The sequence below is a fragment of the Sphaerodactylus townsendi genome, linkage group LG05, assembly GCF_021028975.2.
Source record: "Sphaerodactylus townsendi isolate TG3544 linkage group LG05, MPM_Stown_v2.3, whole genome shotgun sequence".
Lineage (NCBI taxonomy): Eukaryota > Metazoa > Chordata > Lepidosauria > Squamata > Sphaerodactylidae > Sphaerodactylus > Sphaerodactylus townsendi.
The window spans coordinates 80,283,956-80,356,044 of NC_059429.1; the positions used below are offsets into that span (position 1 = coordinate 80,283,956).

Genomic DNA, 72,089 nt, shown 5'->3' on the forward strand with positions numbered 1-72,089 from the left:
AGGTGAAACATCAGGAGAGAATGCTGCTAGAACACGGCCATACAACCCGGAAACCACACAGCACCCCAGCTTTTAATATTCTTGCTTGAAACAGCATAACAAATCAGGTTTTCAGAAAGATTAAAGCAAAAAAGGGGAACACCTAGGGATGCTTCCCAAAACAGCACTGCAAGATTGAAAGCCAAGGTGGAATATAGTGTCCGTGTGGAAGCAGCATGTGTATGAGATATGCATGGGTGCCTACAGGGATCCTCTACCTATTAAGAAATTCCACTGTAAGAGAATGCTTGATCTGGAACTTCTCAAATTTTGGAAACTTCCAACATTTTGTGTTTGGCCCCAACCCCTCAAGGCAGTTATGTCATTGGTTCTACCTCCCATGGCAGTCATTTAGTGGTGGTGCCTACTAAGAATTCCAGAAGTGCCCACAGGGTCAATAAAATTGAGGACCTTTATAGAGCATTCCCATTCTTGATGTGATCACAATCGCTATAGCTGGAACCACACACTTTATTTCATCCCTTACATCTTCATTACCAGTGGCTTATTCACTCTTATTAGTTTTCCATGAGGCTGTGAGATATTGTATTACCAATATACCAGTTTGTTTGATGCATCCATGTAAATCCAGACATTAACACAGAATTTGCCATGGTGATGAATATATATGCTAGAAATGAGAAATGATTTAGCAGAGTGGTTTTTTCAGCGCATCTATAAATGGTCTTTTTGGCTGTAAACTCTGTAGCACCAAATTACAGAATACAAATCAACTTCCCACCCACAGCTTGATGAACTTGTCTTCTGTGGGCCTGCTAGACAAATATTAGTACGCATATGAAGAATGTGGCTCTCATTATTAGTTTTAAATGCTTTAACATGAATATATGGTCCAACTATAATAAGCCTGGTCATAACAGAGGAAAACAATGTGGCTAAATAACAGCTGTATGTGCTTTACATTTGACACATTACAGACTCTGAGCCAAGATGACAGGCATTCAGTGAGGCCCTATACTCCTGCACATAAAAATTTAGGAACATATGAACTGTCCTACTGGCTCAGATCTGTGATGCAGATATCCCAGTATATTCCCTCAAAGGACAGCTAAAGCCAGATGTTTCAAAAGAATGCCAAGACACCAATGGGCAGATATAAGCTAATCTGTACATACAGCGATTTTACTGAAAGAGCCTGATATTATCTGAAGCCTAAAAAGCTTCATTTGTCAAGTACGAAATACCTTTTGAACATTCTCTGATGGCCATCCAAATAGCTTTTCTGAACCTCACTACATTGCATATTCAAAGTATCTATATTAAAAGTTATCCGCAAAAATATGTCGAAAATGCTTGGGCTTCATTCACTGGAATGTCAAAATTGCTAGGATACTTGCACATACTTTAGGAATTTGAAATTAGGTGCAAATGTAGTCCAGAATACTCTGATCACTAGAAAACACTGAGGGCACTTTCACACACACTGATTAATACACTTTCAGTTCACCTTTCAATACACTTTAGTGATTGCTTGCAAGTGGAATGCTCCATTCCACACAGTAAAACCGTGTTGAAAAGTGCAGTGAAAGTACACTATTCAATGTAGGCAAATGCACCTTGAACATTGGACAGTTGTCTCCCAAAACAGGTGAAATTGACACAATTCCACAAAAATGAATGAATAAAATTGGTACATATAGAGCAGTGATGGCGAACCTATGGCACGGGTGCCAGAGGTGGCACTCGGAGCCCTCTCTGTGGGCACGGGCACACAGAGTTCGTCATGTGGGGGGTGGAAAATCACCCCCCCCACACACACACACACACACACCTAGGCTGGCCTGGACCACTGAGCATGACGGGCCTGGCTGCTGCCGGGGGTGGGGGGCAGAGGAGGCAGAGATGCTAGAGAGGCACAGAGTGGTGCGCACGGGACTTGCTGAAGGCTAGAGCAGACTGGCCCCTGCTCAAGCGGGTGGGGCGGAGGAAGAGGGAGCCAACCGGGTTTTTCTAAACTGCTTCCCTCCTCTCTGGGAGGGTTTTAATTGGGGTTTATTGCAGGACGTCATCTTTGTTAATTTTATCGCTGTGTTTTAAATTTAACTTAATGGGGTAGGGCGGTATATAAAACTCATAAACAAACAAAACCTCAGCATTCAGGTTAAATTGCCTGGTTGGCACTTTGAGATAAATAAGTGAGGTTTGGGTTGCAATTTGGGCACTGGGTCTCGAAAAGGTTTGCCATCACTGATATAGAGGGTCCTGGAAACCATCAATCCCAGAACACTGTGAAACATAACAGGATTTTTTCCCCCCTGAAAATGAGAGGGCAAGAGAAAAACACCTGAAAATTGTTCCAAGCTACAGGGAAAGCTGAAATTTTGTATACAAATAGCTCAGCACTCTGAGTTTGGGTAAGTTCCTTTTCTTCTGTTCCCTGCAGCCTTTGTCCTTGAATGCAGAGAGCATAGCTGCTTAGGTACCAGATCTACTTTATTATCATTGGACTTGCACAGATGTTTTATTGATTGATTGATTAATTGATTAGTTATGGCTGCATGTTTGTAACTCATTAACTGTGAGGAATTGAGAGCTCAACTTTTCCCTTCAGGCTGTGCCATTGTTGCTCACTAAAAGGGATTTTTCCCTCTCCCTAATTAGTGTCATTCTGCTTATTACAAAGTTATATAGACATCACAGGCATCTATTGTCTTCTGTGGGCCTGCTAGACAAATATTAGTACGCATATGAAGAATGTGGCTCTCATTATTAGTTTTGGATAGTGCCTGTGATGTCCCTGGTACCAGTGTACCATTCTGAGTGGCTACAAGCTTCCAGCTGCCACCACACTCCCCCCCCACCCCCGGAAGCTCCATGTAGGAACCTGAAGTGGCAGGCAGCACAGAATCAAGTCCAAGAGGCAGCACTGCACTGATTCCAGGTTCCACATTCAATTCAAGGTGCGTATTTGTTTATTGATTTGTTTATGTATTAATTATTTGGATTTAATAGACAGCCCACCCCCAGAAGGCTCTGATCTCACACTTTAAAGGTTATCACAATCTGCGACTTGTATATCTGAAAGACATCTTCTCTCCATATATTTATTTATTTATTTATTTATTTATTTTATTGAATTTCTATACCGCCCTTCCCCGAAGGGCTCAGGGCGGTGTCCATCAATATATAAAACAGTTAAAATCCATTCCGCATTTATCTCAGTTAAAACCATATTAAAATTCTGATAGCAATTAAAATTGTTTCCCCTTCCCCATTTCTTGTACCCACGGAGGCCAGATATTTGTCACAGAGTGTGGTGTTATCCAGGCTGGCCAAATGCCTGGCGGAACAGGTCCGTTTTACAGGCCCTGCGGAAACTCTGTATGTCCCGCAGGGCCCTGATCTCACCTGGGAGCCTGTTCCACCAGGTAGGGGCCAGGGCCGTAAAAGCCCTGGCCCTTGTAGAGGCCAGCCAGACCACTTTGGGGCCAGGGATCCATCTTCCTATTACAGTAAAGAAGACACCTTGTTCGTGATGCCTTCTCACTATTAACTGTGTGATATTTGTATTTATTATAAAATTTGTATGCTACCTTTCCACCCAATGTAGGGTCCTAAGGCAGCAAACAATCAAAATATTAAAATAAGCTTTAAAAATATACATAATTTAAAACAGCTAATAAAACACATAAACAGCAAGGAGGATCAGTGAGGGAATGCTAAACAAAAACAGAAGTTTTCACCCACTGGCAGAAAACATTGATAAGCAGTTTTCTGACACCTACCTTTACCAACACATTTCCAAATTCAATGAAGAGGCAGACAAACACTAGTTAGAAAGAGTCCAGCTAATAATTTCATGCAGCTTGGTTTAGTTTTCAGAATGTGTTATACTTACGGTACACATTGCAGGATTCCTTAGCAAAGAAACTAGACACCCCCCGCCCTTTATTTCTGCATGATCACTTTGCCTCTTCAGAACTAAACAGAAAAGTGTAGTTGCAAAGAATTCTAACCCCCATCCCACAAGTTTTATTAATCTACAAAATAAGCAATAGGTCACAATAATGATAGAGAAGAAAATCTACAAAGGAAAATGCATCAACAGTTGTTTTTAATTGCAAAAGGTAAAAATCCCCCACCCTCAAACAAATAGTTCTAATTTACATTCTTTACAGGCATTTCCCAAGTATATACAAAAAGTTGCAATATATTAATTTAGAATTCTCCATGAAACTCTGCATTAATTGCATATTTACATTCTTTCATTGCAAGTGAAATAAAGTTGTATAATTTGGTGCTTGTGCTTGTCCAATAAATACGGCACTATTTCCCATTCAGCCCTGAGCCATTATAATATACAACAGTGAGCCATTTTATCCATATTCCGTGCATGGACAAATAATGTTAATTTATTCAAGTCTTAAAAGCAATAGGAAAGCCCAGCATTTCCCACACTCAATAAAATAATTTTCTTTTAAAAGTCACAATTTTTAGATTTCCCTGAACTGCATATTCCCCTATATATAATCTATAAAGAGGGGGAAAAGGAATACTCTGAGATTTAAATGCCTTCTCATTCATTTGCTACAAAGCAGCTAGGTATCTTGACACTCAGATTTGGTCATGGGGGAGGGGTTACAAGTGCCCAGAAACTGAAGTGCAGTGGATGAATGGTTGGGGTGCTGACCACGTGGCAGGCCAAAAAGGTTCCAACCTGTAACACATTCTTGCTGAAATTACACGTTACAACTACCCCTTTCTTTTAAAATTTGGAGTCCTCTTCCTAGAGGAGTAGAAAACAGTAGGTCACACTGCATCTTTCCACATTATTTACCTGGAAAACCCACATTCTCCCTACAGCTGCTTGGAAAAACTCAGAAAACCACTTGATTACACTTTGCACAAATGTTGCATTGAACTTTTGGAACTGGCCTAAAATCTGCAGTTGTGAGAAACACCATAGTCACTTGAGCACAAGCTGTGCATTTGAATGAAGGGTAAGAGAATGAACCTAGGCAACAGAGACAGCCTTCCATTTAATCACCTTATGATCAATAAGCCTGTCCCCACCCTATTCATTTCTTCTTGCCATTATGCCATATCAAGTCAATTCACCACAGCAAAGTGATTTGTTCATAGGAAAAAAAACCTCTCACTGTAAAGAGAAACTGGGAAATAAACTTTGTATCTTGGCAGGTGAACTTTAGCAATCCTCTGACACCAAGGAAGGCCCACCTTTGGGATCCCAGTAACAGGAGATAAGAATGCATTGTGAGCTGAGACATTAACCTAATTGCAGTTTGGCATAGCAGACGACACATGAATGAGGGATGGAAAATGAGCCAAGGTATGTAGCTATGGGCACATATGAAAACTGAAATGTTTTGGGCAAGAAAGAATTAGTATCATGCAACAGAAAAGCATCAAAAGATTGCAGAGGAGTGAGAAACAGCACAAGCCAGTGACTGTAGACAGTCAGTTTCTGCTGAGATGTTTTGTAACCAAGTATGTGACACATATTTCATTACCAAATCTGGAATTTGTCCAACTTTCTAGAGTTCACACATCATGCTTATCGCAGGCTTCCTTCTGACTGCATCATAGACATGAGTTACTCTGAAGAACTTTTTATTTCTTTTTTCTAATAGCTGACTTGTTCATAGATTTAGAGCAAATCATTAGACTTGCTAAAATTTTAATTCATAAGACAACTGTCTTCCTGAAGATTCCTTTCCAAGCATATTCTCCAAGGTTGCAGTAATTGTTGGAAAGGACATTATTATTCCTCTAACCACTGTCGGGACAGACACAGACAGGTGCTACAGCATGCACTAGAATGGTGGCTGGCATTTCAGATTAGCCATGAAGAGCTGTGATTAGATGAAATGGTCTTAATCAGATACAGATCAGAGAACTTGGACCTCTGGTTCTTGTTGAGCAATTACTTCTGCTTTTAATTCCTTGTTGCTTGGGGAAGGGGAGGGAGAAAATGTACTGGAAGTTTGAAAACAAATGAGGTAAACTCCAGAGGGAGTGAGGCTTGGCCATGTGCACAGTACCTCCTAGATACAAAGACAAAAGCCTGTGGAAAGACAGAGTGCACAGGAAAGCCAGTTGTTAGCAGAACACTCATTCTCCCTTGTCTAACAGACGATTTCCTGACCTTCATTTGAGGAGAAAAAAAATATTTTATGAGAATGCTTATACAGCACACGCACAAGCTGGCCTGCAAAGCCACAGCTTTCTCAAGAGGTTGGCAGAAAGAAGGATTTTTAAAAACCCTTTTGCTATTAGCTGTCGGCATGACTGAAACAATTCTCTAAGCGCAGGGATTTTACTACCAAACTAGAAATATTGTCCATATCAAACTATTTTTTTAAAAAAATAGCCATCCTTGGCCACAACAGATCTGGATAAACCTAGAAACCAAAATAAAGTTGCTTTCTTCAAAATGTTTTTTTTTAAGCACTCAAAATAAGTAAATTTCAGACTCCTATTAACTTATTCAGGCCTTTCACGCACTGCTTAACTGTCTTCATCAAATGAGATCAGGATGATTTTCTGTAACTTTGTTATAAATTCAGGTGCTTTTCACCTGTTTAGGATTAATAAAAAGGCAAATTCTGCAGCCTGGATCCTAACCATGTTCTGCTGGCAGGCAATATTTCTGGGGACAGTTGATTCCCTCCTGCAATTTCAGACTGACCTACCCACCTTCGCTTTGCACCATTATTCTGTTCCTGATATTCCACCAAGCCCTTAGGAGCATGATTTCAGGGAATAAAGTAGGTTGTACTGGGTTGTTGTTTTTTTGGGGGGGGGGGAGCGGGGAGGGGTTAGGAATATTTGCTTCAGCTCACAATAAACAGGATCCAGTCTTACTCTACATGCTGTTAGCAGATACTCCTCAAAGCTTATCATGCTGATGTCAGACATGCTGGCAAGAATCAAGTGCGAGAGTTTCCAACATACAGAAAAGGAAGAGGGAAAACATGGGGTGGTTGAAGCAAAAATTAGCCATCTGGTAAAAAGAAATGCTGGAGAAGGAGGCACATTGAAAACCTTCAAAGGGCCAAGTCTCCAGAGAGCTGCCCCCTATTTTATTTGTTGATCTTCGTAATACACAAACCTTCAATTTCAAAGTAAGAAACTAATCTCCCATCACAGCCTACAAGTCAGTTAGGTGCATCTGATGAGCAGAATGCTTAAAATTAAACAAGGAGAATTTGGCACAGAACTCAAAAGAATTGGGCTCTGTTTCTGAAGGGGCCTTCAACTGCTATTGCAATATGGTTATTAATATATTCAACTTAAATTTTCTAGCAACAAAAAAATAGATTGTTTCAGCCTTTTCCTTAAAACTGAGCTCTTTTTATAAACAAACATGTTCGTATTGTCTGAAAAGTTGCACTGTTAACTCTTTTCAAAAATCCCCAATAGCATATAAACATGTTCAAATGGATGCCCCAGCCCTCATTGCTGAGCTCTGACTTCAGCCTGCCTGACACATCTGTAAATTATCTTAATAAACCAGGAACCCTTGGGAAGCACCACTACAATTGTAGACAGCACATGCTTGAAACTGATCTTCTCTAAAGGCCCTGGACAGAGAAGCTTGGAAGGAGCTCAAGGATACTCAACGTGCATTCTAAAATATGGATTAAAACTCAAGAAAACAACAAAACACAGGGGAAGGGGAACACCACACAACCATACACATAACACAATCCTTAACAACACCCTGTTACAACCCTGCCTTTAATTACAGTAATTAAAGTCTCCACCCATCAGCATTTTTAAACAAGAGGATTCAAGCAAAATATGCATGGAAATCTACTAGCATCATTTCTTAGGCTTAGGTGGAAATGGCTGCAGCAGACCACAGGGTAGATACATTTGGGGTACCTTCAAAAATGCCTAATTTTCAGAAGAATCATTTTCAGTACTTTCTGGGAAAGAAAGGAAAGGAAAAGAAAAAGAACACCAGCCCTGCAGCCAATTGTACCAAGCATCCAAATGATTAGTCATTTTGAAAAATCGTAGATTTGGCATTAAATTGATCCAGTGTAGGGAAGCAATAACAATGAAAAGGGATCGAGTGCTTGCATAGTGCTTTTTCCTTGTCACATATAGAAACCCCACATATACAGTATACTGAAAAGGATGACTACATAAAGTCACACCAGATGATTATTAGGGGAGAAAACATAGTGGATTTTTTACTGGAAAGAATTATGCTGGGATACTGTGATAATGCAGAAGGATCATCACATAATGGCAAAGGCTGCAGCTGAAGAAGAAATCCTTGTGCCCAGGCTAGAACACAGAATCAGAACAGATTACTCCTGCAGTTGTGTCCTTAGGAGGACTCAGACTACATTTCAGTAACTTGCTCCCTTTGTAGACGTGACCCAGAGACAGACTAATAAACAGCCTGGATAACACTACTTCAGAACGTCTAGAAAGAAGTATTTAGTAAGAACTCCCTCTGAAGTGTCAAGAACAGCAGTGGTCACAAAGAGTATGTTTCAGATCCTCCCCCATCCCCAAACCCTTCCATTGACTTTCCAGGACAACTTTATAAAAAACAGAAAGATCTTGGACTCCTCCAGCTTGGGTTCTGATACATTTAAGGAAGGATCCACGTTATCTTGAAGGTCTGCTGAAGATGCCCTTTTAAAGTGCACAGCCTTCCTCACTGCAGATGTGCAGAATAAGGAAAAACACATCCCTGGAAATTCCGGCTACATCATCCTTATCTCTTCTGTATTCTGCTTCCTTGTCTTGGATTGCGTAGTTCTCTCATATGGAAACTGGCTCCTTTCTCAAGCATTTTAGCTGGCAGATCCATCACAAACAACAGTGGGCTCAGATCCCACAGAATTAAAACTTGTTGTCCAATATTCCATGTTTGCAAAGCCTTCAGAGTGGGAAAGGCAAAGATATTGCATTAATCTGTTCTCTAGTAATATTACTTTTAAAATGGCAACATATTTGGCAAGCTATCCCTTCCATGAATTTGTCTCATGCCAATATTTATTTACATGGTTTGACTTTAGTGTTATGAGTCAGTTTTTCCCATGGTAATAAAAAACACAATCTTTCAAAAAGAACTGCTGATTACCCCTTTAGGCCTATATTGTAGGCCACAGAAAACAGAAGCATTCTCAACACTGAACCCTGCACTACGATATAATGCAGAAATGTAAAGATTAACAAATGTGTTGTGCCAAATCAGTCCTCTTCTTTGTTCAGTGTCCTAAACCGTTACCAACAATTAATCCATTGGTACTTTAAGAGTGCAACGAGTTTACGATGACATAAACTTTCCCAAGCGAGAACCTATTTTATTAGATGAAATGTGGCACTGCCTTACAAAAGGTCGCTCCATAAAACAGCTGTTAAATGTTCAAGGTGCCAGAGAGTGTCTGCCATATTTGTTCCAACAGGCTAACACAGCTGTTTCCAGAATGAAGCCGGCTTAACCGAGAGTAGTTTTCTGTTCATTTTTCAGTTGTGCATCTCTGCTCTCAAGCGGGGCAAAGAAGAATGCAGTGGTTGCTCAAAGAAAAGATGCCATGGATACCAGCAGAGAACCATTCTGCCACACATTTGCCCCTTTGTTTAAATAGTTTGCCTTTTTGACTGCAGCAAACGAAGCTGATGCCTTTCAGCAAGCTTCCCACAATGGCAAGGCAATGTTCCAGAATGGGAAGCACCAATCTAGACCATATTGTGTACACAGAGTTCATGTTTTTCCCAAACAGACAGGGCGTGGAATACATTTTCTTCTCTATTGCATAATGACACTTAGGACATTTATCTGGGCACAATTACCATCTGGTATAGCCATGGCTTAACTTTTTCCCTAGTGCATTGGGTACAAGATGTAGCATTAAACAGGGCACAGAACATTATGGGCCATCCCTATGCTTCAGTATAACATCAGCAAGGGTCACAGGACAGTACTCACCAACATCCCCGGCTTCCAGTTCTACCACCAGCATCTGGCATTGCTCTCTGCACAAAGATGAAGGAGCAGCATTTAAGGTAAGCCGACCACTTCCAACCACAAAGGTGCTCTGCAGCCTGTATGTCTGAAAAATATATGGAAGGAACTTCAATTATTCCCTTCCCTTTCATGAGCATTCTCATGGAAAAGCAGAAGCAATAAAAGAAAGATACAAGAGATACGAGTGTTTACTATAGAACTGATCATTATCAAAAACCAACCAGAACAGAGTAGGCCCATAACCGTCATCTAAGGATCTTGCCAATGTAAAGCTCTAAACAGTCTGGGACCCTCGTATCTTTGGGACAGTCTCTCCCAATACACCCCTTAGAGAACTTTACACTCATCTGGTAACAACTCCTTGGTAATCCCTGGCCTCAAATTCATCTGACTGTCATCAATGAGCCTTTTTGGTGCTGACCCTGAGCTGGTGCAATTCTCTTTCTAGACAGACACATGCTCGGGGGGTGGGGGTGGGGGCTGGCTTAGCTGTGCAGGGATTCTTTTTTTTTTATTAAAGCAGCATATCACCGCAAATAGTGACTTCTAGCTATCTCACCTGGATTAACAGTTCTCTAGATTCATTCATATAATTAAAAAAATTATTCGATTGATTTTTCTTAAATGCCTTGGTAATTACATTCTACTGTTTTCTTTAGGTTTCAAAACCTGCCACCACTTCTTCATTTGAATAGTTTTTCAAAAGGTATTCGGTAAAGGATTTCCCGTTTTCTGAAAAATTGTCCAAACTGTCATCTCATAATGATGTCATCAACTGTGTCATTTCTACATATTCTGTAACTTTCAGAATCCAGTCTTCTTTGGTTGGTGTCTTATTGTCTCTCCATTTTTGTGCATGAACAGTCCTTACTGCAGTTGTCATATACATATTCTAAATTGCTTAGGAAATGCCTCCCAAAAAGGCCCCAAAAGGCCTCAAGTTGTTTCAAAATTGTTATTTTCAAAATCTTTTTCATTCCCTTAAGTATCATGTCTCAAAAAGTCTTGGCCTCTTTACATGGCTACTACATATGAAAAAAGACCCTTCTTGTTGACACTTCAAACATCTATTTGACACACCTTTATACATCTTTGCCAAATTTTTTGGTGTTAAATACCATCTATACATAATTTCTATAACAATTTTCTTTCAAATTGTAACATGCTGTAAAATTTTAAACCATTCTTCCACAATCTTTCCCATTATTCCATCAGAATGTCATGGCCAAATTTCTAGACCATTTAATCATTATCGATTTAACTACCTCATCTTCTATATCGCATTTTAATAACATCTTATACATTTTGGTGATCAATTTGTCATCATTTGTACAAAGATTGCATTCAAAAGCTAACATTTGTGGGCTAAAATAGTCATCTTTGACCCCTTCCGCACCTGCAGAATAATGCACTTTCAATCCACTTTCACAATTGTTTGCAAGTCGATTTTGCTATTCTGCATAGCTGCAAAGTGCATTGAAAGTGGATTGAAAGTGCTTTATTCTGCATGTGCGGAAGGGGCCTTTAAGTCTTTCTAACAGTTGATAATAATGGAACCAATTGTTGGTTATATCTTTTAAATCATTCATAGGTTTATGTGCACATTGATCATCTTGAAAATTCAACAACTCTCTATATGTAGGCCACTTTCCTTTTATATTCACAGCTCTGCGGGAATTCTAAGATAAGATGTCCTGCCAAACCTAGGGTTGATGGCAGCAGTAGTTTTACATGATAGTTGTCCCGTTCTTCCTTTCCCTTTTTCTTGGTTTTTCCTTCCTTTGTTTCTCTCCATTTTTTCCAGCTGAACCTTTAGATCCACCCCACCTTTTGATCTCCCCTTGTTGCGATGCTGTGGTCAAATATCATCATATAGGAGACAGCTACCCTTGTATTAAAAATTAATGCTGCAAATTATATTAGGGTGCCACATATTTTAGATTAGGATATTATTTTAATTACTTTTTAAATATTATCTATATTGTATCTATTATTGCCTGTTATTATAAGCTGCCCTGAGCCCACTTTGCTGGGAAAGTACAGGGTACAAATCAAATAAACTAAACTTGAGGCTCAGTGTTGCATCTATGTGCTTTTCGTCTCTGCTCCTTACCACTGATCTTATCCATGGTGAGAAAGACATAGGGATTGACTGCCACCACCCATTTGTCTGGAACTTGACAGCGTGGTACAGTTGCTGGAATTGCTCCATATGTACACATCTCTGCCATATGGAAAAGCAACCACAGGAAGCAATCACTGCAGGAATCTTCCTGGGTTGCAAGAGCAGCCTGTATCCAAGGCAGGAGATAGTACCTTGTATTCGCTCCTATCTCCATGAAAACATGGCCTGAGGGTCAGTGAACTGTTTCATTAGGCACAACTTCTCCCATCTGCTGCAATCTAAAATACACCCACACACACACAATGCGGTTTCTAAGGGTCTCTTATCCCTTCGGAGTAGCATTTCTGTAGAGAATGTTAAGCTAAAGTTGGAAGGAGAAAAAGCAGGGAAAAAATCCTTCTGCGAAAATGCTCCATTGGCAACTACCCAAAGAAACAAGGAAGAAGCACTAGCAACACTGACTAGAATTGACAGCCCAAGATCAGAGAAAGATGGTGGCAAAAACTACTATAAGGAGAAATATAATGTGGATAAACCCCAATGTGGGCATATTACAGTCCTATCCCCCAATGTCAGAAGTTTCACTACCACAAAAGCAGCTTTATACAATATAGTTTTTTTCCAGTATAGAAATCAGCAAGAATTACTATCAAATTGCACTGAATATATAACTAGGAATACCAGAGTCCAAGATCACAAAGGGAATGTGTGGCAGAATCCTGAACTGAACCCAAAAGCCCCAAATTCTAGGATGGCACCCTGACCATCACTCATACATAAAAAGATGTAAAATATTTATTACCGGCTACCTCATTTAAGGAGTTTTTTAAAATTGTGGGGAAGGAGGTTAGAGCACAAGAAGGGAGTAAGGAAAAATATGTAATCATCACTACTTCAGTGGATGGTGTGGTTCAGTAGCAGAGGTTGGTAACATGTAGTTCTGAAAGTTACAGAATTAAGTAAATTAAAATACAAACACTATTTTAAGGTAGATAATGAGAAACAAGGCACACAAAAAATTAATGCTCAGAGAATGCAAACAAGACACCAGGAAACACAAAGTCCTGCGTTGCACCACCTGCTTTGATCTTTCACCAAGGTACATATGCTACAAGGCATACTAGGAAAAAGAGATACAAAGAATGAAATCCTTTACACAAAGAACTAACACAAAATGTGGTGTTTTGCTGTGTAAATATTTTGTGTGTGTTTTATTTCTGTGTTTTAACTGTGTGTGTGTGTGTTTTACTATGGGTTAAAATAAAAGCCAGAGTAAGAAAGAGAGGAGCTGGATGGGTTATGGTTCAAAAGTTGCTATAGAGAATGGAGCTGTCTGGTTTGTTCAGAAGAGTTCGTTCAGTGTGTGGGGAAGACAGTTGAGTGGATGAAGAGAGTGAAGTGTGAGAGAAATCTGTATTCTTTGTGGAAGTTACCAGCCTAAGTGGCAAGTGAGAAAACAAGACGTTGTGGCTAGATCTATTTAAGGAACTTTAGAGAAAGAAGAGATGGACCATCTGAAAGCATTACGTTTATGAGCTTTACTGAAACCATTACTCAGAAACAGTTCTAAATACGCTCCATTTATGTTCAGAAGAAAACAACTTTTTTATTTAAAAGATCCCCTTTTACCTCAGAGCCATCCCCAACCCAACCACTGTATATTCTGTCATTCTTCCAAATATGGCTAAGCCATCCTGTTCTTTGGATTCAGCTAAGAAGTCTAAGGCAAGAGCCTTTGGTGGCAGCAAAATAAGTAGGGAACGCTAAGGAAGGCAAGGAAGAAGCATAACACACATCACCTCAGAACACTACAGAGAGATACCTTCACAGGTGTTACGTAGAAGAGGTTTCAGAAAACAGCAAAATCTTATACAAGACTTATGTAATATGCAAATACTGGTCTATTGCACAGGGACAGATTTGTCCTTATGTTCAGCAAATCATATGCTGATGCCTCACTTCTGAGAACACACAGGATACTTCCAGTCCTCGGCATGTTGGAATGCATGTGACCTAAAGGTGGACAGTGTCTTTAAAACACTCACCTTATCCTGAAGTTTTGTTTGATGGATGAGAAAACAGCTTTCCAAGGAAAGAGAGTTTGGGAACCCCAATGAAGAGAAAATGGGGAAAATCTCTTCTATAATCTGACTTTTATTCAGAGGTTTTTTCCTATAGATTATAGAGAGAAATCACAATATTATACAATAACATTTTTGCCCAGATCCAAGCTATTTCAAAAATCTTTACATCCAGACCCAGCTAGTGGTGACTCTGGACATCTGCAGTCCGGATTCCCCCTCATTAAGACAGCAGTCACTGGGGTATTGAATTTAGATTAGGATCATGACCGGGGGTGGAGGTGGGGTGGGGAATGGTTAACTTTTCTTATACCATTTCCCAAACCAAACCCTGCTCTCCCACCCTGGAGCTGCTATTTGTCCTGTGAGAGAGAAAGCAAAAATTCTCATTTTGCAGGAGTAAAATAAAAATTAGTATAGTATAATTTTACAGAGACTGGGATTCCTTGAATTAAATTCAGATCGCTTATCTTCTCCCAAGAGAACAACGTGGTCAAGGAACCAAATAGTTGATGCAAACAATAACAATAATTTTGAAAACTCTGGGGAAAAAAAACAAGTTCATTTATAAAACTATATATCCTACAAGGGAAATAAAGGTCACCTTGTCCAATGTTAACAAAAACCACAAGGGGCTTTAGGATTCCCAGCCTATTCATCCTTCCAGGAAAAGGGAGGGTAGTGATACATTTTAGAAATCCCAGAGTGGGGACCTATCATGATTCACAGTTTGATATCCTATACCCAGAGTGTCTGTCCATCGTAAGTTCAAACAGTGGGAACAGAACTGAATGATACAGAACATTGTATTCCACAAACATGGCATGCCCGAATTTAATTCCAAGTATAAAGTTATTATGTTCTTGTAGCAAACAGTTGCATTCTCTCCTTCAACCAAGTCATGTAAAGGGTGCCAAGTGCAAGGCCCGTCTACCTGCCTTGGGACGTGAAAGGTGAGTGCTACATGAATCAGGGTCTTCTCCACATTGGCATCAACATGATGTCCCTGTGAATGTTCAAGAAAATGCAATGGGTTTTTTAGGGTGGGGGATAGGGCTTCTTCCTGGAGTAGTCCCGTGGTCACTTACCTTTCCAGATGTTCTCTATTCATGGAACCATTTCCTAAATCTGCTTTGGTACAATCTTTCCAGGAAGATCAGACTCAAAACAGGTTTGGGATCAGTGCACATGAAAAGGTGTGAACTTCCATGTAAAGGCTGTCACATTTTAATTTGCAGCTGCAGTGAGAGCAAAATGGGGAACTGTACCAGGGGAGAACCAACTCCGGAAAATTAATAACTATAATCTTCAATACTGTTGATTTTCAGGTATAGCTATGATATAATCTTTTACCTATGGGTTCTTCTGGTTCTGGCCTATTTAACTAATCCTCTACAGAAAAGACTTAAGAATTAAATTCGTAGCTCTGAAGAGACAAAAGTTGAACTAGGAGTTGCACATCTTTATTGCCACCAAAGTGATCGCTGCAAAGCCAGCTACCATGTAGCAATCTCATTCCTCAATAATGATTTAAAGATAAGTGACTGTGGTGCCATCACTGCCTTTTAAAAAAACCTTTACCTCTGGACGACTAAAGCCTCCTTTGATTGCACTTTCCCTCTTTCTCACACATACGCAGAGATATTAATAAACTATGATCTGCCGCAGTGCAGTGATTCATTTTAGGCTGCTTAGTCCCAAAAATTCAATGCAAATAATGTAGCCATTAAAATTTGGGAGTAGAGTGCTGTTCAAGATCTGGGGGGTTGACAGATTCCATCCATAATGGGAGACTTGGATGAATCCAAAAATCACCAGGAGATTGCTGCAGCAAGCGTTGACTAGGACTCAGGTTATACCGGGGCCATCACTGATGTTTACTAAGACGACTAAACTGGTTTTTCTTATTATTTCTTAAGCTATAAAATCAAAGCACTTGCTTATGTACATTCTGGCCACTCATATCAGAGATTCTAGGAAGCCAGGAAATACTCTTGCTGGAATTCAGACAGACTAAAATATTCAGGAATTCCTTGTGAGATCTAATGTAAGAAAAGAGGTAAAAAACACATTCTACTTTATCCAGACAGATGCAGGTGAAATGTTAGGAACAAGATCCACCAGACCACGGCCACACAGCCCGGAAAACCCATCATAACCAGTTAAGATTTTTTGTTATAGCTATGCTGGAATTGAACAACATGGAAGCCAATTTGGAACGACGCTTATCACAATTAGAATGTTATTTCATTTACAGTCGTGGAATTCAGAGGCGTAGCTGGCCCAGAGTGTGCCCGGTGCGCACTCTGGCTTTTTCACACTCCCCGAGCAGCGCCCCCCCCCCCACACACACACACTTACTTTAGCAAACCGAGAAGGCTGGAGAACAGGCCTGCCTGTTCTGGTGGGAACTACATTTCCCAGGGTCTCCTGGGAAATGTAGTTCCCACCAGGTCCTTTGCAACCCGGAAGGCGACAGGCAGGCCTGTTCTCCAGCCTGCTCGGTTTGCTAAAGTAAGTGTGTGGGGGGTGCCGCAAGGGGGAAGATTACGTCCGCCCTGGGAAATGTAGTTCCCACCAGAACAGGCAGGCCTGTTCTCTAGCCTGCTTGGGTTGCTAAAGTAAGTGTGTGGGGGAAGTGCTGCAGGGGGGGAGGGGAGGGGGAGGGGGGAATTTTCCACCCCCCACGTGACCCAAAACCGTGCACCCAGTGTGTGCCCCCCCCCCCCCCGCCTAGCTTCGTGACTGGTGGAATTATTTTTTCCAAAGGTTTGAATTCCTAATGGGATGTGTCAGGACTCATTTAGACTACTATAAAATTACACAGTCCCAGCTGAGTCTTATTAAAACACATATTATTTAAGTGGGTAGCTTTAAGATTAGATAAGGACATTGTGAGCTAGCAGCACAGCAAATATTAGCAACATCATCCAAGCGTTGGTAAATATAAGTTTGTGGTAAATATAAGTTTGTATTTCTCCCTTTAATAATATTATGTCTAGGACCTGTGGTTATATTTTGTTTAATTTTACTGTTATTAATGCACAGTATAAGAAACAAGCCGGGTACCCACTGAAGGTATTTTACAGAAAGGCAAGTCTATCTGGAAAACTCTGCAAGGCACTTGATAATGTTTGGCTGTTTTTACTACAGATTAAAGCTTCAAGATTACCTCTAATAATTTTCATAACAAAGGAGTGACTCAAGTATTCATGGACTGCTCTTTTGAGAGCGTACTGCCATAGTTTGTGAGCTGTTCTATATGAGAGAAGGGCTGCCAACTTTTCTTTGTGAGCTGGAAAGCATACTGCCATACTCAACTGTGATTTATGAACGACTACAGACCAGTTGCTCTAACATCTGTAGTTATGAAAACTTTTGAAAGGCTAGTGATGTACCATTTGAAAACCATCACGGATCCACTGTTGGACCCCTTGCAATTTGCATACCGAGCAAACAGATCGACAGACGATGCTGTTAATATGGCTTTGCACTATATCCTACAGCATCTTGAATCGCCACAGACCCATGCAAGGGTCCTTCTTTGTTGACTTTAGTTCAGCATTCAATACTATCAGACCGGACATTCTTCTAACCAAACTAAATCAGCTAGCAGTACCTGAGCATATTTGTAAGTGGGATCACAAGCTTCCCAATGATAGGAAACAGCAGGGTGAAGCTTAGGAAAAATTACATCAGACACTTGTAAATGAGTAATAGGCCCCCCCAAGGCTGTGTACTCTTCAATTCAATTCTCTTCTCTCTGTATACCAATGACTGCATCCTCAAACGCATCCATCTGTTAAAATACTGAAATTTGCATGGTGATGATACTAACAGTGATTGGTCCTATCTCGGAGACAACGATGAAACCAAGATACAGACGGAGGTTGAACAACTAGCCCTGGTGCCAATTGGAACAATCTAGAACTGAACACACACTTAAACCTCCAGAGAAATGGTGGTAGATTTCCAGGAGAAACCCTCCCATCCCACCTCCTCTCTCACAATACTATTAGACAACACAGTATCAATAGTAGAGACCTTTAAATTTCTAGGTCTCCATCATATCTCATGACCTAAAATGGTCACCTAATATCAAAAAAATGTCATCAAAAAAAGCACAACAAAGAATGTTCTTTCATGGGCGCCAACCTCAGGAAGCTCAAACTGCCCAAGGAGCTGCTGATACAGTTCTACAGAGGAATCATTGAGTCTGTCATCTGCACCTCTATAACTGTGTGGTTTGGTTCTGCTAACCCAACAACAAGACCACAGACTTACAGAGAATAATCAGAACTGTGAAGAAAACAATTGCTGCTAACCTTGCCTTCCATTGAGGGACCTGTATACTGCACGGTCAAAAAAAGGGCTGTGAAAATATTTACTGACCCTCGCATCCTGGACATAAACTGTTTCAACTCTTACCCTCTAAACGTCGCCACAGAGCACTGCACACCAAGACAACTAGACATAAGAACAGCTTTTTTCCTAATGCCATCACTCTGTTAGCAAACAAATAATTCCCTCGACATAATGTTAAACCATTTATTATATACTTATTATATATAATTACTGCACTACTTTTTTTTTCATCATTCCTATTACCCATCTCCTCCCACTTATGACTGTATGACTATAGCCTGTGCTGACATTTTATTTTATTTTATTTTATGATTTTACATTTTATGTTTTCATTACTACTGATTGTTTCCTGATTGCTTACTAGACCTATATGACAATCATTAAGTGCTGTACCTTATGATTAAGTGCTGTACCTTATGATTCTTGACAAATGTATTTTTCTTTTATGTACACTGAGAGCATATGCACCGGAGACAAATTCCTTGTGTGTCCAATCACACTTGGCCAATAAAGATTCTATTCTATTCTATTCTATTCTATTCTACATGATAGTATAGTTGCCAACTTTTCTTTGTGAGCTGCACTGCGGTGTTTAATTTGCCAATCTATGTTTATGAGTGACTGGAGTTATTTGTAAATTATACGCCAGTGCTGGAATTGGTTTTCATTGTTCATGTTTCATTGTGGACAGTTTATTTAGGATAGTGTACACGGGAAGTAATTCTAGGATCAACTTTTGGGGGGCTTTTCTCTTTGCAGATATTGTTGATTTCTGCACCAGTCCCAAGTGTTGCTTATTTAATATAAGGCAGATTTGGATCAAGATGGTTCATTACAAGTCTGAATTAGACATCTACAGGGGCTCTCTGTTTTCTCCCCACTTCCCCCAGACTTTTGGAAGATCACTGCGTGTCCCTCAGCTGGGCATACAGTCAGATTAGCTCTAGAAAGAGGCAGGATGTAGCTTCAGAACTCCATTCAAACTCACCGGAAAAAGTGAAATAGAAGACCCTGCCCTGAACAGCTGCTCCTCGCTCCAGCTGAATCTTCATGTACCACAAAATTTATCAGATCAGGATACAGGGACTGAAAATGCTTCATTTCATCATAAGACCGATACTGTCCTGTCTTGTGAGAAAGAGAGTAGATGAAATGATATTTACACTACCTACCTTTTCTCATAAGCCTAAGGAATATATCACCCTCTATCATGCATACCACACTATCAAAGTTACCTTGATGATGAGAGGCTGTGATTGCAGGAGATTTTCTGATAGCTGTTCTAGGTCAGCTACTGCTCTAAGATTTTTCATGGAACAGCTGCAAGAACAATTGGTGATCAGAGAAACATTCCGTCTACAATCTTGGCTCCACCAATCTTGACATTCTTTGAAGGGAAAAGACATAAAAAGTTTGTGATTTCACTTGAGCAAATAGCAACAGGTTCCAAACACTATACTTGTCATCACAAAGCCTGCTGTGGAATACCATGAAATTACAAATTGCTTCCAAGGCTAATTCACTCAACAAGAATCTTTAAGCCTGATAAGGACAAAAAATGGACAAGAGCCATGAGATGAATCTCAGACAGATACCTCCAAGCGGCAATGCATCATGCTGCTCTTGGATCTTTGAAGTATGGCAATATTGGGTACAGGATTGAAGTAAAATAAAAGACTTCATATTTTTATGAATCAGATCCACTGAGTGAGCAAGAAAGGATGTGATATGCAAACCATGTCTATCAATTAGAACTGCTACTCCTAATCAATTTAATAGCAACAAGGAGTGACAGCAATATATCAGTTCTACTAAATCGACAGCACTTTTAACACTCCCCTGAAGAAGCCATCACTTTTATTTCAGAAGTTTACCTCAAAACCTTCCATCACTAAACCAAAAATAAGGTTCCATCTTCTACTAGTTCAGTTTTCTCTTAATGTAGGCATTCAGAAGGGTCTGAATTAACACTGAAGCCTTTGTCAAGAAGAGTGGAATACCATCCTATATCCTAGCTACCTTCCTTCTTTTGAAAAACAAATGCAGGTAGCTGTAGCTCCAAAGAAATTAGTGAAGCTCTTTTATTATTGTTTTACTCTGAAACAGGTACTCTTTCAAGAAACGAAGTAAGCCACTGAGATCTAGTATATGTGGCATATTTATCTGGAATTTGAACACTGAACTTCATGTACCATAACTGAAATGCAGATTAAAAAAGGATGTTTGTTATTGGAAAATTTGCATCAGAAACCTTTTGAAAAGGATGCTTGATCAGAACATTCAGTTCCTCTTAGGTATGCAGGAACACACACACACACACAGACACACACCTGATGCTTCAAGCAAGGATAAGAACAACTTCATTGTGCATTTCCCATTTCCAGAACCCAAGGCAGAAAATCATTCTCTCCTCCCCTCACAGATCAGATGCAAGGAAACATTAAGGAAAAAAAGTATTTGCCAATGATGGAAAGCAAAGATTTAACAAATTGCTTTCTGTGACAAACTGTGTTCTTCACTGCTCTGTCAGTATAGCCTGGGACCAACTTACACAAATTATGGTAGCGAAGGGCCATAGAGACACTTTGAAGAAATGTGGCATTTCTGACAACAGATTCAGAAGATTTACACAATTTGGTAGGCTGAAATTTAGCACAAGACAGAGTAACACACAACTTTTTGCCGGGCAGTACATTAATCACACGTATTAAATAGAGCCCAATTTTGCTTTGCAGCCAATCCTGGGTATTTGCATTCTCAACTGCACAATTCAGGAGATTTATGCTTGCTCTAATGAAGTGAGCACTCAAAAAGTAGACCAAATAGGCTTTTTTTGTTTAAAAAATTAATTAATCTGAGATTTATTGTTGGGGGTGTTCATGTGCGTACTGGAGTGTGAGTGACCTGCATGAAAAGTGCAGTGAAAGGGAGGGTCTGGCTTGGATTTGGACACTGAGAGAGAAAGGGTGACTGATAGATGAATAATAGACTGAGCAAAGAGCAGGGACAATGCACATGCAGGAGGACACAAGGGAATGAATTGAAGCTTTACAAAAGTATTCCCCTTCTCTTTTTTGCCAGTTACACTCCTGCATTCCTTTTGGATTATCACTCTTCCCAGGCACACTCAAGAATTATTTTGGCGTTAAGTGCAGCAGACGTTGTATGTGATCAGCTTGTAGATTCACAGAAATGTGAGAGTCTTGCACGAACACTGCTTTCATACTGCAATTACAGCATATGCATTACAATGCAAGTAACTGATCCTTGGCTAATGTCATCAAATGAGGGAAGAGTTGCACGGTACATGTCACAAAGACCCTCATAAATTTTATATGTTTGCATGCAAGAATTCAGTCATCATGAAGTGTTCTGTGGCTATAAGCTATGAATCTCAACATCTCTGTGTGTTTTCATTACCTGGAGCGTCAAACCTTTAAAATTTCCAGTAGGCAACAGAAACCACTGAAGATTCAGCACTAATTATTCCTGTTTTTTAACTCTAATGGTTACAGAGGAACTAAATAAAACAGGTGAATACTGTTTGTAACAGTATTAGAAACTAGGTGGCTACGGTGGGGTTTCTAATAGTCAAAGCATGAAACTTCTTCATTGACGACAAGATCTAGTTCCAACATGTTCTTTCTAGCCTGTTTACTTTTGCATCTACACATTAATTTACCACTAGTACTTCTGAGTCTCAGCAATTTCTGCACTTTAAGTAGGGAATCATGCTACATATAGAGATGAGTTTGTCTGACAGGCCGGTAGCTATGGCTAAAGTTTCTTCCTGTTTTTTGTCATCTCATTTACAGCAACCCACTTTGAGAATCTGTATGGACAGCCAGTGAAACATCTGCCTGACCTTTCAAGAAATCACTCAAATCTTGCTGAAAAGTGGAAATAATAATAAAATACAGTAAGTGATAAAATGTGTCCTATCTACACATTAGACAGTGGCAGTGAAAAAGCTGGTAGAATAGATGGGAGCCTTCAGATTGGCTGTTATTTGTTGTTGTAATTAGAAACTATCTATCTATCTCTATCCATGTTGTACACCGCCCTGAGCCCTTCGGGGGAGGGCGGTTTATAAACCCAAATAATAAATAAATAAATAAATAAACCCTCAGCATAAAAGAGAAGGAAGATAGGATTTTGGTACAATTCAAAGGATAAATGCACATGGCAAGAGCTAGTGTGGTGTGGCAGTTAGAGTGCCAGACTATGATCTTGGAGACTCAGGCTCAATTCCCCACTCTAGCATGAAAGCTGGCTGGGTGACAATGAGCCAATGACACACACTTTGCCTAACCTACCTCACAGAGTTGTTGTAAGGATGAAAATAGAGGAGGGAAGAATGTCACCACTGAGAAGAAAAGAAGGTATAAATTAAAAAATGCACGCAGCAGTCAAATGAGAGTAAACTGCTACTGCTAAAGTAAACTGCTATTGGCAGCAGTCAAATAAGAGTAAACTGCTACCGCTAACAACTGTTTCTGGCAGCAACAAAACAGAGGGGACTGCATTGGTTGCCGAAGAGCATCACAACTGAAACTACTTGCTGGTTCCAGGGAACAGACTCTCAATATCCTAAAGGAGCGTGAAATTTTAGCATACGTGCAGCTTGTGATATCACCTCGGATCAGTCTCTGTACCTGGCACATGGAGAAGATCATAGGGAACAACTTGCGGTTTCCAGGCCAAGCATGATAAATCCTAGTGCGCAGCTATAGCAGGAATGAGTATAGTAGAACCCCTTTTCTTCTACAGAGGCCAAAGAAAAGAACAAATAGCACTGACCCCTGGAGCAACCAATTAAGGTACTATAAATCTTGAAGGCTTATCTTCCTCACTCTTTAAAATAGGCGTGCTAGGTTGTGATGATCCACATGTCTTTGCCTACTAGTTTAAAGAGGCCATGTGCATGGAAAAGATCTGAAAAATAAAGACAAGCCTAAAAGTTAATATTATAAATGAACTGCTGTTGCAGTGATGGGGGGAAAATGTAGCTGAAGTCACATAATTCTTCCTTCATCAAAAGATTTTATCTGGACAGAATACAGAGACAACAACATCAGTTAAAATTACTATTTTTTCGCTGTGTTATTACTAAGTACCACATTTTGGGGCCAAAACACTGAGAACCGTTCCTTGGCCTTCATTAGTCAGCATATCTTTGTCCTCCATCTGTTCTGACTCCAGAACTAGTCAGCTGTCTTGTTAGCCCCAAAGGAACCAAAGTCCTTAACTTTTATTGATTCTTTCACTATTACCCAGAGTTGTGTATAGACCAAAGTTGTCACCACAGCAATCAACCAGTTGCTCAGTATTGAACTTTATTTCTAATAAATCCATGGTCACCTGCTTTTGTTTGCCCATAAGCTGTTTTTACAAAAACAACCACATAATGTACATACACATTTTTTTCTGCCATATTCTCTGGTCTATATAATAATGAACTTAAAAGGTGAGGTATAAGAAGCTATGGAAACTAAGCTATTTATGCCAGAATTTAGCATTGGGTTGCTTTTGATTCTTATTCACCTTATTTGAATAACTGTCCCTTTCTCTGCTGTGTACTTTATTCCTTAGCTTTCCATTCAACATCTTCTACCGATCTACTGTGGGGATGCACATACAATAAGAATTGGTATATACTTTGTATATGTTAATTAAGCCTGATGTGTTATTTATATTAAATATTTTCATAAAGACAAGCACACCCAAATTCACATTGAATGTGCACCTAAGAAAATCTGACAAAAAAACAAAAAAATGGGCAAAAAAAGAATAGTCATGTACCTCTATTCTGTGACACGGACAACTCAGAATAGATTAGGCTGGGAAGAATTCCCGTTGAGGAAAAATTCAGCAGGATCTCTGCTAGATCTGTAGAACTAATTTCATGTGCCCATGCAGGCTTTGGACTTGTGTTTCTTGAACAGCAGAATCAAATGTCAGATGCCAAATAACTATCAGAACAGAGAGGAGTCAAAAGCAATTTGGGGTAGTACAAATAAACTTACAGATGCAAGGGGGAATAAAATTAAAAAGTCAAATTGGGCAAACCCAATCCCTTGGGCATGTCTGAAGTAGGTCTTCGGATTTTGGCCCACATGAAGTATCTCACCCATATTTACTTACAAGTTGGAAATTGACAGAGCAATCCAAAGCAGAGTTACACCCTTCTAAGCCCACTGACTTCAACAGAGTTAGAAGTGATGAAGGTAGTAATTAAATCTCTAAATTGTAGTCTGACACTCGTAAAAACTGATATTGCCTATTCATTTTTTTACGTCTTCCTTTTCATAGGATTTAAACTATGTAACAAATTAACTGAAGAGTGTGAAAAGTAATAACCATTTTAGACATTATTTTGCATGTCAGAAGCAGGGTGAACTTGGGAACATTGTGTCTGAGCCACATATTTTCTACAGGTTGGCTCATATTTGGATAAACCAACATATAGGATCTGTAATATGCACCCACCCTAAATGGCTCCAATAACAGTTTGCACTGTTTCTTGGCATGGTTAGGTGCAAGTGTCATGCCGCTGTTTGGCTATCCTTTGCCAAATGGCTTAGTTTACTTGATTCAAGACAAGTTAAGGTTCCTGCTAGAAGATGAGCTCACTAAAATGGGATGTGGCTGATTTCTTTGGATTTGTATAGTCTCATAACAACAGTAACATTCTTGGTTTATTTTTATAGAGTATATAGCACATTGATAAAAACAATATAGAATAAAAGAACAGCTGTACAATGTTCTGCAACAGCATACATCACACCAAGCAGCATTTACTCCCCCACTCCTCAGCAGACATTCTCTAATTTAAAATTAGACGCGAACAGATTCCTGCAGATCTATCCCATTCAGGTTTACTTTTCAACAATTATTCAAAAACAGGAACAGCTTCTGACTTCAGACATTTTGAAGACCGTAGTTACAGCAAATATTTCCTCACCAGTTCCCCTAAAGTAGCCTAATAGTATCTGGTAGTACACAACTCCATCACTGAGGAGCAAAAGTCTCATAAGAAAGGAAAGAGTTCAGTACTTAAAAGTCTGGACTGAGGCAAAACTATGATACATTGTTTGGCAAGTTCAGCCTGGGTTCCCAAGACCTCACTTGCGTTCCCCTCAGCCACAGAGTAGCTGTCATTTTAAATATTGGCAGAAGCCTGTCACAAGTTGTTTTGGCTCAGGAAAATGATGTGGGGGTGGAAGTCCTTCCTTCCCCCATACCATAATTCCGAGCTGAATTGAGCTCCCACTGATTTTTCAAATTATATTCTCTGCAGCTGCTGCGTGCTATGGGGAATCTGGACCTGCCTTGCCAAAAAACATATTGTGTAGTTTGGCCCTCTGAGATGAAAGTCCCACAGGATCAATTTCTAATTCAGCTGCAGACTTACAGACTTTGCATAACCTGAAAGGAGAGGCATCATTTCTCAGTCCTCCTTTATTACTAATTTGTCCTTGGAAGTTTTCGGAGGAAGTTGATAAACATTTGCAAAGCTGATTTCAGTAGAAAAGCTTTACCTAGGTATCTCTGTCTTGATTGCATATGGGGACCCCAAATGCATGAAGTACCACCAAAGATATTAACTTCTGTAATACCAAATGTAATAAACTTTTAGTTTCCATTTTTTGTGTGGGTGGGGGGATTTTAGCTCAAGATTTTAAGTAAAAGCTTGAAGATCTGACGAAGATCTGACTTCAGTATCTGAAGTTAATTAAACAGAAATGCAATATTTTAAAACTTCAAATGTCAAAGTCACAAGAGTTCTGACCACTGACAAATCTCCACAGCTGGCTAGAGAAACAACATGCATAGTTCAGTGCAAACAGATGTGAAACCGGACATTCATGCCTAGTGCATGAACATGTTTTTAAAAAGCAAAAAGAAAATGATACCATATGTAACATTACTATGCTTTGTATAATAATAAGCATGCCAATCCTGGTGCAAATAAGCCCTTTCACCCTTGCAAAAGTGAACATTATCAAGCTGGAATGATTGCTAGGACTATGTAAATCATCTTCAAGACATACCAAATTATCATAAAATAAGCTTTTGGGATTTGGAGGCCCCAGATCAAGCAGGATCTCACCAAAAAAGTGACACAGATGTCTGTTGTTTTGGTTGCAACACAACTACCCTTCAAAAATAAAAAAAATTAACACCACTGGAAAACACATGACATTCAGCTTTGAAGCACAAACCTTACTGACAGTCAGGAAGGGAATTTTTCTAATGAGTCTCCCCTAATCACCTATACGAAGGAAGAATGTTCAGCTTTCTAGATTTCCACAATACCATGGAGGTGGTTAATTGGCAGAGGGTTCAAATAAACAAATCAACAGCTGAATTAGAGCCCAAATAAATCTGTAGATGTCAAAATAAGCAAACACCCAACTTTAAAACACCCATCCCTACAAAGCCAATTTGGCCATTTAAAAATATGCACCAACACATGTGTCTGTTATTAGGCCCAAGTTATATTTGCAATAAGGGCTGTTTACAGTGAGATTCAGTACACTTGCCAATAACATTACAAAACCCCCAAGAGAACTCTAGGGCATCACGTTATTGTTCACTCTACAATGGTGTGAAGAAACTGCAGATCGGCAGATGCACAGCATCCCCTTGAGGCATCAGTACTTTCTGTTGGGAGGACAAGAATCTTTGTGCACACCCTACAGCAGATACAATGAAGGCCAGCCAATGGATTTGGTCTATAATGACCTGGAATCTGGCTGTAAGTCAAATGTGCCGTGGGCTAAATAAGGGTGGACAGCCAGAAAGATAGAATTGTTGCTGCACATCTTCCAAGATCTTACTAACCACACCTTTGTTCGTAAATTAGGATTTGGAGGTGCCATTCAAGGGCTCTGCAACTCAAAAGATTCCTCACTGCATTCTCAAGCCATATTTCTTCAGTTATAAATTAGGATTTGAAGGTGCCATTCAAGGGCTCTGTAACCCAAAATAATTCCTCACTGTGTTATCAAGCCATATTCCTTCAGTTATAATTGACTGCTAGCAAACCACAGACACCTGATATGTCTTCTGTAAGTATCTTATTAAACATCTTTACCAACATCATACATCCCTGAAATCATCTCAGGCTTTATATTAAGTTCTCTTCAGTTCTGAATTTTCTCATTTCTGGCTTTTCCAAGCAAGCTGATAGAAACACAGCACAATTATTTTTGACCTTTATGTGCCATGCCAAAGGCATTCAGAAATGTGTGAGGAACTAATATTATTAGAGTACCCCTACAGTAGTGTCCCTTTTTAAAAACAAAAGAAAGGCTTCACTATGGAACATATAACCAGTTATTCTGCAAAGAGTGATTACATGCTCAAAGAACTTTATCTCTCTACAGTTTCAAACAGAAACAACATTTAAATTGGTTCTGAACAAATTTAAATCAGTTAAAAAAGGATAGGTCTAGCCCAGACCTGGGCATTATATGGCCAGCGCCCCTGACTGGCCCCCCTGCCTTGCTGGGGAGCGAGGCGTCTTTGAAAGCCCTGCAGAAGCTGGTTGCCTTGCTGCCGGCTTCTGCGGGGCTTTCAAAAGCGCCCCCCCCCCCCTTGCTGGGAAGCGAGGCGTCTTTGAAAGCCCCGCAGAAACTGGTTGCCTTGGCTGCCGGCTTCTGAGGGGCTTTCAAAAGCACCAGTCGATGAAAAAATTAGGTCAAGGGACTTAAGTCTCCCCACTTGCTTGATTGTCACAGTGGACAACTATGCAGGTAGGTTAAGCCTGTGATTCTTTGTGCCAAATAGTGTTGTATGCAGAACTGTTGCCACTGATTCCAAGTTGATCTGTGCACCTGTCTGTCACTTATCAGCCCCTATTATGAAGAATTGAGTTCAGCCTTTTGGCCCGGCCCTCCACAATATTTTCTGTTTCTTATGCGGCCCCATGGAAAAAATAATTGCCTACCCCTTGAGGAAAGCAGTGCATTTCTATACCTTTCTAAAGGTCTACCAAGACATTTTTATCCCACCCATGCTCTAAGAAGCCCAACGAAGCATTCATTCACATGGATCCTATATGCAGAGTTGCACTAGAGGAAAGCAACTTTCCCATTCTACCCCACACACAGCTATCTTTAAATACCCCCAATCATGTTCCTTTAGGTCAGCAAACACAAAAGAACAGAGTAGGGAGGAGGGGGACTAGGAAGCAGTAGAAGCAGAGAGGAATTAATAAAAAAACCACCTTCCCCTTGTCTACAAAGGTTATGATAGAGGAGCTAATGCTGGCAGAATAGCCCCATGGGATCCCAGCCATTTTCCCCATTCCCTCAGTTAATTCTTGCAACAATTCACGTGGCTGGTCCAAGGTTAAATTCAGTACAAAGATAGCATATGAATATTGGTCTCCCAGTCCCACATACTAGCTGCACATCACACTTGTTCTGCACAATTCCAATTTTGAGCCTTTGAGTGAGTCACATAGACTGAATTTTTCATGAACATTTAGATTACAAGAACCTTAACTTCTCACTGCAGAACAAAGTGCTTTCAATACTCTAGATGAGATTTTCAAAGAATGAGAATCTACAGACAAATCCCACTGACCTAAATTAGGACAAAGGGTAGTCATACATCATCAGCCCACTGCATAATCATGCCTCTTTCTGCTAACCTAGAGAGCCAAAGATTCCTTTCAATGGCAAGAAAACAACTACAATCACAGCTGCTAACAAGGAAAAAGAGGGACTTGTCTTAAAAAAAAATTCAGTACAGCTGATGCAACTCCATGTAATATTCATCTGCAAAGAATGTTAACATGAGAAGCTGACAGACCAGCTGACAAAATACGTAACAGTGGAGAAAACACCAAAAATTCATTTGGTTTAAAATATTCTGAGTTCTTATTAACTGTCCTGGTGACAGAAAAGAGTGAAAATGTCGAGCTATTGTACATAAAAGTTTCCTAATAAATACCTAAAGTTGCCTAAGGAACTATTTGCTCTCATGCATGCACCTCCACAGGAAATTATTTCTGCAGGTGCTACCACTTTCACTAGAAAGATTATTCATTACTGGTAGAAGGGCCTTTTTGGTAGTGACCCCTTAGGACAAGCTGCCAAAAATTCACCAACTCTATTCAGTTAGCATTTTTAGGACTTTAAAAACTTTTTTAGACATATTTCTGCACTATTTTGCTAAGATCTGTTTAATCTACTTCTTGTTTAATGTGGACTGTAATTACTATAAGCAAATTTAAATTAAAATGTTTATACAGGGTTATATTTGGTTTGTAATTTGGGACTGAAATTAAAATATAGCTGAGAGACATGTACAAACAGTAGAATTAGCGGGAACTTGGTGTTCAGCTTAAATTAGCATCCAAACAGCATTTCTCTGTTACAAAGCAAAGTTGCTTGGTTACTTCTTCTCTGTGTATTTGGAGCACAGGATACAGCAGCTACCTCTGCTCCCTTTTATGATTTGCCAAATGAAGAGCTAACAAGGCTGGGACCTACATGGTACACACATTTAAGATGGTTTTGCTGATTGCGCAGATGGTAAAACCTTGATCATTGCCAGGCTAAAAAAGTTCAGAGAATGGTCTACTGAACAGACATGCAGACAAAAATTAACTTGAGTTTTTTAAATATGGTCTATATGCGTTATCTACAAGCTTTCTCTTCAAAAATGAGATTTCAGAACAAGGATCTTCAATGAATTTAGAAAGCCGTAACAGACATCAGGGTTATACAACCAACTTGAGCTTCCTTCTGCTGGATTGGAGTAGGGGAAAATGTGGGTCCATGCCTTGTTCTTGTCCTCTAGTACATTACTCTTACCACCTTACAGGAAGGAAAACCTCCCCCTCCCAGTTTGGTCTAAATATTGCATGACAGATATTCATTTTAATTTCATTTTGATATTTCAAAAAGGGTACGATTACCATCATCCTGAAATTTCAGTATTCACATGGTTTCAGGTGACTGCAGGGAGGGGGGCACTCAGGAATGTCAGGTATTAAACCTGACTTATACTTGGAGGCCAGAACTACCACCACTGATTTCAATGGGCAGAACTACTGCCCATTCACAACAGTAGAACTTTGAAGTGTAAAGGACTCCAGGAGCACTGTTACAGCAGCCCGGCTGGGGTATGCTCTCTCTCTCTCTTTCCCTTGCTGCTCCAGCTGCCGGCAAGAGACAAAAGAAGCACATAACCAGGCTGGCTGCTGCCACGGTGCTCTAGTTGACTTTCTTCCCTTTTCCACCGGCTGATAAGTCTGAATAACCTGAAACCCTCCCAAAATCTCTAGATATAACCCCAATGTTTCAAGATCGTTTTGGGTTGTTCTGAGTATTCCTGACTCAAAACTGAATTGGCAGTTTCAAGTGTTGTCTCAGTTTGGGAATATCTAAATGCACACCCCTAGCAGAAACCCTCTGATGGCTTTGAAAGTTCCCTACATGGAACTTTAGAAAGATTTTAGCTTGGACGCATACAGCTTGGACTCATACTGGGATAATTAAAAGAGTGAAAAAATTTGTGCTAAATTGTTTCCTTTGTGACAATTATAATCAGTTGGTTTTCAAGATTCATAAATCCAGATATTTGTGACTAAACAATGTCTAGTGAGTCGTCTCTATGTTACCTTAATTACTCCTTTACAAAATTTGCTTTATCTTTATGATTGGTCTGGGACTAGTTGCCAGGCTGCATGGTGTGTGGATGTGTCACAACAAACTACAGCTAATTTGTCTAAAGACAAAAAGATGACTGAGCAGATGTCAATGAGTGGCTACCGCAAGCAGACCTTCTGGATCTTCACAGCTGTTCTCAATTTGCTCCTTACAAAAACAAAAGTGTGATTTTACAATGAAAGGTGGGAGAACTGTCACCAGTGAATGCCATTCCCCTGTTTTAATTAGCATTTATTATGTATACCACCAGCAGGGACCTCCAATTTCTCTCTATATCTGTTACAGTTAAATCAAGACATAAATTGTTCCTTACTCTCCAGCATGTACTTCTTGGTGATGGGCAAAGGCAGCAGTCGGATATGACTGATGAGAGAGCCCCACGCATGGGCTTTGGTGAGTGTAGCCTCAGGTGGCGAAAGGGTATAAGGCTGGATCATAAAATATGCAGTTAGTAAAACTAACCCCAAGGTAATCAGACCCTGCAAGAGAAGACAAGGATCTGATTAATTACATTACAATAACTAAGCGTGTATTCAGAGTGATAAATTTCCTTTTTCAAAGAATCAAGGAGACTCTTCTGCACCTATTCATTATCATTGCACTAATTGTATTCAGAGCACCTGCCATCTCTGATCTGACTGGACTTTATAGCAACCAAAAATGAAGATGAAAGTTTCTAATGGATCAGAGTGCTGGTAGCTGCCTACCAACCTCTGATATCACAGCCTCCTTACAGAGAAGTTTGCAAAAACTGAAGGCCAAAGTATTCTGGTGAATAACTATCATGAGGAATGCTATTAGAAGAGCCCATATTTCAGTATACATACCTCTATGCAATCATCATGAGGCAACCACTCAAATTGAGTCAGATACAGACAGACTCTACACATCAGTTTTAACATTCCTCCCAGACAACAAGTTCAACTACTAAAATTACTTCAGTGATTTAAGCTTTTACCAACTTCTTACATTGTGACTGCTGCATTTCATACCCTGTTGAACTCAACCTATAGTACATTTTCCACAAGAACGTAGTAATTTACCTTATAGAGAACCACCAAAAGAGGATATCGTGGGGGTCCCCGCTGGGGTTCATTTTTTTCCAGTAGTTGCCTGATGAATCTCTCTATGGCTTTTTCAGGCATACCACACTGGTAGCCAGTCTGTCTCACCAAGTCAATGGTCTCTGAGAGTTTATCATAAATGCTGAGTTCACTGGCAGAAAGCTCCATATCCACTGTTGGAAAATCCAACTGGTAAAGAGTCAAAAGAGTTTTAAAAGTGAAATATTTCATTGACTTAAGGATGTGTTTCAAAAATTATCATAGGAAAGCACAGAAATTTCTCAGCCTAAGCAAAGTTTCTCTGTAATTGTAACACTGTCTGATTAGACTAGTTCATTTAAACACAATTAGAGTGACAACCCTAACCTCTGCAGCTACTTCAGCAGCCAATATCTGTGAATATCAGTTGCTGTGGAGCAAACAATAGGGTAGAACTGTTGCTTTTATGCCCTGATCACAGGAATCCCAGAAGCATTTGGCTGTCCACTGTGGGAGACAGTGTACTTAATTCAATGAATCCTTCATCTGATCTAAAAAGACGCTTCTTGCAGTCTTATGAATCTAAAACAACCTATATCCAATTAAGCTACACGATTTACCAATCCACTAGGAGAGGCATCTCTGAGCTCCAGTTCCATCTCCTTGCCTGCAGTGCCCTACCTGAGCCTTACTGTCTAGGCCGGAGGGTGCTACCACAGGAAAAGATCTTACTGGCCCTGCATGCAGGACACAGGGCAAAAGCAGATACAAACACCTCTGCCAACTATAGTTCTATCTCTTAATTACAGAACTCAAAAATACTAAGACCTTCAGCAGATTAAAATGCAATCTAACAATTTAATTAACAAGCCCTTTGGAAAAGAATCAGCTTATTGGCCTGAGGGCTCCAAATGCTGGTAAGGAGAGTGCTCTCTTAGCACACCCCTGCAGGCTACACCACAGAACTGAGGTAGCAACCACGAAAGTTTGATGATTAATATATTTCTCAAAGAGATGGAGCAAACAGCAAGAGCAGATGAGACAAATGCAGTGAGTAAATTGATTCTTAAATAAGGAGGCAGCCCTCCAAACATGTGAGCCTCATGTCATGAAGTAGGTAACCAGCACTTTAACTGAAGCACAAAACAAAAGGCCAACCAGTGAAGCAGTGTTTGAACTGGTATCTTTATAACAATTTGTTCCCAGCTGGAGACAAACAGCCACATTTTGTACTTGCTGAAGTTTCTGACAATGCAGTCCTAATGTAGGGTCCATAACTTTCAGGCTTAGGATGAAGCAAATCTAAAGAATTGTACTGTGAGTTGTCTTTACAGGCTGTCAGTCCCATAAACATTACATTACAGTACTCAAACCTGGAAGTTACAGTTGCACTGGTTAGAGGCCAGATCAAATGAGTACTCACAGGAAAATAATGTATAAACAAGATGTGATTGAAAGAAAGCACCCTTATCAACCATGCCAACCCATCAACTGTGCCAACCTGCTACTTCAACAAGGCTATCTCAAAAAAGAACCTCTGATCAGCAAATACTGCAAACAGCCAGTGTTTCATAGTAGTGTTGGACAAGGATCCGGGAGCCCCTGGTCTGAATTTCCACTCTGCCAAGTGATGCTTGCTAGGAGATCTTGGGCCAATCAGCCTAACCTACCTCACTAGGTTGTTGTTAGGAGACAATGAAAAGATAATTATGTAGGCTGCTTTCCATCTTCTTCTGGTGAGAAACGTTTGGTATAAATGAAGCAAATAAGTAAACAGAAGTGCCCCTAATTGTCACCTGATCTGCAAATCGCACAGGCCAAGTTGGCAGCTCAACTCCTTCCAGCCTGTCTAACCTGAATCATCTCCGTCCTGTCGGCTTCTACTGGACCAACACGGAGATCTACAGTTTTTTGTCTTTTTCATGCATTCCGGCACCGCTAACGTTGTAAAACTGTAAAATAACAGCTCCTCTACGAGTTGGGCTAAGAAAAACTGACCAGGTGGGAAGCGACAGACGTGAAGGCGGGTCCCACCATTTCTGGAACTGACAGGTAGTCCCTAAAGGTCCCTTCTGCTGACAGGCTCCCCCTTCCAGCACACCGATCCCCCACCCCACACCCGCCAGGTCCCTCCTCCGCGACCCCCGACTCCAACGCCATGGCCCCTCCCCCCCGACCTGACAGCGCCCCTCAGCCTCCCGCGCGCACCAACGGCCCCATGAACGGCACCGCCTCACCCCATGCAGCGCCCCGACGACTCCTGCCGGGCTCCAGGGAGAGCTCAGTCATGGAAGGGGGATTCCCGTGCAAGCGAGGGCCCCCGGCTCTTCCTGCTTCCGGGGCGAGGCCGCATATTCACCGCAATGGCGCCTCCTCTTCCCAAGGCTCCGGAGTCTCCAGATTATTTCTCGGCAGCCATTTGATCACCTATTGTCCGTCGCTGCCGTCGATTGTTCACGTGTCACCGATTGTCCGTCGCTGTAGTCGAAAGCGTCAAGATGGGCACCCTGTTTTACTCAGTGAGCCCGGTTCAGGCTGCGTCTCTCTGTAGAAAGACCCATTGAACTCGCTTCTGAAGTGTACTGGAAGGTTGCATCGGATTGTCCGATCTTCTTTATGTAAAATTCAGTTGCCTTTACTTCCAAAAGCGCACACGTGACCGCAGCGGTTATTGTCAACATCTGACTGCTATAGCAAAATGTCCAAGAATACATTCCCTGGAAATGCATCTTTGTGGGGCCTGCAAAAGAAGGGGCCTGCGCTATCAGTAGTTTTATTCCGTGGAGTGAGATCATATTCTTCTGATAAGGACATCTCTTTAACAGTTAGGACTTCTGGCAGTCTCTTTGTTGGCATGCTTTGGAAGGTATGAATAGGTGAAAATTCTTGCATGAGTCAAAAAATAAGTGCCAGAAGTTTTACCTTTGAAGTCCTGCGCACGTTGCTCTCAAATCCAATCCAGGTTAAGCTGACAGATACTTTCTGAACAAAAACCTTTTCTATGAGTTTGACTTCATCATAGTGCTCAATGCCTCGCATCAAGATCATAAGCCACAGCTTCATGTTGCCTGGCATTATTCCCCACTGACAGCCTTGGTTTTGAATTGTAATTACTGCAATTCATCCCCCACCTCTCAAACTGACTGCTTTTTTTCATTGGGAGGAGTTACCACCCCCCCCCCTTTATTTTATATTATAGTCTATTATTGTGCAATGATTAAAAACAGTGGAAATCAAAGTCTGATCTGCAAGATGGGGGGATTGATGCTTGCACAGACATTTACAAACACCAACAGCAGATATGCAGATAGGAAAAAGGAACCTTTCAGCAGAGACATGAGGGAGAGTCAGCTAACCTCACTCCACCGCACCCTCACTCCACTGCATACTCTGGGGCAATTTCAAAAGGTTTATCCAATTTTTTAAAGAAGGCCAAACAGGACATCCAAAACATTTTTTTCCAGATGGAAAGTGTAGATGTACTGTTCAACTATGAGTGGTTTGATGATATCAATAGACATCAGCAAAACAACACTATTGTAATATGTTTTTTTTTAATTAAGAAAAGAATTTAGGGTGAAGTATGGGTGCAAATGACAGGCACGGTCTTGTCCAATGAGATGACAGGCATTTACGGGAAGAGGTGGTAGAGCCTCAGTGTGACATTGCAGTGATGCACAAAAATGGGCAGAACAAAGTACCAGTGGATTAAGGAGCTCCACACTAAAAATCAAGCAAGTAAAAACTGACAAAAAAAATTCTCACCAAAAGGACATCCAGAACACTTTCCCCAAAGCTGCAGCAAAAGCAGTCAGGGTATGTCTGGATACCTAAACAAGTACTGTGTGGAAACGGTCTCTGATGATCTCCTCGTCCTCCTTTGAGACATCTATTGTATGTGATGAAACAGGTTTTTGTGGAGGAAAGCTAATTCCACAATAGACTGGCTTGTCTTTGAGGTGCCACCAGTCTCTTGCTCTTTCAACTGCCATTGGTGGCCTGGCACTCACCACTTGACTATCTGTACTAGACTTAGGTGAGGCCTCATTTGGAATATTGTGTGCAGTTCTGGTCAACTTATTTCCTAAAGGATATTTCAGAGGCAGGAAAAAAATGCAGAGTTGGAGCACTGTTCCTATGAGGAAAGAGTGGAGATCCTGGAATTTACCAGTTTATGAAAAAAAGATTACTGAGAGGAGATCTGCCTGAGGTCTACAGCATTTAGCACCAAGGGAAAAAACATAGAGATTTTTCTCACCCTCAATATTAGCACTTGGGAGCAACCAATGAAGTTGATGGGCAGTAGATTCAATACAGACAAAAGGAATTACTTAACAAGTAATTAAGCTGTAGAGGTAGTGATGATCATGGATAGCTTTAAAGAGAGGGAGGACAGATTCATAGATAGGCTTAAAGGGAACTTCCATATTCAGGGGCAGTAAAACTCTACTTACAAGGGCTAGGAGGTGTCCTCAGGGAAAGACCTTCACCTCTATGCCCACTTCATTAGGCCTCCAAGGCAAATGGGTGGGAGCTGTGTGAAACTGGTTGCTGGAGCTGATGGTCCACTAGTTTGATCCAGTAGGACTCGTGTTATATGCCAGCTACATCCTACTCTTACCCTTAATACTAAGAACTATATAGCAGCTTACCACCGGCTACCAATTCATCTAAAAGCCCTATAGCATCCAAAGCTCAAGCAGTCTTGTTAGTCCACCTCCACTAGACAAGTCGGGCCAATGATGTGCCTCTCCCCTATGCACCCCATATAACAGTAATCCATTCTCAAGATATGTGTGTTTACTAATTGTTTTTTTAATCTACAGCCCCATTAAAGATGGCATCATGGAGTCCTCATGGGTGATTAACATAATAGAATATCAATTAAAAACATGCCATGCATGCCAAAGCATTTGTGGTATTGCTGGCCATCTCAAATTTCAAAATCTAGTTCCATCACCTCATTTCCCATTTTTATCACCAGCTTTGCCATCCATCCAGCATCTGCCACCCTATTTCTCATCCATATGCTCCTTCACTGATTTGTATTCCATATCTTCTTGACCTCTGTCCAATGACCATCTCTCTCATTTTCTGTAACTTCAACTTGTCCTAGTGACACTTTCCATTTCTTAATGACTTGGATCGTTATCTTCATACAGTTATCTTCATACATGCTCAATGTCTGGACTTTCTGCAGTGTTTCTGCTCTCCCATGTCTAGGCCGGAATCTCAAAAGTTTTGGAAGAACAGTGCCACGCTAAAAATGATAGCTAATGTTTCCTGTACAATGGTAGATTAGTCCCTCATCCTTAAACTCAGATGAAAATCTAGAGTGAATCTGTACAGTAATGGCTGACTTTAATATGATGCTAGTATGTTGCAAGATTTTACCTGTGCAGTCTTTTAACTTAGCTCTCAGTTGCTTCCTGGGCAACTTTACCATGCCAGACCCTGAATGGGTATTTCACTGGAATGCTCATGTGGTGCACATAGCAACGTTGCACACAGAGCAGTTCAGTTTCAACAAGATGCTAGGCATGTGCAAGATCACATGGGTAAATACTTGCTCACGAACATTACATTTAAATGGGACTTTAATTATTAGAGGTGAGAGAATATTTAAAATGCAGCATGCATTTGTGCTTTAATGATTTTGTCGTATCCCTGAGTTAGACATCATTTTGTTCTTGTTTATGAACTGTTTTTTGTTTATAAACTGGCTTTCAGTTAGTGTATGTGCTTTCCTTAATTGTGCAGTTTGCTTATAGACTGCTATTTTAATTAGAAAACTAATTTCTCTATTTTTAAAGTTGTTTACAGCTTTAAATTCTGGAACATATTCAAATTGGCCCAACTGGTGAATTTGAAATTGTTTGCTGCCATCTTGTGGAGAAAGTTCAAGTAAGAATAAGCAGTGCTCAGTTTTTTCTGTATTTATTTGGTTAAAGAAACATTTTTCTGATAAGCCAGAAAAGCGGCACCCTCTGTGCATAATGGAAACAACAAGGAACTCTTTTTGTCTATGTGCCTCATTACAGCTATGCAGTAATACTGAATACACAAAGCAGCCTGAAAAGAGAAGGAGGTCTGTTTGGCTCATTCCTAAGATATTTCACTTTTGTAACCACCTGTGGTTAATTGAATTTCCAGTGTGCTTATTAAATATTCCAAATTAATTTTGAATTTGGCTATTGATATGGCTGTGCTACTTTTTAAAATAAAAGAGAGAGAGAGAGAGAGAGAGAGAGAGAGAGTTTGGATTTATAACACCGCTTTTCTTAACTTTTAAGAAGTATCAAAGCGACTTACCAACTCCTTCCCTTCCTCTCCCCACAACAGACACCTTGCGAGGTAGGGGGGCTGAGAGAGTTCATAGAGAACTGTGACTAGCCCAAGATCACCCAGCAGGCTTCATGTGTAGGAGTAGGGAAACAAATCTGGTTCTCCAGATTAGAGTCCACCACTCTTAACCACTGCACCATGCTGCCACAAGATTCTTTTGGCAAAGACTAACAGGTTTACAGTGGCATAAACAATCAGGCATTTGAGCTAATTTAATCAGAGGTATGAAATGTGTTTTCATTTGGCAAAGATATCTATATCGAACAAACACAAAATTGTACTTAGTGGAGTCAAAAGGAAACTAAATATAAAATAAACAGTCTATGACATTTCACAATAGTAGTAAGGTAACAACTTTGGAATTACTAAGCTAATTTAAAACTGTTACAGGATAAGAAATTATGGTCCTTTCTGAGGTATAATTATACAGTATCAAGCATCCTAGTGAATTATAATTCAACAGTTTTGTGCTTGAGTTTCCCTTTGACTTTTAAAAAAATTATCAACTTTTATTTCTTTTTGAAAGCATTCAAACTACAACATTTGCTAACATTAAGAAGCTAGTTCAAAACACTAGGCACAAATCTGACATTGCAATACATCCCTCCCTTTTAAATTTTTCCCACTAATGTCAAATGACTGTAAACATTTAAAATCTGGGAAATTTCTAATGTATGTACCCAAACAATTTTACTTACTTCCTGCCTCACCAGAAAAGCTGCTCCAGTCACTCCTGCTCTGTGCTGAAAATTGAGGAAGGAAATTAAGAAACCCTGTAATACAAGAGTTGTCTTTAAATAGGAGGGTGCAGAGGGACATATCGGGCCAGCTGGTGCCTACGTATTCACCTCAATCTTAAGTTTGTTTAGTAATAATAAACAGAAATGTTTATGATAGAAGCTTTGAGAAAAACAATTTAACAATCTTTGATTATCATGCATATATCTTGCCTCATCTGACAATGCAAACACGTGAACATTGTTTTAGTGAACCTTACTTCCACATAATAAACACAGTCTGGTGTAAAGCACTGAGGTACATTTAGGGCCTCACTGGATATGGCATAGGAAAGAATTAGGTAGCATATTGTGGCAGTTTTTCTACCTTTCTGGAATTTTTCTACATATTTGGAATGAGAACAAGAGGAAAAAATGAGGAATTCTTTTAAGGCTCCTCAGTATAATTTCATACTTTCAAAACCCAACAACTCCAGAACAAAGTATCTTGGTTATTCTATAATTTATTTTTGAAGTGCTAGTTGGATTGCAGTTGCTGTATCTTCCTGTAACTCAGATTCTGCAGCTATGCATACTTAGTTTATGTGTTTGTTTTTAGAATGAAAAAGGAGGATCGTGTATTTTCCTTGGAGGAGGCACTGTAATATACAAGCAGATAGTCTTAAGGGTTAGATGAAGATAATCACCCTCACAAAAGTTATCAGTTGCTAACTTCACACCATTAGAGAGAGCTGCAGCACCTGAATGATAAGAATTGTCCCCTTCTTTATTGGCCTTCGTCCTGTGTCTTCAGAAAGCAGACTGAGGAGCAGAAACTAAAGTAGATGAACAGTGCCATGCTATGCAGAGTTGATTTCAGTGGATGTACCTTGGAGTAATTCTGTAGACGATTGTATCATAACTTTTTCTGGTGTGGAGATATATGGTCAGAAAAAGTTTTCATGTAAATTTCTGTTCTGTTAAAGGCATAGGAGCAGAACCTGGAGAAAGTGGCAATCCTGAAGACTGAACATTACAGCAAATATAATGTCAACAGGGTGTAGTGAGCGACCATAGTATCAGGTTCCTCGGATATTGTACCTAAAACATCAAAATATTTCAGCCTTTCCATTTTCAACTTATTCTTCAAGATTTGTACAGAATTAAAAAAAACCCTCAAATATCAAGGTATGACACCAGTGGTTTGACATCAGACACAATTGTGTGAAAACTGTCCACATGACTTATCTCTGCAACAAGATTCCCTGGCTATGTAACCTGGGTGCAGCACAAGAATCCAAGACAATATAAAATAAACATAGCGGGCACAAGGATCTGTTGAAAAATATTTTCACTCTACTTCGTGTTCGTTTTCTTCTACTGGTCATGAGCAGCATCCTGTTTTCTTTGTAGGTAGGGCAGGTAACGCCAGAATCTCTTGTTTTATTTGGTCTTCATGAGCTTTCAGCAATCTGATTCAGTAAATATGCAGAGAAAAAGCCTATTAAATAATTTGTTGAAATCTAGAAGTATGATATTTCAAAGCATCCAAGACTAGTTTCAGTTATAGCTGTTAGGTGGAATCCCCACTGAGAAATTAAATCCAGATACAACCAGGTTTCAAAAGAATCGGCACCTTTTCATCACGATTTCACCCTCCCCACTGCAGTGTGTGTGTGTTGAGGACATCAATGTCTATCACGGTTTCAAACAGTGCAGCACTCTCCACGACTGCGCAATTGAACGCATGATCTGCTCAGCGGCTCTTTCTTCCTCGTCCTGACTGGTTGTTGTGCTGTATTGGGGCGGGAATTTTTAAAAAACTTTTTTTGGCGCAGCTATGTCACCATGCGCATGCGTAGATAGAACGGTAGCTGGTTTTCGCGCTAAGCTACGTTTATGTGTGGCTTCAGCACTCTTTACCCATGCAGCTGCGCTGGCATAAAAGTCTAATTTTAGTTTACAGTTGGCACAGAAATCACGATCCACACAGCCACGTTTCAATGAAGCCTCCGCCGGCACAAAACAAAAAAAGGGGGCTGTGCATGCTTTGCACCCAGCCCACTGCGCTCTGATTGGCTGGAAGGCTTCACGTCACTCCCAATGGCAAGAAAACAAACCTACTTTAAACCCCTGATCCTCCTCACTGATCCAGCTTCAGTGCATGTTTTTTTAAAAGGTGCACTTCCATGCAGGTAAAGAGTTGGAATGGCGAAGCTGCACATCTACGTATCTGCTCGTGAAAAACAAGATGAGGATGGAGTAACGTTCCTGCTCCAACACAATAGCCAATCAGAAGAAAGCTGCTCAAATACATAAGCGGAGAAATTCTACCTACGCATCTATGTATTGACGTAGCTGCATGAAAAAAAGTTTTTAAAAAAGTTCCCAACACAACACAACAGTCAATCAGAATGAGGAAGAACAGACCCACTGAGCAGATCACGTGTTCATGGGGAGTGTTACATTGCTTGAAACCGCGATAGGCATTGAGGTCTCATACTGCAGTGGGGAGGGAGAAACCGCAACAAACCAGTTCTTTTGGAACCAGGATGTATCTGGTTTAGTTTTCCAGTGGGGATTCGTCCACTGTAATTTCTGTGAAACATATGTTGCATGACTGTCACAGGCCATTTACTGTTCTCTGGATGCTCATGACAAGCAGAACAGTCACCCTCCTATGCTAGTCAGTGAACTTCTGTTTTTAATGTTATGTACCTTGTACCCACTGTGGCTCATGCAGCACTAATTCTTAACAATACTGTGAATAGTAGCAGGACCTGCCACGCTCTTATTGCCATACCATTTCATGAACCTTTCCCTTGCTATGCTAAGCCTCAGCTTTAAAAAAAATTACTTGGAAGATGGTAACTATCCAACACAGAAAACCCTTCCTCACAGAGCAAAATTAGGCCCCTGCCTCCCTCCTTTTGGATCATGTAGGAAAGCCCCCTAGCCAAACTTGAGCCTTACAGCTCCACGCCTGTAGCTAGATCCTCAGCTTCTGAATAAATAGGCATAGGGTTGGGCTGCAGTTCTCTCACTAAGAGAAGAATGTGAGGCTCTTAGCTGTTAAAAGTTTTGTAGGAGACATTTATTTATTCTCCATTATATGTTGATAGCTACATGTTAAAGCCGAGCTACTCACCTGATAAATTTGACCATGGATTCAAGAACATTGTGTCCTGAGGCAGCACTGCATTCATGAAATAAGAGTCCATACTCCTAGCATTTAAACATAAGAGACCATGATATACATATTCTTAATTTAGTGGCGGTTACCATCCAGCAATTGATTGATGTTCCAGACCCAACTTTCAATCTCACCACCTGATCTAAAAGTTACACATCCATGTATCAAGTTTTACCAACCATCATCTGTTCCTTTTTAGATAAGAGAATGAATTATAACATTGGTCTTTGTATTCCATAAGTCATTACCCAAAATAGGGTCCATATGGAGAGGCTGCATTACCAGTAAACAGCTCAGTTAAAGTTATTGAACAATTTTAAGACTAACTATCTGTTTGCTCTTTATCTTCACTCTCTTCAAGAAACCCCGGGCACTTACAGGGTGCTGTACACCTGTTTTTATCTTCACACCAGCCTTGTGAGGTTGGTCAGGCTGAAAGAGAGTGACTAGCCCAGAGTCACCCACTGACTCAGTCCAAGCTGAGAGTCGAACATACAGGCATTTTCCCCACAGACCTAATATCCCGAGAGAAAACCAGGATCAAACATACCAAGTTATTTGTATCTCGGTTTCTCCCTTTGCACTGCTGCCCCGTCAGCATGTTCAGGCCGGGAGGAAGAACTCCAGTGAATTATGCACGAGCCCCCAGTTTATTTTTATTTTCCACATTAATATTTACATAGTTTACATGTGCTTACGTAGTTTACGCAGTTTATGTTTACGTAGATTCCTGCACATGTGCGAACATTCCCGTTTTTCTGACATTCTGATTGGCTGTAGCTGTGGGGTGGGGAGAGCAGGCGGCAAAGCAGGAAAAATAAACCTGTCTGTCTCCTGCGGTGTTTGCATCGGAGTGGGAGCGGCCTGGACTTTTTAAAAAGAACCTCCAATTGTATCATTTTTGAAAGCCGCAGGATAAGAGAAATCTTTCAGAGTGGGCCTGATTTAGGCCTGGAAGCCATGCAGAAGTAATGGCCAAACCAGGATATTTCACCTCCTTATCCCAGGTTATATTGGCCGTGGGGAAAACGCCACTGAGGACAAACCATATGGCAAGGTCATCATCTTCCAGAGGCATTAGGCTGTGTATTGCCAGAAGCAGAGAGCTGGCTGTCATCAGACAGACTAGATTGGGCTTGGCCTAACTAACCCATCAGGGTTATCTTGTGTTCTAATGAAACCACTGATTGTGTATCTTCTATGTACTACAAATGTTTTCTGTTTGCGTGCAGTTCATAATGATGGGGTAATTTCCTATTCATTAATAAACGTGAATTGCGAGCCAACATTTTTTGTACATACTTGTCATGATCCACCTGCTTACCTAACTGCACTAGTTATGCTTTGTTCTGGCTTTGGTTTGTTTGCTGTCAGTGAACAAGCAATTACAATTATGAGATACAAGTTGGTGCCAGTACCTGGGCCAAGCGTGAACCATCCTCAACAGATACTCTTCTGCGTGCACTGCAGTCTGTTTTGTTGCCAAGCAAAAGGACAGTGATGCCATCTCCAGCTTCTTCCTGTCAAGGAATTAACTTTCCTTCAAATATCAGTTCAAAATAAAAGATCACTCCTGTGAACTTTATGTCAGCAATAAAGTTTTCATAGTAGATAACTCAGGAATACTATTTTAAGTTAGTCCTTCCTAATTTCTTTCTATTTAAAAAATCAGTCTGCATTGGATCTCAGACATGCCCCACCAATGGAAGAGGGTAGAAGGCTGATATCACCTGATTCCCCTTCTTGCTGCAGCCCATCAAACCTCTGGGGCTTTCTGTGTTATCTCCCCACCACCACCCCTGCAATGTTCACTAATGCTTGGGGAAGGTCACAGTAGAAGGGAAAGGCTGGAAAAGATCCCCTTCCACTGATGCAACATCTATAGGATTTAAACTAGTGTTTTTATCCTGGAATAGGAAGTATGAGATGAGATGTCTGGTTCTAACTCTTTTCTTCATACATTCTTTTAAATAATGTATTTAGATTTGTAGACTGTATTATTCCTTAAGATGAGCACCAACAGTATACATCTTAATAAGTTTCACAAGAACACTAAGGCCTAGAGCACAAGTGCTTTCAAAATTAATAACTTTATAGTTTAATTATAAAAAATTTTTGTTATTGTGGGTACAACCACCATTTCTACAAATTTGCACAAAGAGGTGTCAATTTTGATTGCAAAAATAATTCCTTAGACTACACTGGATTCACTGAAATATGTTGAAGGCTTTCATGCCTGGAATCAACTGACTGTTGTGAGTTTTCTGGGCTGTGTGGCCATGGTCTGGTAGTTTCTGCCCCTAATGTTTCACCTGCATCTATGGCTGCATCTTCAGAGGCATGTAATGTGAGAAACACATCTCACTGTAACATGCCTCTAAAGATGTCAGCTATAACTGCAGGCAAAATGTTAGGAGCAAAAACTATCATATCATGGCCAAACAACCCAGAAAATCCACAACAGCCATACAGTGAATTTATTTCAAAAATGGATTTACACTATCAAGAGATACCAAGTATTACTATGGCATTTTTTCTCTCCTTGCGCGTGGGTTAGTTAATGTATGGAGGTAGTAGGCCATACATCTCTGCTCAAATGGAATTAGGAGTTGTGTTGGAGAGCAGCTTCATTTGGCTGCTAGAGGTAAATTTGTAAATTCTAGATCTAAAAGCTGATCTCTGAGCCTTTTGTACGCTTCTGAACAGGACATTAGGCAGAGTGATTCAATAGGCAGACCGATGGAAATAATATTTCTCTCGATTAGAGAGACCCAGGGGTTAGCCTGCGTGTCCGGTAGTGTCAATGAGACAAGGGAGCGTTCGGATGGCAGGTAGTGAAGGCGGAGCCAAAATCTGAAGGTTCTAAGCCAAGCTTTATGTTCCAGGGTGTTTTGCCCCAGTTCTAGACACAGGACTGCGTAAGAGACACAGTTTGGAACTCCCATTACTTGGTGGAAAAACTTGGATTGGGGGACATTCAGAGCTTGGTTCACTGCTTGGATCCAGATGGGGACCCCATAGAGTAGTTGGGATTCAACCTTTGCATTGAAGATCTTTAATGCAGCCGGAACAAACGAATGCCCTCTGCTATGAAAGAATCGAAGGATTCCAGTGATACTAGGAGAGGACAGAGTGAGCGCTGCCTTTTGGTGCAAGGAAAGATTGTGTGAAAAGGTGATGCCAAGGTATTTAAAACAGTATACTTGCTCAAGAAGAACATTGTTTCGTTTCCAGAAATATTTTTTACAAGATCTAGCAAAAACCATGATTTTGGTTTTCTGATAGTTAATTGTTAATTTGTTGGTATTGCAGTACTCAGAAAATTGTTTCATGAGCCGCCTTAAACCCACCCTGGAACATGATAGCAGGACAGAGTCATCTGCGTAGAGCAGGGTTGATAAATAATGTGAGGAGAGCTTGGAATCGTGGAAGTTGGGGCCTGTCAGAAGTGAGGGGAGGTCACTCAAATAAAGATTAAAAAGAGTGGGGGCCAACATGCATCCCTGTTTAACTGCTTTGGTAGCCTCTATGGAGTCAGTAAGAAGGCCTTCCTGAGAGCACTTAATACGACAGCTGGTGCCCGAATAGATTTGCCTTATGAGGAAGAGAAGTCTGTCCTCAATACCAAGAGCAGCAGGCTTGGCCCAGAGAAGTTCTCTGGGGACTGTATCAAAAGCTGCCTTCAGATCAATGAAGGCAGCATAGAGTTTGCAGTGTGGCCTGCTTGCATAATTGGCTGCTAGGTGGGCTAGAACTATCACATGATTGAGTGGGGATTTCCCTTTGGTGAAACCAATTTGTTCAAATCCGATGGTTCGTATTTGTTGAGCCCATTTCTGGAATTTCCGTAAAAGAAGTGTCGCATAGATCTTCCCAATAACAGATAGGAGACTAATAGGGCGGAAGTTGGAGGGGTCAGAGGTAGCTCCTTTTTTGTAGATGGGTACCACTATCGCCAATAACCAGAATTTAGGAATTATACCAGAGTTGTTAATTTGTGTAAATGCAGTGGCTAAGAGAGGGGCCCACCAATCAACATGCGATTTCAGGACCTTGGAGGTGATGATATCTGGCCCGGGGGCTTTCCCCCATTTTAGTCCTCCAATTAGTTCCGCCACTTCATGAGGGGACACTGGGGGCCATTCCGGGGAACAGATGTTAGCCGGAATGGGGCTTATTTTATACTGCCTCTCTTCTTGAAAGAGTTGGCAAAAATGTTGGTACCAAACATCTGGGGAAATACAGCTGGACATGGGAGACATGGTCCAAATTATTGACCATGGCCCAGAATTTTTTGGTATTGTTGGAGATAACGGCATAATATAAATGCTCCCATTGTAATTTAGCATGTTCAAGTCGTTTCATGGCCATTAATTGGCGGAGGTCGGTTTTGCATTGGGAGATCTGATTCCAGATCACGGGAGATCGGGAATTTTTATAGCATCAATACAGTTGGCGGATTTTTATATTGAATTGCTCGCATTCTTTGTCAAACCAGGAAGCCTTGTTGCTGGCTGGCTTGAATTTCTTTGTATCATATTTTAGTTAGGAGTTAACTACATGCTTGATTAGTTGTTCAAAGTTGGTGATCACCTCAATTGGGGAGTCAGCATTAGTAACAAAGGAAACAAGTCTAGATTGGTTGAGGGAGGCAAGCAGGTCCTCAAGAGAAGACGCCAGCTTGGGAGACCAAATTAACCGGGGTGGATACTGATTTGATGGCATTTCCTCTCCACAGACCTCCTGGTTTAGCGATAATATAAGACGGATTGGGAGATGGTCCCCAAGCAGAAGGTCTCCAATTTGAAAAGAATGCACCTTAGATTGCAGGTATGGAGAGATCAGACAGTAGTCAACCACACTATGGCCTATAGAGGAAACAAAAGTAAAATCCTGAGAGTGTTCATAAGTTGTTAAGCCGTTTAGCTGCAGCTTGTTGCGGTTGATTGCCAGTTCCGTTAGTTTCTTGCCAGCTGCATTTATGCAAGAGTCCTTTGAATTGCGAGCAGCGGGGAGTAGGAGGGAGGTGGAGTAGGCATCGTCGAGCCCCTTGTGTGCTAGAAGAGTTAGTAGGCCAGTGCCCACTCTGGCGTTGAAATCTCTGAATAGGATTTCGCTTGAGGGATAATCAGATTCAAGACCTTCGAGGAAAATGGACAGTTTATCCCATATGTTGTCTAGGGGATTCTTTAGCAGACCAGGGGAGATATAGACAATGACAAAAATCAGTGGGTTAGTCTCCCAGTAGATCATAATGGCCTGGGCTACTTGGAGTGCACGGGCACTGAAAGCTGTAGATACCCTTACCATTGCGCGATTTAACGTTATGCCCTCTGCCCTATTAAAGGGTAGGTTCAGTAATTTAGAAAAATCTGCAAGGCTATGCAGTTGCAAACTCAATGTGGTTGAAACCCTGACCCACCAGCTCTTGCACTGCACCAGATTTGATAACATCAGATCTAAATATACCAATTTACATTTTTCTTCCAATCTGAGCTGCCTGATTTGACTAGGTTATCTCTATTGTTAAATAATTCGGACCCTGGTCTTTGTGAAGAGGTTGCCAATTTCATTGTGGAGATAGTTGAGAGTTCTCAGTAGAACGTACTTGTTATGGTCCCTGTGGGGGCCTTTTACTGATTTTATCTATCATGTATTTATGTATTTGCTTCTGATTTATGTATTCGCTTCTGACTATGCCAATAAAGGCTTACGTATGTATGTATGCATTTTTTCTTGACATTGAACAACGAGCATAGGTGGTTGTTCTTTACTTGAAACATACACAAAATTCCAAGAATTGTCCCCTTGCTTTTGTTTTTTTTAAGCAGTACTGTAGAACTAAATGTAGATCTTGGTATTACGCAGCAGGTCAGGAAATATAATGATGAACTGGCCATCCTATTGCCTTGCTGTTATGATTTGTTATGAGTACCATGTTGTGAGGGAGAATAGCTGAAGCACAGCTTTGTCCTACTGAAACTCCAAAGATATTCTCCCACTAGTGCAGCAGCAATTATACCAGTACAACAGCTCATACATAATGAAGTGGGACAGGTTTTTGCCAATTCCCAGATTCCACTGCAAACTTCCATTCTTCCTCCCTCCCCATGCTGTTTATGAGAGTCCCCCGACCCCAACAGCAGAATTTCAGGGGACTGCACTGGGAAGCAAGAAAGTCTTTTTCCATGAGCATCATTCCATTTGCAATATTTTGGATCCAACCTAGTCTCTTTACCTGGATACAACTTAGCCAGTATCGCACATCTGCAAAAGTGTTTTCTGAGGTGATGTCATACATCAGCACCACTCCATCAGCCTTTCTGAAGAACTGCTTGGCGACACTGTGGTACCTGTCAGGAAAGATTTATTTTTGTAGTTACAAACTTCTTTCACATAAGTTTATTTGTCCTCCTGAAATGTCCTTGTGTTTGTTTAATTAACTCTGAAAAGCACCCTGCCCATAAAAAAATCAAGCTTATTGTTTAATTTTATGTAAAACACTGGAGTAGATTCACATAGCTACTCCATTACACCACTTTATACCTCTCCCCTGCCCCGGTAATGTATTGCCTGACACCTATCTTTGAAGCACTATCAGTTGTAGAAAAGGATACCCTCCCTTCATCTCACAAATTTTGACAGGTTTGCCTCTCGTTTGATGCAATTTCATTTTGGAGGGGGGTGGGGCTCATTGGCCTGGGTCTATATTTGGAAAGTGACAGGGCAAAGGGCGTTTTGTGCTGTGCCCACAGTTGCAGCATTCCCCCTCCCATCAACTACAAGTGTGTGTAGTTATCTAAAAATAGCCCGCCCGCCCCCCCATAGAGAGTGCACTTTGTCCCCCTAGGAATGTTTATTTTGGGAAATTGGCAACTTTCTCCCCCTCCCACTTTTCCCCTTGTGTACGGTGGGATGGTGTAGGGAAGATAGGAAGCTGTGTTTACTGACAGAGGTATTTATCACTGTTGCACAGACTGTGTTTTGATGCTCCCCCACCCTCTCCACTAATTGTATGAGCAGAGGTTGGTTTTCCCACCCCCAAATGTTGTGGCCATCGCCGCAAATCATACCCCTCAATATAACATCGTATGCCATCAAAGCAATTCAAATTAATTTGCTACATACATAGACTCACAACCAAACCATTGAGACATATCTTTCACAATTTGTCCCACTTATTTCTAGGATTAATAACTGAAAAGAGAATACTTTCCCAAGTTTTTATTTTATAGGCCAATCATAATAATATTAATTTTTCTATATCTTATCTACATTTTCTGTCTCTCTTTTCCTCTTCTCCTGAAGATATGTTTTGGGGGTTCATGTAAAAATATTTTAAACAATTTAATTAAAATGGTATTCCAGCTCACAATTAAGAGACAGCCTAATTTTTATAAATCACTAGAAATCACGATTTGATGCATTTTATAGTAGTTGTACGTTTGTAGTAAAAGTCAACAGATCTGTTTCAGTTGTATTCTCAGTTTTTTTTTATTTCTTGTATGTTGTAATACCTTCGTGTTAATGTATCTCTTGAGAAACTGGAAGCCAGAGGATGAGAATAAGTGGGCCATAACTAAAGAAACTGCCTGCTTTACATGTTGCAACATCTCCTGATTTATTTTATTTCTTGTCTGGGGTTTGTCTATATGGCTGAAGAAGTATTTCAGTTTTTATGATTTTTGTGTTTTTTCTAGCCTTTCAACATTTAATCGTTACAAAATGTTTTAAAATGTGGTTCATTGCTTGCCCCTTCTGTGTTAAAAGAGTTTTGCCGCTGAAATGAAATGTTGCTTCATGTGATATTAATTACCCTTTAGTATTTTCAAAAATTTCATCAGAAGTTGCTGTCTAAAGTTTACCCTAGCAAAAGAAGCCTTTCCATTAAGCCTGCAGTCTCATTTCTCTCCCTACCCCCAGGGTTTTGGGTTTTTTGAGAGATACGCTTTAAAGTAATTGTTGTTACTGATACCTTAAAACTGGAGTATCTTAAATACTCTCAGCTGTGTTCCTAGTCTGCTAAAGTACAGTCTCTCTCAAGTTATAAAGCAGTCCTCATGCTTTGTGCAAAGATTATTATAGCACAAAAGTGCATTTCTATCAGAGGGTTTGTAATATCCCAGCAGTGCTATTTGTTTAGAAAACCCTAGGTCTGGTTAGCACAAGCCGTATCTCCTTTCTCCCTTTATCTTTCCAGAACACATTAACTATTGTCCAGTGGCGTAGCGCCAAGGGGATGGGGGAGGCATGACTCACCAGGCACGCGCCGGTGCGGGAACATGGCAGGGGCGTTCCTGGGGAGGGCGGGGACATGGCAGGGTGCACACGTGCCCTGGGTGCAGTTCCCCCTCACTTCGACTCTGCTATTGTCAAACCATTCTCTGTAGAGACCCCCACCCCCATTTTTAAAAAGGAAACCCCTGTATCTTAGAATATGCTTACATGCTGGCAGGGTTGTGGCTGCACTCTACTTCCAGTCTGGGCCTTATTCAGTTCTGAAGAGTCTAATCATTTTACTACACAATGCAGTGGTGGCGAACCTTTGGCACTCCAGATGTTATGGACTACAATCCCCATCAGCCCCTGCCAGCATGGCCAATTGAGGGGAATTGTAGACCATAACATCTGGAGTGGCAAAGGTTCACCACCACGGCAATAGGGAGTCTTGTTGCAAAGCAAATTACAAATAAATAAAAGAGTGGGCATCGCGGTGCTCTTCTTGATGCAGGAGAGGGTGAAAACTGCTTGTTTTCAACACATGCATTTGTTCTGTGATTCTTGCTAAATACCTACACTGGTTGGCAAACTCCTGCCAGGAGATGTGTGAATACACATTTTGGTCTGCTGGCTGAGGGGATCAGGGGAAGTAGTCTACCAAAGGGGATTAGAGAGATGGTTTTGCTTGCTATTGCTTTTAACAGCTTCCAGCGTCACAACCTTTGGGGGTGGGAAAACCAAACCTCTGCTCATACAGTTAGTGGGGAAGGGGGAGAGTGAAAATGCAGCCTGTTCAACAGTGTTCGATTTCCCACTGGAAGAATGAAAGTGGGTACAAACCAGTTTGGTTTGATTTGGGACCTTTTCAGCGCAGTTTCATGATCTCCACTGCAGCCCAACGACCCCTGCTACAGGCAACACAGCAGCCAGGCTGAATTCCCCACTGTTCGCGGATCTGCCACACGATCCACTCAGGGGCTTCCTGATTGACTGCTTCGTTGTGCTGGGGTGGGAATTTTTTTATTTTCTGCACTTTGGATCCACATCTGCGCAAGCATGCACAGAAAAACTGCACGCAATGCCCTGTTTCTGTGCTGCTTTGTCTCCTTGTATCCACGTGGATACGAGGTGTAGTGTTTCTTTGTGTTGCAGAAAATCAAAAAATCATTCTAAACAGCCCCATGTCACCACATATCTACGTGGATTTTAGCTACCTGAAATAAAAAATAATAAAGGGCTGTGCGCGAATCGCACACATCCCACTGTGCCCTGATTGGATGGGAGGCTCCACAGCACTTGCAAGAGCGGGTAGTTCAAATCCGGATTCACACACACCCCCGCCCAACTTCCCCACTGCTCCAGACTGACCATGCATTTTTCGAAAAGGTCAACTTCCTTCCAGGTTCAAAAATAATGCGTGCTGAGGGTGGGGGGGAACGACAGAAATGGGCTGAATGCACGTTCAGCGCTGGTGTAGCGGGGAGTTCTGCAGGAAACCTGGATATTTGGAGTGACAAGCACGCATCTAATCGTGAATGGGGAATCGACCAGTGATAAACACCAGTGTCACTAAGTACAGCCAACAGCTTCACGCCTTCCCTCCACCATCCATCAACACACAAGGGGGAAAGGGGGCGGAGGAGAAGGTTTCCAAATTTCCAAAATTTCCTAAGCACACTCTCTGTGGGGGGCTATTCTTAGCTCACCACACACTCCTGTAGTTAGTGTGGGGAAGGGCTGGAACTATGGGCACAGCACAAAATGCCCTTTGCCCTGGCACTTTCCAAATATAGGCACAGGCTGATCATACACCCCCACCCCCGCCCAACATTTCCCAAAACAAAATAATGTAGAAGGAGAAGCAAACTTGTCAAAATTAGTGACATGAGGGGAGGAGGGTATCCCTTTCTACCTACTATCATGAATTATGACTTCTTAACAATCCTGGCAATCTCACATGGCAAATGCAACATGTGCTGGCTGCAGTGCACTGTCAACAAGCCACAGTCCACGTAATACCTCAACTGACCAACCAAAACGATACCAAACAGTGTACAAGATTTCAGAACTCTTCCTGAGGGTGGATGTGAAAAATAAAAAGAGATAGTGAGAGAAAAGGATATGTTTCAGGCCATGATTTTATATGCCTTTTCTTGCCAGCATCCATATGCTCAGCACTGATGGATGAGTTGATATAGATTGGTGCCTTTGGCATCAGGTTGCACTTTTAATTCCTCTGGGCAAGAAAAAAATTAATATCATCTCTCCATTGACATTATGAAGGCCAGAAATCATCCTCATATCTCTCTGACACCATGCAAAATTCACAGATCTCTTGTAATCATGAGAAAGCTGACACCAAGTGCAGAACTTTGCACTCATTGGCTACTTGCCGCAGGGAGCAGATAATTAATCTGTACCAAGTTCTGCCTTTAGCAGTAGCTTTAATGGGACTGATCAGCTTGCAGCATGGCTGTTTGATGGGAGTTCATAGTATCTAATAGATGGTGGGATTTGACATACCACCTAAAACCTCCCCAGTGTAAATTAGGCACTGTGTCATGGCCAGGGGAGCAAAAGCCCTCTCCCAAAGGTTTAACCAAACATACAAATGTGACTGTTACGGGTCTATCATTTTTAAAATAAAAATATTAATTATTTTATTAACTATTTTATGGCGAATCCCTTATCGAATTGTCCTTTAAAGACATTCATTCATTCATTCATTCATTCATTCATTCATTCATTCATTCGTTGGATTTATTATACCGCCCTATCCCCTAAGGGCTCTGGGGGGTGTAAGAGCATAAGAGCCGTGCTGGATCAGACCAGTGGTCCATCTAGTCCAGCATCCCATCTCACACAGTGGCGACCCAGTTCCACAGGAGATACAACACCTGTGCATAGAGATCAAGGCCTTCCCCTAATATTGCCTCCTGGCACTGGTATTCAGAGGTTTGCTGCCCCTGAATGTGGAGGTTCCCTTTAATTTCAAAAAAAAGGGGGTCTAATGTGCATCACCATATATTTGGCTCTTTTCTCTTCAGTATTTCAGAGCTTCCTACCTTTCCTGGCCAGCTGTGTCCCAGAGCCGTAAAGCAAAGCATTTGTTATCCACAAAGAGGTTTTTGATTCGATAGTCCATTCCTAGGGGACACAATGCAGCCATTTACAATGCATTTCTGCGCAAGTCCTGAACAACTCCCAATAACTGAAGTAGACAAGCTGAAGAGCTGGTGATAAGACTAAAATGCTACACTTCTTCAAGGGCTCGTGTGTCGCATCGCTGATGGGCCTGGAATTCTCCCAGAATTATAATTCTTCTCCTGACTATGGCAGTCAGTTCCACGGGAGGAAATGGCAACTTTGAAATTCAGACTCTGGCATCATATCCCTGCTGAGCACCCTCACCTCCATAAACTCCTTCCTCCCAAGGCACGGTTCCCTTAATCAAGGATTTTCCAAGCCAAGTTGGCAGCCTAACAGCCACTCAGTGAAGAAACTTTAGTGGGCTTAGGCTTTGCTGGGCAGGGGAGAACATTAATAGAAGAGAGACTGTAATTTTTCCACATAGCTTGTTTGCCCCAGATTTAGTGCTGTTGTGAAGTGGGTTGTCGTTATTGTTGTTGTTGTTGTTTTTGCACTTTCCCACAGCACTATTGTTAATTTGTGTTTGACATCTTAAAATGATAACCTAAACAGAGTTACTCCAGTCTAAACCCATTGAAATTAGGGGGCATAGACTGGAATAACTGCTAGTTTTTCTCAGCTTTTCTCCAGTCTTTCCCAAACCACAGCAAAGCTTGGATAGTGCTGTGTGGGTGGGAAAGTTTGGATTTTCCCATCTATACATTATCAATATTCCCTGCCCCTGTTTCTGCGGTGGTCATTTCCTCTGCCCAACATTGGGAGACGTTTTGTTTGTTTGTTTGCTTTAATCAGCAACTAACTATACAACAATTTTGTGTCCCATTTTCTCTAAATTCCCAACCTTCATTTTTAAAAATATCTCTATTGATGTATTGCCAATGGCTTTCAGAGCCAGAATCAATTGGCTGTTGAGGGTTTTCCAGGCTATGTGGCCTGGTTTGGTAGTTTTAGCTCCTAATATTTCACCCTCATGTATGGCTGAGAGTAAGGTGTTACCATGACATGCCTCTGAAGATGCCAGCCACAGATGCAGGTGAAATGTTAGGTCCTAAAACTACCAGACCATGGTCACACAGCCTGGAAAACCCACAACAGCCAGCTAAGTTTATATGTACCTTTTATTGGGGAGATATAAAGGCAAATTTCTGCAAAGAAAGGGGTTAGAAACTCTCCTAAAACATCTGGGATTGTAGAGATTCTGTTAAACTGATTGTTATAACATTTGAATGATGTTCAACTGCCAACTTCTTGACAAAGGCCTAGTGATCAAGTGGAAGGGAATGACTGCTGGGGGAATGGGGCAGGGAAAATCCAGGGAAACCTGCCGTATAGAAGTCCTGTTGCTGCTGCACTGTATCAGCAGATGCAGCAGCATCAAAGAAACTGCACAAGCCCATCCCCATGAGAAAACAACTGTGTTTATGCCACTGTCACCTATCATTGCCACTGGGCCTGTTTGTTCATTTTAAACTCTGCTTAATATTAGCCAGTGTATAAAGAAAATGCATTTGAACTAATTTACAAATGTAGATGAGCAGTGACCAAGATGGTCCACCTGTCCATTAGAGAGGAAAAGGAATCCTTTAATTTTTCCTTCAGTCATATACATGGCTGTGATAGGCTACAAAGAATAATTTAGCACCCATGCCTTTTTGCTGAAGTGAACATAAACTTTAAGCTTTACTTACGGGATATACCAACTCTGGAACTATATGTTATTCTGGCTTCAGAGACAAGCACAACAGCAGCCAGCATTTATCTTCGATATATGCTTTTCACCAACTGATTTCTAGTAGCTGATTTGGATCCTAGGAGCCCTTTCCGCTAACAGAGGAGTCTGCCTCTGGGGAAAAAAATCATGCTCCGGTATGGGAAGCCTCGTTCACTTAGGAGAAGAGAATCATAGGAACCAAATCACTGTCACTATTTCTGTACACAGGTCAAAGAACAGGCCATGTTTAGCAGACAAAAAAAAATCAAGAAGCCAGGCTTCCCATCAGCAAGGTCTAGGCCCATGGTGGCAAACCTATGGCACTCCAGATGTTCATGGACTACAATTCCCATCAGCCCCTGCCAGCATGGGGATTGTAGTCCATGAACATCTGGAGTGCCATAGGTTCGCCACCACTGGCCTAGGCTTTCATGCAAGACATGATAGTCTGTCCCAGCATAAGATGACAGATATTTACCTATAGTCGCAGTTATATTTGGCCTAAAGGAATTATCATGTAAACGGCACAAAAAGGTTGTTTTGCCAACATTAGAGTCTCCTAGAAAGAGCAAGTTATACAGATGCTCTGGATAAGAGTAGACATCTGTGGTATCTTTCGAAATTTCCTTGGTTTCAGCATTTACTTGGCAATCCTGATACTCTGTCTTGACGTTTGTTTCCTTATCCATTTCTACCCTGGCTTCTTGATCCTGTTCAGATATAGCAGTCTTTCCTTTTCTGTCTTCTGTTAAAAGTTCACACTCCTTTAGTATCTCTTTGTCCATTTCTACTTCTATATATTTTTTCTTTAACATTTCCTGCCCAGAATCAACAGAAGGCCACTGAGTGTGAATTCTCTCTCTCATCTTTAAAGTTTGTTTATGAAATTGGGGTTGGCCTACCTGCCGTAAAGACAGAATGTCCTCTTGTTCTGGGCTTTCTTTTGGGTCACTGACTTGCGCTGCCAGCTTGGAATGACCAAGAGAACTACCTTCAGAAAAAATACTCTCTCTCTGCATAGGTACTACTAGACCTTTATGGTTCACTCTTGGCTCAAAAATGCTAGTTTTCTCCATCTCTAGAACATCACCTTGCCCATAACTCTGTCCTTTAGGATGAATCTCTTGTAATGAATCCTGGTCAGTTTCTACGATTCTCTTCTCTAGAACATCATTCCTCAAGATAGCTTCATACTGTGGTATTTTTTCCTGAGTGATATAGTGCTGATTATGTCCATGTTGTCTCATTTGATCTAAAGATTCTTCTCCTTGAAAACCACGAACATGTTTCTTTTGTTGTTGTGATGCAGGCAACTCGCTCAGGGCTGCTGCAGCATCATTCAGTTCTCCAAGCAAAGAACTTTGACCTAAAGGCTCCAGTAGGAAATGCGGTTGTGTTTCTTCAATAAATTCTGCCACAGGATCCTCTTCAATGAAAATCTCCCTTGTTCTGGGCTCTGACTCAGCTTTGGTAGCAGATGCACTGTCCTCTGGTGCCCTACACAGGGACATAAATCATAAGACAGTTTTTACTTGGTACACATAAAGGTTTAAAGGTTTAAGTGACACCATTTAGAGCACAAACTCATGAGATGTTAAGGGCCTGTTTTCTGCAAAGGCTTCTAGCATTACAGTCCCATCCAATGGGCTGAGCACCCAGCTTTGATACCATGGCTGCACTGGCCTGCTACTCCCAAAAAGATTTCCCAGAAGCATGGAGAGGCTTAAAATGCAAAAAAAGCCTACCTACCGTCGGGAAGCCCCCATTGAGCTTAATGGACTTGCCCTGGCTGCTGGCACAACAGGATTGATGGCTGGGAGGAAGCCGATGTTAGTTGGCTCCTCCCCCAGCCATGTCCCTGGATAACCCCTGATACAGAGCACAGGGATTCTGGCACAGAATCCAGCTCCACATCCCACTGCTGGGGACAGCCATGGTGGCCATCCATCAGCAAATTCACCCTTTCTCCAGGACAAGTGCCCCGAGAAGGGCAACCCCGCACCACTTCTACCAGTGGATTCACACACACACCTTTCTGTGAGGCTATTAGTCACTAAGGCAGGGTAAAGAGCAAGTATACTTATTGCTAACATAATATGTGACCATATAAATGAAGCAAGGGTCAAGGGGAAAAAAAAGGTTATATAGCAGAAGGCCAATAGAGAACATATTGGTAAATACATATTGTTAGTTCTTCCAGGAAACTTCTCCCCAAAAAGTGGGACAGAAATGTTAAACTACATTTTTTTTGTTATTTTTAACATAACAAAATAAGGAAGTCTGTGGTACAATGCTAGACAATTGTGAGCAAAAGCTCTGCTTTGCCCTGGAGTACCTCAGCAGCATGCTTCCAATTGTTTAGATGTGGCGCATATAAAAGTTCAAGGAAATACCGGAGCCACAGACAGGAAGAGTAAAGATGCCTAGATGCCAGAGTCCAGCTACAGAAAAAACCACTACCACCTTTTTTCATCTTTTCTTAAATCAGCCATGTATTCATTTCAGTTCTTACAGCTGAGCAGAGTTATCCAGTGTATTCTTATTCAACCTATAATCAAAGTTAATCTCCAGTTCAGGGGTGACCATCTTATTTTCATCCTTAGACGAGCCACAAAAGTAGAGAAAGAAAGACAAAAAGGACCATAGTTAACGAACTAATTCCCAAATTGTGTGCAGGGACGTACTTATATGCTGCAAGAGAACTACTAGTTTACTAAGAGAAACATATTAAGCTGCTAAAAGAGTTTGTGAGACTAAGTGGGTAGAAGTAGGTGGCCTGCTGCATTTCTGTGTGATTTTGAAGGGTATTCAATTAAAAGAGATACTTATTAGCAGAGATGCAGAAGCAGCATCCAGTGGGAAAGAAGAGAGCCAGAGATACCTTGAGTTGTTTTATATAAAAGTTTACTAACTTAAAAGGGGTAGAGTTACATGGAATAAAACAAATAAATGATGTACTGCTCTGTTACATATTTACAGTACTAACTATACACTTAACTATACATCTTGCTTTTCCTTCCTATTTCTCTCTGTCCATGGGGTCTTCTTCTTTGAAACAAAGAAAACAAGTTAACTTTATACCTTCTGGTGTATGTGCTCACTGACATGTAAGCAATGGCTATCTGACTGACCAATAAGCTAATCAATAGGCCAGGTCATAAATGGTGACTTCAGCAACTTGTTTACATACAAACAGTTAATCCTTTTATAACTGAGTTGTGACAGACACTTGCAAATACCAATAGATTTACAGTTCCAGCCTTGTCCTCTTTCAAACAGCCCCTGCTGAGATGGGCAATCCTGCTGTATTTTGACATCACTTATGACTTGGATCATTCAAGTTCTCCTGATGCAAATACCCAACAAAATTCCCTATTTCTATAGGAGACTGCATGTTGGATCTCTGCATGACTCTCTGTTCAGGAGGTATCTTTCTTCTATCAGGAAAGTAACAGGGGACGGATATTTATGAAAGCAGGCAGTTCTTCCTCTAAAGGTAGGTAGGTATCTATTATTCTATTAGTGGTTATACAAGGGAAAAATACTTCTAATTTTAATTCATTTGTCCCATAAAAGCTGATATTTTACCACGAGCCTTCCTGTTGGTGGAATATTACTGTGTCACATGGTCAGGTGCCACAATATATACAGTGCTAGTACAGAACCAGTTTTACCACTGGCACACCCGAGCTTGTACCTGTAGCAGTACTTCAGGGGAATAAGGAGTGGTGAGCTGAAAGAAGGCATACCTGTGAAATTTGGGGTGTCTGACTGGAGATTTCCCCAGGTAATCTGACCCTGCAAGGAAAAAAGTGGTATACTATCTGCTTTTCCCACATACATTCATTTGTTGTCTCTGCAAAGGACATCCACAAATGTCATAGCTGCAATATTGGAACTCACTGAATAGCTTGTACTGAGAGGGTGGCAGTAAATGATAGCACAACCAGGAAGTGTATATAATCTTAAAGAGAACAGGCTTGCCCCATTGACATCATGTTGCAGTTTTAGAAAAGCAAAACCCCTGGAGAGTTCTACAATCAGAAGTAATTCACTGCAAGCAACATTGGCCATTTCTGCATAAGCCACTGAAAATGTTTGCAAAACATTTTTAATCCCTCCTCTGCCCCCCATCCCCGCCCCCCCCCTTATTTGCATCCCCTTAAAACCTGGCTGATGTAATTCTTCTGTTTTGACTTTGCCATGGATGTGTAGCTTTGATGCTTCAAAGTCTCATGCTGTGATTCTCCTTGGGTTGTTTCTGTAGCTTTGAAGATATCACCCCCCTCCCAAATAATTTTAAAAACCTGACAAAAATAAGGCAAGCTCAGAAAACGATGCTGAGGAGGGAGTCTGAGGACTGCCGACGAGAGGCGTGGGAAATGTTTTAAAGACATATACACAGCAAGTGAAAACATTTTGAAAACATTTTCAGAAAACGAATCGCTAAAATCCAGGCTGCATATAAAACGTTTTGTGGCTGGAAATAAAACATTTTGGACTTAAAACCATGTGGAAATTCTTGGAGCAAACGTTTTATTTCCTGCCTCAAAACATTTTGGTTGTGCAGAAGGGGCCACTGGGTGGGAACAGCATTTCCAACCCTTGCTTGCTCTCATTGATAGTCTCTTTAAACAGCCTTTGCTTGCGTTCTGCCCTGCTATGGTTATTCCTCTATCAGGTCTTGCTTCTATGCAGAGGATGTATGTCCCCAAGAGCTTCTTGGAAGAGGAGGAACTTAATAACAATGAACTAGATTATTAACAAATAACTAATGCTGGGAGCAGCAGGAGTTCAAATGAAGCAGATCTCTTGTCTAATAGAAGAGCAGACAAAGAGCAATTTCCTTCTTTCCAATAAAAGAGCTCTGGTTCATTCAGTCTTGGGAAGTATTCCCAAAGGACCAGTCTCACTAGACCATAAAAGACATTTCCTCCAGAATATTCTATTCTGGACATGGTAGTATTGTGAAGCAAGAATAAGGACTCACCGGCCACTTTCTTTGAACATCTGTGATACTCTATTTTTCATGGCATTCAAATGTCTTTGTGTTTTTTGAAGTCGATGGAGGGTTTGTTTTAACTGGTTGTCCAGGGCAATGTTGGCTTGTTTGAGCTGCTGGTTTTTAGTACTAGCCTTACGCTGTTTTTCTTGGAGGCTGAAAAATTCTGTCTCTAGCTGAATAAGGATTGAAAATGCTTGATCAAAACTCCCATGGAAAGACACTTAAATCTACTGTGCATGTTTACTCTTCAACAGCAAACTTGGATAAGCCACTTATAGTATAATAGCAAAGTCAACCAAATCTTTGGATATTTAAATCCAGTGACTAGAGCTGTGAATGTGCAAGACAGATCTTTCTACAAACCTGAAAAGGGTCAAAAGACTGTAGAAAAATGTAAAATCTTTCAAATATATACATTTTAGGGTTTAATAAACCCAAAAATGATAAAAGGAGCACTTGTAGCTTTAAGCAATAATTCCCTCAGTGGTGATTACTAGGCAACCACAATAGTTGAGCCACAGACCCAGGTCAAATCCACATCTTTTGTAGATGCTCATTGGGTGATTTTGGATCAGTCACACACTTTCAGCCTAACTTGACAGGGTTGTTGAGCAGATAAAAAGGAGGAGAGGAGAATAATGTAAGCAGTTTTGGTCCCCACTATGGAGACTGGTTTGCCTATCAGTCTTTTGCCTTTTCAGAAAACATATTTTCAACTTGTTTCAAGATTTAAAAAGGATATTCACACAGCAAGAGGCATAATAAGGGAGTCGAAGAATTCAAAACGGTGATAATGGAGCAAAAATAACTTTTAGTAGGATGAAAAAGAAAACATTAATTCAGGATTGAGACCTATAAAATCATAGAAGTTTCTCTCTGAAATTTGAGGTCCATCTGGCTGCAGTTTCAGAGAGCAAGATAAGGAAAGGAGGGAGTAGACACAGGTGCAAGTGAAGTGGCTGGGCCCAGCCATTCAAGACCATGAACCCAGGGAGGAAGCTTCACCCAAACATTCCATTTCGTTAGCCTTTGGGTGAGAGAAGATGCCTGGCTTAATTAGGCCCTGTACAGCTGCAGAGTACCTAGTCTCATGCTAACAACTCACCTGATTGGTTAGGACCCTTGTTAGCAACCTGCTGGATTGGTTAATGTAATCTGCTTGAAAACACATTTGATTGATCAACTAGAATAGGGTTGCCAACATGCAGATGATGGCTGGAGATCTCCTGTTATTCCAACTGATCTCCAGGCAACAGAGATCAGTTCACCTGGAGAAAATGCCTGCTTTGGGAGGTGGGCTTATGATACCCTATTGAAGTCTTTTCCCTCACCAAACCCCACCATTGTCAAGCTCCACCTCCCAAAACTCCATGTATTTCCCTAACCTAGAATCATGCCAATGCAGGTCATTTGGCGTAAAGGAAGATATTTCATTCTGGTGATATTTCATCCTTTGTCTGGATTACATCTGCCTTTGGGTCATCTCTTGATTCTAGACCAGGTGGGTCTTGCTGGCTGGAATATTTGACTTGGACTTTGAAACTCTGTTTGGACTAAGTCTGGTCAGGTAACATCTGGATTAGAGAACCAATCCTAGTATACTGCCTTAGGTTAGATATTTATCTTGTATTATTTTATCCTTGCTATTCATTGCGCTTATATTACGTATCTCTGCACATTCCTTTAATACACTTTATTACTTATATGTTGTGGTTTGCTTGGGTTTCGGAGCTTTCATTTGAATCTAATGCTTTAGCATTATTGGCTACAGCTAGTACAGTAATTGGCTTTGGAACTCAATTTTGCAAGCATCCCATCTTGCAGGGCTCCTTGATCTAGACCTGAAAAGGCTAGCAATTCAATCCCTTAGTCTCTGGCTGGAAGGTGAGTTAAGAGGAATGCTGGCAGCACATTACCACTCTGTGGTTTTTGTCTTTGACCAACTTGCCACCCTTTTTTAAAAAAAACCCTCTTTCAAAGGTACCAGCAGCTCAGAAATAGCAATGACTGACTTGGGGTCTACTACTATTACTACTGCTGCTACTACTACTACTGCTACTAATACTAGTACTAATTATTATTGTAGATTTCACAGCTGCCAGATTAGCTGGTTGTTGGCCTTCATTACAATTCGAGCCTCACCCAGAGGCCTAGGAAGTTGTAATGTATCGGCGTATTATTATTATTATTATTATTATTATTATTATTATTATTATTATTATTATTATTATTATTGTAGATTTCACAGCTGCCAGATCTTTAGCTGGTTGTTGGCCTTCATTACAATTCGAGCCTCACCCAGAAGCCCAGGAAGTTGTAATGTATCAGCGTAGTATTTGTGCGGATCCCAGCAGAGCTGCCTTCTGAATTTAACAGATGTTAATTTGTCAATTCGAAGATGTTTATTTATTTATTTTATTTATACTTTAGACTTTTATACCGCCCTGTCCCCGAAGGGCTCTGGGCGGTGTACAACATATAACATGGTACAGTCGTAAGATAACTAAAATCTTTAAAAGCAGCGATAACAATAAAACTGGTATACTAGCATAATAAATACAAATTTAAAGTAGGTGGCGTCCAACAACTCAATTTCCAAAATCCCCTCCCCCTAGAGGGAGGAGCGATGAGTCCCATTGGGTGACAAACGGCCCAGATGTAAGGGCCTAAGAAGGGGGGGCACTATCAGCAGCTGGTCCCTCCAAAGGCCCGGCGGAACAGCTCCGTCTTACAGGCCCTGCGGAACTCACTGTTTCAAGTGCTGCCCTAGTGTTTTTGGGATGGTGCCTATTATTATTATTATTATTATTATTATTATTATTATTATTATTATTATTATTATTATTATTATTATTATTATTATTGTGTGAACTTTTCTTTGAATACAAGACGTGAAAGGGTTTTTTTCCCCTCAAGACTCCAAACCAGGGGTAGGGAACCTGCGGCTCTCCAGATGTTCAGGAACTACAATTCCCATCAGCCCCTACCAGCATGGCCAATTGGCCATGCTGACAGAGGCTGATGGGAATTGTAGTTCCTGAACATCTGGAGAGCCGCAGGTTCCCTACCCCTGCTCCAAACGAAAATATTTGCAATGCATTCCAAATTAGTTTCATGGTTGGACTTTTATCCAAGTCATTCAGGTCGGTTTTAATTGACATGTGGATGTCATGATAGGTCTCCAGAAAGTTTATGTATGATTCACCCTAACTTAGTGTACTGGATTCCTCGTTGTATTGTTGTTTATCAGACAAACATACTGTATGTAGAATTATTTATGCCTAATAAAGGTTTACTGTACTATACTGGTTGGACTTTCCTTTAGTATCACTGAAGCAAAAACTGGAGTGCACAAAGGGCATCTGCTCTGTCAGAGTAAGTGCCTTTTTTTCAGGGCATCCAGTATTGGGTCAATTACAACAGTGTCCGTGGGATATTCATCAGATGGGAAGCAGCTGAATATGAGGGATGGATTTATTGGCTGACTGCAGATGATCCCTTCTCCCCATCTGTAATTTTAGCTAGAATTGGATGCTTCCAGAAGGTGGCACCATTTCCTTTGCGTTAAGGCAAGATGCAAGCCATTGCTGGTTCTGAAGGACACAGTCCAGCAATCTTTTGCCTTTTTGTTAGGTGTTCTGTGGAGATGTGGAAAACTCAAGATAGGTCAGACTTGTCTGGATCACTCCACACTGACCTCTATCTTACCTCTGTTTGAACACGTAGGAAATGCTGTATTTCCCTTTCCCTGAGATCCAACGCTTTCTGCATCTCCACACTGTAAAATTTGCTTCTGATTTCACTCTGAAACAGCAGAGATAGCAAAGCTGTAATTTTATTTTTTTTTATTTTTTTTTATTTTTTCAGATTTTTAGACCGCCCCATCCCCTAGGGGCTCTGGGCGGTTTATGTCAAGTATCCTGGTGATGGCAGTTAACTATGGGCCATTTGTATGTTAATACCAGTATATTATGCAAAGATGGGATGGATGGTGTCATGGTATTGCCCGGGTCTCGTCAGATCTCAGAAGCTAAGCAGGGTCAGTACTTGGAAGAGAGACCACCAAGGAAGGATCGGCAAAGGAAGGCAATGGCTTTTAACTTGCCTTGAAAGCTCATTGCTGGGGTCACCATAAGTTGGATGCAACTTAACAGCACTTTACACACCTACATAATATAAAGATAAAATCTGTGTTGACTTGTCTACAAGATTCAATTTTGAATTCACACCACCATTCACACAGTTACATAGCTCAGCAGAGACTCATATGCAAAAGTGTCCCATACAAAAGGAATAAAGGGCCACGTAGTTTTAAAAATTCCCCAAATCTGTGCAATGTCATATATATTTTTGCAAATCAAATTATAAATGATTTAGCCTTTAAATAAGACAAGGAACAAGGACAAAATAAAGCTGCTATAATCTACTATTTTTTACATCATTAAAATTCCTATGAACTGAATTCTTATAATAGGTTCCAGAAAATAACAAAAAGAGAGACGTTCTTTCAAGGAAAGCAATTTGTCTACACTTTGCTTGTTGAACCTTGTATGAGATTTAAATATATGTGGTTATTTGTTGTGAGATACACAATTTTTTTCTTCTGCTGTCCATGTACTATGTTTTGCAAGAAACCTAGGAACATTTTAAGCAGCTGTGTTCTGTGTCCTGTCCATAGAGAGAATGGTGACCAGAGGCGTTCCTCCCATTGGGCAAAGTGGGCAGCTGCCCAGGGCGCCACCTTGTGGTGGGTGACAAAAATGCAGGTTCGTTTGTGGGGGATTTTGTATTTTCAGTGTTTTTTCTGTTTTTGGCCTGCAGAGGGTGCAGATTTTAGGCTATTTCAGGGATTTTAGGCTATTTCAGGGATCTTTTGGGAGACTCTCCTGATGATATGACCCAGGTTTGGTGAGGTTTGGTTCAGGGAGTCCAAAGTTATGGACTCCCAAAAGGAGTGCCCCATCCCCCATTGTTTCCAATGGGAGCTAATAGGAGATGGGGGCTACACCTTTGAGGGTCCATAACTTTGGACCCCCTGTGGTGCTGCTATCTTAATAATTGCACCCCTGACAACAGGCACCCCCTACATTTACCCAGATTCTCTTTTTAAATCCACTCCCTTCCTGCCAATGCTTGTTTTCTTTCTTTCTTTTATTATCTCAATGCCTAATAAAGGTTGTTGTTGTTGTTGTTATTAAATCCACCCCCTTTGGAATGGATTTAAAGGGAGAATCTGAGGTCCCCAGTTTTAACATTGAAAGGGATGCTGTTTCAGGGTGGGGGAGAATCCACCCCAAAATATCATCACTTTCAACGTTGTTTAAACTGGGAACCCCAGATTCTCCCTTTAAGGTGGATTTAAAAGGAGAAGCTGGGCTCCCTAGTTTAAACACCATTGAAAATGATGCTATTTGGGGGTGGATTCCAGCATCACTTGTTTAAACTAGGGAGCCCAGATTCTCCTTTTAAATCCACCTTAAAGGGAAAATTTGGGGTCCCCAGTTTAAATAACATTGAAAGTGATGCTGTTTCCCCCAATTGGGGGGACTGGATACAACACCATAAAATGTTTTCATAGCAGTAATAAAACATTTTGAAAGCATTTTGAAAATGTTTTCAAAAATATTTCTGCTGTGTGGCTGGCCCATTGTTGTGGTCAGATTTGTGAGTTGGGGGATCTTTTATAATGTGATGGTGACTTTGGAACGACCTGGTGGAAAAAAATCATTGTTTGGTAACGGGGGGGGGGGGTGGCCGCCCATGGGGGGGCATTAAACTCAGGTTTTGCCTAGGGCTCCAGTTTGCCTAGGTACACCTCTGATGGTGACCACTGTATAAGCTCACATCACCATTTAGCTCAGCTTGGTGCACCTGCATGATCTAGCTATGGGTTTTATAACAAAAATCTGAAGTGCCGTTGAAGGCAATTTATTGCCTGAGCAAAGACCTGGGCTCCCATCTAGTCTTCCCTAGCTACAAGGCACCTGCTCTGCAGGCTTTAGGCTTTAGTTCCTTGTTTTCTCCTGCTATAGGCTCGCCAGGTAAGGGGAAATCCACTGTTTGCTCTTATATTGCATTTCCTTGTTTGCTCTTATATTGCATTTCCATAGAGCACAATCCCAAGAGAGAACTGTTCCTTGGCCTCCCATGGGAGGAATGCTTTCAAGTATATTGCTTGAAGAGGAGACAGCTCAGACCTTGAAATTATACTTGTTCTTTCCACTCACACAAGAGCTCTAATCACTCATTTTAGCAAATGACATTTATTCTGTCACTATATTTTGAATCAGAGGCATTTTCTCCTGACCCTCTCATGCTGTTCATAAGAAAGAAGAGGAGCATCTCCCTCAGGAAGTATAAAGCCCAATAATTTTTATGTTATGGTCCTTTTTTTTTACAACATTATCAGCCTTGAGCCTTGGGGAAGGAGTAGGATAAGAAAAGATGGAAGAAACAAATACAGCACACGGCACATCCCTCCTGAGAAGTCCCAGGAATTAGGCTTGATTCAGCTAGTCACTTACCTCTCGCTGTAGCCTCATTTTCTCACTGTCTATTTGTTGTTCCGTTTCCTCATACAACTGCTGCACCTCCTTGTTGTGATCAGCAACACGTCTAGTTCAAAAGACGAAACACGTAATGCAGATTTCTTTACATCCTGTTACTAAAAATGGCCATGCATTGCCAGCAGTGCATACATTTTAAGGAGCTGCTTTGTACCTTTTGGTCAGCAATCAGTTTTATGGGCAAGCTGTTTCAAAGAGGGAAAGAGCATCATGGGCCATCTCCCCATCTCCAAAGTGTGCTGCTGACAAGCCCCATTGCTCCAGTCACCCCTCTCTCCTTACCCCCATCTGGTCTCTGTATTGGCAACTGGGGTGGCCAATTAGTAGTCCTCAGAGGAACAGATCTGGCTGGAGGGCATCCATTGACTGATTAACAGGTAGCTTCAAGTGGTCATTTGTGCACTAATGGGATGCCAAGTATGCACAAAGTCCACTTTCAAAAAGTTCCAGAGCTAAAATGTTTTTGGCATAAGCTGCTCTCTCTCCAGCAGTGAACACAGATGGAGACAGTTCCAGAAGAAATTTCTTCTTCACAGTCAACAGCAATGGGGGCGGGGGTAGCCCCACCTACTCCAAGCATGTGCAGTCTGTTTGTTATTGAAGTGGGCAAGGCTCATTCAAAAAAACATTTTAGCTCTGTAAATTTCCAAAGGTGGACTTTGTAAATACTTGACATCCCAACAGTGTGGTACAGAGAGACCACAACAAAGACTCCAACTTTGTACTGCGTCATTCACCTGTCTAAGGCAGGGTCAGGTCTCCCTTCCCTGAGATCCTTTAGCTGGACAAGACAGTGATTGACCCTCCACCCTTTTGCAGCCCTTTGTCCTTGAAATAAATGCAAACACCAAAACCATTTCTTCCCCCACCCTTTGTTCTGAAAAGCTACATTTGTGATAACCCTTCCACACGATCACCTTCTGTTCCATGACTTACGTGTTCAGTATTAGCTTTAACTTCTCTTGGGCATGTTTAGCTTCCTTGATCAAGTGTGTCATCTTAGCCAAGAATTCCTTTAGGCTTCCTAGCAGATGAGGTTCATTTTGCTGGAGCTGCACCCAAATCGTCCAGACTTCTGACAGTCTATAATAGAGGAGGTTTTATGGTGAATTTTTTCAAGAAGTCAAAGTCACTGAGCAATGCATTTCATGGGCCTCTTGTTTAGGATCTGATTCAGGGTCAAATTAAAGGTGATGCAGCTGGTATTCCACCATTGAAACTGGGATCAGGACCATCGCTACTGGGAAAGGGAGATTAATTATTCTCTCTCTGTTCTGCATCACTTTGCCAATCAGAAATCTCACCCACCCCCAGAGGAAATGCACATACCTGTTTCTTTTTCTCCCTATCAGTGCTAACATTAACCAAGGAGAAGAATTAAAATCAACTGGGGAAGCAGCACATGGGGATCCACAATCCCAAGCCAGACAGGCTTTTTGTAGTCAAGTTACACATTGGATGTTCTGTTCAGAGAACTTGAGCATATCATTTGGCCCTTTTTACTTCCCTCTAGTTGCATGAAAACAAATATGTGCAATTCTTCTGTGTCCATGGCGAAGAGGGCTGCAAAATTTTTGAGTTGTTGCTGGAATATCTCTATCAAACTACCCACATGTAGCCTTACAAATAATTAGTGCATCAAAAAGAAAACTGTCTAGGCTGGGTTAATAGCACAATGAATGCTATTTAGGTATGGCTCTGACCAGACTGAGGAATAAATGTTCTTCCATCAGAATCCCAAGAGAAACATTTACTAACCAGAAATGTATCTGTCAGTAAACAATTCCAAGCCAACACAGCTACTTCCATAGCTTAGGCCAGGGAAGAATGATGTGTTAAATTAGCCTGACATCACCCCTTGCAGACCACCCTCTTCCACCCTCAAGACCCAAGTGCAGTCACAACTGTGTTCAACACAAATTTGCATCTCTTTGACTTGCTCCCATTCCAATTCTGCCTGCATCCATCTGTGGAACTCAGTCTGAAACAGGTTAAGGAGAGCATATTCTTACTCTTCAAAGATGCCGTCAGCTCCCAGTTGGCTCATGAAATCCTCAAAGCACTTTTGCTGTTCATTATCACTTTCCTCCAGTGACAGGTTGGCAGGATCCTTTATTAAATCATCTTTTCTCTTTCGACGCCATCTTGTCACAATCTGTGAGTTCAGGACATGCCCTGTCATAAAGCAACCAAGATCACACCTCTGGACAGACATGGTATAATGCAGAAGAGTTTAAGCCAGTGTTTAGGCAGACGGGATGAACTATGCAGCTACCCATTGTTATTTCGAGATTAATTGTTTAATGTGTGAAAGGCATGCTGAATCAGGGCACGTAGAATTTCCAAGTCACAAAGGGATTGAGCTGTTCCCCATGCTGAACACTATACCCAGGCAAATTGTTATTATTATCCCCTCATGGAGACCTCCTTGTCATGGGGAAGGGGCTTGCATGCTTCAATGATGCTGAGAGCTATGCTGGAAGTATACTACCAGAAGGGTCTATTATAAGTGGACTATTATTATCATTAAAACATCACTGCTGGGAGTATCATGTAATATAATGACTAAAATGTGCTCATTAATTTCAGAGATTGTGTCAAAAGTCTCATATTGGGCAGATGAATGGTGTTTTAAACAGATGTAATCTTAATAAAATCAAATGGATTACACCAGAGTGAAATGTAATCATGCAACCCTTCTGTGAGCCAATCAAACCCTTGTGTTCAGCAATGCAATTTAGCAGCTGGACAATTACCCTTAATTGTGGTCTAACAATTGGGCTAAAGTGCATGATCGTGAAGCCAAGTTTTACTCTTTTTAAACCCCTTTGAAATGATGTTACTGCAAGCACTTTGCCTCCGAATATGGGTCTTACCACCTCAACATTAGCACAACCAGCCCTATTGCGTAGCATTCTAAACTGATGCATACTGAGCTCTGCAATGAACTCTTGAATAGTTAAGTATCCCTGGCTATCAGAATCAAGGCCATCAAAAAGCAGCTCCAGCTGTTCTGTGCTCCAAGGTAAATCTTCTTTCTTCAGTTTCTGAAAATAAGACAAATGTCAGATTAGATCTAATCTGTGTTTCTCCCCTTTCTGAGAAAGGGGACACTTTCCCTTAGAAAAGTGGGATTTTAGCAATCAAGACTAAAGTTTTCTGCAAAAATGCTGGATCAAAGTAAAATCCAAAAGCAAAATATAATCTGCATAATATTTTTCACTGGGACCAACTAAAATACGTGCAAGCTTTCAGATTCACCAGAACTCTTCATCAGGCGGCACTGTATGGTATTAAAAAGAGTAGAAAGCAAAAGAAGATGTTTCAAGACACGATTTTAAGACTTTCTTTTCAGCATCTCTGGACTGAATGCTGGGCAGACATGAAGATCTAAAGTGGCGCTGTTGGTATCAGGTTGCATATGAATAGCACTTAAGGCTATAGTGCACTATCATAGCATTAAGACCATAGTGTACTAAAGCCGTCGCCCCCCCCCCCCCTTGATTTCACAGTATGGTCCAACAACAACCAAGGTGAGGATTTCGAAAGGCCCTTCTTTATTCTCCTCTAACCCGAGCTGTGCCTGGTACCTCCTCAAAAAGACTCACACAAAATGCTGCATACAACCTACAAAAATGTGTATTCCATGCCACAAACCTACCTGCATATCCCTACGTGTAATAAGCCCAGTTTTGTTCTCATCATGTTCCTGGAAAACACCCTGAGCCTTTTTTATTATTTCAGAAAGAGATAGTTCTTCTTCTAAGATGGGAGACATTTGCATGCTTCCCCGTCTGTGTTTCCACTTCTTCTGGTAACTTAATCCAGACGTTCTGCTTTTAAGAAGCATTCTCTGTTTATCCATGATCCTCCCAAAGGTCTGGTCCGTCCTTTGAAAAAAGAAAGTAGGGAGGCATTATGTCTTCAGTGAGCTCAGATGCACTGGTAACATTGCATGTGATATGTAATATCAGATTGCATAAACAATTTTGAAGTAGTGGAAATAGTGTGGAGAAGCAGAACAACTGGGCCCAGCCCAGCAACTGACACTGTGCAACTTGGCCAAAGTTTTCCTGTGGAGAAGTTTCCAGGAGGAGGGAAGGATGGAAAGCTAAAGACAGAGGCTAGATAAAGATATGTTGGCTGATGCATGGAAAGGAGAGAAGCAAGCAGCAGGCAAAGGGGAGAGACTTATAGGAGCTTTCACAAAAAGGAAAAAAGAAATTTGGGGGAGGGGTATTAGATTTGGTTGGTTCCTTTCAGGAGACTCACACCAGCCAGCCCTACAGGAAATGCCCCCACTTAAGACCCCTACCACAGTGCCTCCCATTGAAACATCTACCACAGGGCCATCTGGGCATAACAGAAAGCCCCATTGAAGTCTATGGTGGGAAAAGTAATTTTTCCCACCACAGAACTTGCTGAAGAGCCTGGAAGATTCTGGGGAATTTCTGAGTGTGTAAGCACTGGCTGCACATTTTTGAAGATAGAGGCACCAGACTTTCAAGGTGGTTCTAAGAGTAATAGCATCCAAGCTTGGTGAGCTTTGCTTTTGGAGTGAGGGGGGGGGCGAGTTGAGAGAGTTCTGAGAGAACTCAACCGGCAGGCTTCATGGGCAGGAGCGTGGAAACAAAATAAGCCTTTTGGGGGCCCATAAAATTGGACCCTCAGAAGCAAAGGTCTCTAAGGCTGGATGCTATTACCAGGAGGGCTTCCTGGAGCCACCTTGAAAGTCTGGTGCCTCTATCTTCAAAAATGTGCAGCCTGCCTCAGAAATTCCCCATTGGCTACAATGGAGCAAAGTCACTGCAAAACAAAGAATTTTGGGCAAATTTCTTGGGGTGCCTGTAAGGGGTGTATTTTTA

The 72,089-nt window shown here is 41.1% G+C and overlaps 1 protein-coding gene across 2 annotated transcripts; it reads right to left on the reverse strand.

Moving 5' to 3' along the window:
* Positions 1-4,097: 4,097 nt before the first annotated feature.
* On the reverse strand, positions 4,098-34,923 carry LG05H6orf89 (linkage group 05 C6orf89 homolog). Of its 2 annotated transcripts, none has more exons than XM_048498344.1 (8): positions 34,556-34,923; positions 32,319-32,528; positions 31,589-31,754; positions 19,822-19,973; positions 19,575-19,714; positions 14,186-14,312; positions 9,977-10,100; positions 4,098-8,923 (listed from the first exon to the last, which is right to left on the reverse strand). In XM_048498344.1, exons 2-8 carry the CDS (start codon positions 32,505-32,507, stop codon positions 8,838-8,840), a joined length of 984 nt encoding a protein of 327 aa, XP_048354301.1. In that variant the 5' UTR covers positions 32,508-32,528; positions 34,556-34,923; the 3' UTR covers positions 4,098-8,837. The 2 variants fall into 2 exon arrangements, with proteins under 2 accessions (XP_048354301.1, XP_048354300.1); XM_048498343.1 differs by lacking the exon at positions 34,556-34,923 and adding an exon at positions 34,317-34,393.
* Between the last annotated feature and the right edge of the window lie 37,166 nt (positions 34,924-72,089).

Bases quoted from the DNA above. Each gene is read 5' to 3' on its own strand.
- LG05H6orf89 (XM_048498343.1), bottom strand. From the start codon at position 34,355: ATGGTGGGACCCGCCTTCACGTCTGTCGCTTCCCACCTG. The intron at 19,974-31,588 runs GTAAGGAACAAT...TTCCCTTCAAAG, and splicing joins CAAGAAGTACATGCTGGAGA to AATGTCAAGATTGGTGGAGC. The intron at 14,313-19,574 runs GTGAGTTTGAAT...TATAATCTATAG, and splicing joins CTTCTATTTCACTTTTTCCG to GAAAAAACCTCTGAATAAAA.